The sequence below is a fragment of the Haemaphysalis longicornis genome, unplaced genomic scaffold (assembly GCF_048455015.1).
Source record: "Haemaphysalis longicornis isolate Haplotype H1 unplaced genomic scaffold, Haemaphysalis longicornis Haplotype H1 scaffold_2, whole genome shotgun sequence".
Lineage (NCBI taxonomy): Eukaryota > Metazoa > Arthropoda > Arachnida > Ixodida > Ixodidae > Haemaphysalis > Haemaphysalis longicornis.
The window spans coordinates 237798329-237870097 of record NW_027526295.1 but is presented as its reverse complement, the minus strand read 5'-3'; the positions used below and the strand labels follow the sequence as shown (position 1 = coordinate 237870097).

The 71769-nt window shown below is 46.6% G+C and overlaps 2 protein-coding genes across 7 annotated transcripts in view; both read right to left on the bottom strand.

Moving 5' to 3' along the window:
- The window catches only part of Sec13 (nuclear pore and COPII coat complex component secretory 13), a 16044-nt gene extending 15333 nt beyond the window's left edge, over nt 1-711 (bottom strand). The window contains exons 1-4 of the mRNA XM_077699854.1: nt 559-711; nt 335-445; nt 91-135; nt 1-12 (exon numbers count right to left, since the gene is read on the bottom strand). The exon at nt 1-12 is cut by the window's left edge and continues 256 nt beyond it. Of these exons, the coding sequence (XP_077555980.1) occupies nt 1-12; nt 91-135; nt 335-337 (60 nt within the window). The 5' untranslated portion in view covers nt 338-445; nt 559-711. The remainder of the gene's footprint in view (nt 13-90; nt 136-334; nt 446-558) is intronic.
- Nucleotides 712-19833: 19122 nt separating this feature from the next.
- Mmd (disintegrin and metalloproteinase domain-containing protein mind-meld) lies at nt 19834-66920 on the bottom strand. Of its 6 annotated transcripts, none has more exons than XM_077699848.1 (30): nt 66316-66920; nt 65894-65941; nt 64913-65055; nt 63777-63856; nt 63080-63149; nt 61281-61363; nt 60529-60592; nt 60404-60464; nt 59887-59957; nt 58607-58633; nt 58345-58404; nt 57926-57997; nt 54776-54942; nt 53659-53740; nt 53490-53577; nt 52314-52365; nt 52109-52217; nt 49500-49595; nt 43380-43475; nt 41483-41563; nt 41261-41375; nt 39773-40001; nt 39575-39653; nt 36516-36611; nt 35844-36036; nt 33847-33949; nt 33046-33228; nt 29867-30219; nt 26828-27243; nt 19834-20128 (listed from the first exon to the last, which is right to left on the bottom strand). In XM_077699848.1, the coding sequence occupies exons 1-30, from the start codon at nt 66407-66409 to the stop codon at nt 20087-20089; spliced, it is 3453 nt and encodes a 1150-aa protein (XP_077555974.1). In that variant the 5' UTR covers nt 66410-66920; the 3' UTR covers nt 19834-20086. The 6 variants fall into 6 exon arrangements, with proteins under 6 accessions (XP_077555974.1, XP_077555975.1, XP_077555976.1 ...); XM_077699849.1 differs by having other exon boundaries at nt 49500-49571; nt 66316-66919; XM_077699850.1 differs by lacking the exon at nt 58607-58633.
- Between the last annotated feature and the right edge of the window lie 4849 nt (nt 66921-71769).

Sequence of the window (71769 nt, the reverse complement as noted above, 5' to 3'; positions counted from 1 at the left end):
TTGCGCATCATGCTGGAAAGGGATGCGAAAGCGGCGTTCTGAGCAAAGCGCACTTCACCGCGGCGGGAACTACAACGAAGCAGGCCTTACAATCATGTCCTCGTGAGCGGTGTCGATGGTCTGTAGTAGGGACACCTGAAAGAACGGAGCACATCGAACATATAGACCCAAGGTAGCGGTTGGTGACGTCCACCGCAGCCGTCAATACCTGCCGCCGGGTTAACAAAAGCCCGACCATCTTTAAGCCTAGTATGGAACACTAGTCCTTAGAAGGCAAATTTCACCAATCTCTGGGCATCGAGTAAGTCAACGTAAGAACTGTCAGCGAAATTACCATGATTCCAACTTGTTCGGCGCCGGTCCTGAGAGCTGGCTGCAGGTGCTCCTAAGCACACGACGCGTTGGAAAGCCGCTGCGGAAGCACCGCCACCGGCGAGCCGAGGAACTGCGGAGAACGCGAAATTAGTTCCACGCAAGATAGCAGACCACAGCCCAGTCTCGCTACATCGCTCACCACGGTGTCTAAGCGCGCTGAAATAAGACAGAAGGCCGACTGACCCGAATTCTCGGCCGAAATCCCGACACCTGCACGCGCCTGGTCTCTGGAGCCCGGCAGAGTCGGCACGACCGACGTCCTTCGGCGATGGAATGATCTGAGCGCGAGCGCGGCGAGTGCGGCACGCACCGGCACGCTTCGCGTGCCGCACGAACGCGCCTTTGTTTTCTCCTATTTTATTGCCCGTCCATAGATAAATGCGCAAAAACAATCGAAATTTACACGCTACCACCTCTTCGACGAACAGCGGAAGTAGAGCCTCGTGGGAACAAACCCGCGTCATGCTTACACCCGCAAGCGCAGAAAGGCCCTCAACAAAATCGGCCGTGATGCCTATCTATTTAACAGACGAAATCTGTTCGCGCATTCGTAACCACAACTCAGGTACAATAAACTAGAAGCCGTTCAGTCAGTTCAGCACTGAAACCCTAGCTCCTTGCAGACACGTCAGCGCTTCCGCCAGCAACTTAAAAAAAAAACTTTATTTATCCACGTTGCAGCGACTTTAGTCTGCACGTCACTACCGTTGATGATCTATAAAAAGGACCTGCGCGTAACCTCACCCAAGGGCGGACACAAAATGATCTCCGGAGAGGAGAAGGAAACCAGGCATCTCAGTAGTGCTACTCAGGAAGAACTCCATTGATGTCCGAAAATCATATAAGCCCCCTACCAACTCTGAGGTGGTGGTGGTGGTGGTGGCCCGAAAAATGGCGATACCCACTTAGGGGGATTGGCCAAGAAGAGTTATGTTTTCATTACAATCAATCAAGGCAAAATATTGGCCAAGAATTAGGGTGGTGGTGGTGGTGGCCCATAAACTGGCACATACCCACTCAGGGGGATTGGCCCCGAAGATTTTTTTTTCATTAAAAAGAACCAGATAAGGCAAAACAGTACAGTCGACGAAAGAATTGAGTACGTAGATTGAAGAGAGAAATAGAAAAAGAAAGAGGAACGAGAAAGCCTGACCATTATCGTTTTAGCAAGGCAGAGGAGCCGTCTCTGAAATGAAGGAATGGATGGCGTGACAAACATCCCCATGGCAGTGGCCTAGGAACGAGAAAGCCTGACCATTATCATTTTAGCAAGGCAGAAGAGCCATCTCTGAAATGAAGGAATGGATGGCGTGACAAACATCCCCATGGCAGTGGCCTAGCTTCGTGCCCCCAAAAGATAAAAGCACTGGCAAAGTTAGTGGCAGTCCAAGACGCCACAGGGGAGCCTCCAGCAGCCTTCTTCGATGATGAGAGAATCGGCGGCAAAAATAGAAGAAATGTTAGATCTGCCCGGTATAGGTACCTATTACATGGGGGAACACCACAACAAAATGAGGTCAGTGAAACTTCGCACAAGCGAGTTTGGCAGAGGCTTCTTTTCCAACGAAACCTGAAGTGGGCAGCCCGTGATCAGACCCGCTTTGGGCCAGCAGCTATTGACGATAACGAGCTAGCAACACGGAAGCAAAGGGGGGAAGCACCTCCACAATTGGTAAAGCCAATGCCATTTTTGCTAACGCGTCAGCAGCTACATTAAGGGCTAATCCACCGTGGCCATGCAGGCAGCCAAACAAGCGTAATTGCCCGCACGAGTGGGAACGCAGGAGTAAAAAGTTTTAAGCATGGGACTGACAGAAGCATGGGACAGCAAGAATAATAGCAAGAAATTCTGCATAGAGTATGGGAATATAATCTGGTAGACGCAATCAAAAATACCAATTCAATGCCGGAGAGAAGATACTCACCCCAACTTTCTCATTTTTTCCCGAGGCGTCGGTTGCAATAACTATGTGCAATGGGTATTCAGACTGGTGAGCCAGGAGAATGTTTTTAATAAAGTTGGTTGGAAGAAACTTGGCATGTTTTGGGAAAATATCAAAAGAAACCTCCACTACTGTGGGTTGAGGCTGCAAGACGGCAACTGAAAGGAGCGTGGAGTAATGGATGAAGTAAAGAATTGCAAAAATGACCTGTGGGCGCCGGATACCAATTGCGCGTTGGATAAAAACAGCCTGTGGTCTGGCCAGCAGCGACTCTAGGAACTTTGCAAATGCATTGATGGTTAGATATTTAAACCTGGAATGCAGCGTTGGGACTCCGGCCTTTAAGTACAATACCCGAATCGGGACGTAACCGGGTAGGCCTAAGCAGCAACGCAATGCTTGTCGTTCCAGCTTCACCAAGGCAGGAGCTGATAGGTCACAGAGCCAGAGAATAAAACACACCCAAATTCTAAGATTGGTTGAACATACATGCTGTAAATCATCAAGAGCGTATCTACCTTCAGACCTGCTCTTTTGTGGCTAAGACCCCTTAGTAGAGCTACAGCACAGGAGCCTTTCGCAGCTATATGTTCACAAGGTGCCAATTCAATTTACTGTCATATACGACTCCCACTCCCAAGTTTTTAATAAATCAACCTTACGAATGGTTTGTTGGTGATACGATAACGAAATCGATATTTGGTCCATAAGAGGGAACACGAGGATGGCACACTTATTAATGTTTCAACTGTCATATACGACTCCCAGGTTTTTAACAAATCAACCTTACGAATGGTTTGTTGGTGATATAACGAAATCGATATTCGGTCCATAAGAGGTAACACGAAGATGGCACACTTATTAATGTTTAAAGAAAATTTCCATGCTTCCAGGGCATTAAAATATGATTAAAGGGAACGAAATAAGGAATGAGTGTTTTGCGATGAAGAAAAAAAGGCAATGTGATCGGTGCTCAAGTTGTTCCTGGTGACCTGGCACATACCCATGTGGGGGATTGTGCCAGGAATCGGGCGTGAGAAGGGGCTAATGCGCCCACTTAAAACACCGGAAAATTATAAACCTAGTGATTTATACACAGAAAGAGCAAATAGAATTAGCGAAGCCCCATACAGAGGGAAAAAGAAAATAACAAATAAGAATAGAGAGGGATTAAATTAAAGCAAGCAAATGGCGTAAAGAAACTCAGTGACAAATAGGGAATGATGCAAAATAGCGCGGAATGGGAAGGTGTGTAAGTTCAGTCTGGAACTTAAAGCAATGGCAAAAATCACAGGTACCTCGCATAGCTTATGTTTGTCAGGTGTAACGCGCCGAAGCAATGCAGGCAATGAGGCACACCATAATAGAGGGCTCCAGATTAATTTTGACCACCTGGGGATCTTTAATGTGCACCCAAATCTTAAACACACGGACGTGTTTGCCTCCATGACTTTAGCCCTGAATGATAAATGAAATTGGCGTATTCATGGGCGTATTCAATCTCTCCAATGTTATTCACAGCATGTTTACAAGAAGTATTCAGAACGTTGGATTGGGAACAGGTGGGAGTAAGGGTTAATGGAGAATACCTCAGTAACCTCAGATTTGCTGATGACGTTGCCTTGCTAAGTAACTCGGGGGACGAATTGCAAAGCATGCTTTCCGCACTAGACGAACAGAGTAGAACCGTGGGCCTGAAAATTAATATGCAGAAAACTAAAGTAATGATCAATAACCTCGGCACAGCACAGCGGTTTGAGATAGGTGGCGAGGCAGTGGAAGTGGTAAGCGAATATATCTACTTAGGCCAAGTTGTGACCCCAGATCCCAACCACGAGGCAGAGATAATTAGAAGGATCAGAATGCGGTGGGGTGCATATGGCAGGCATTCTCAGATAATGAATAGCAGCCTACCATTGTCGCTGAAGAGTGTATGACAGCTGCATCTTACCGGTACTCACCTATGGGGCAGAAACGTGGAGGCTCACTAAGAGGGTTCAACTTAAATTGAGAACGACGCAGCGGGCAATGGAGCGTAAAATGATAGGTGTAACATTAAGGGACAAGAAGAGAGCGGAGTGGGTCAGGGAACAAACACGTGTTAAGGACATATTAGTAGAGATTAAGAAGAAGAAATGGACGTGGGCAGGGCATGTAATGAGAAGGCAAGATAACCGCTGGTCATTAAGGGTAACAGAGTGGATCCCTAGAGAAGGCAAGCGTTGCAGGGGTCGGCAGAAAGTTAGATGGGCAGATGAGATTAAAAAGTTTGCGGGGATAAATTGGTCACAGTTGGCACAGGACCGAGGTAATTGGAGAGTAATGGGAGAGGCCTTTGCCCTGCAGTGGGCATAGATAGGCTGATGATGATGATGATAAATGAAAGGTAGAGGCTATGAAATATGAAATTGATTAAAGGGCCTTCCAGGCATCTCTCTCGTAGAGAAAAGAACCAGTGGCAGGAGATGAAGTGTTTCTTATTTCCTATTTGGCAAGTTCTTGTGACTGGCTGATGTAGTACAGGCATCGGTACAGGAGATACTTGACCCGAGGATCAACTTATAAATCAGCAAAACCAAACCAAAGACAAAAGGTGGTCATCCACAGGGCCATTCAATGCCCTACCCACCATAGAGTTTCATACTAATATATACTATGAAACTGCATGCTACCCACACAATAGATGCTAGGCTATCATGCTCAGGCACCAAGACAACAAAGTCCTAGTGAAGAGGGCATACTCAACATACAATTATGGCATGCACTCATAGCCAGCGCCCCCGTCCACCTTATAGTTTCTTGCTGCACTCTATGGCCCACCCATTCGATCCTTTCCCCGAGCTGTGCGAGACACTGTTGACCAGCAGTCAACTGGCGGACCAGACCCTTCTGGTGAACCGGGCAAAGACAGCTAAGGCAACAAACACATGGATTCCCTGACTAGGGTTCCACTCCCAATATCGTGCCCAATAAAATGTTTCCTCTCAATAGTAAAAGTGTATGGGCAAGTGCAGCTGGCGATGACAGGGCAAGATGGAAGCTGGGTTGGACGTAGCTCACAAAGGGCATTTGCCATCTCTGAATGTGCATGCCTAACCCAGGAATTTGCTCAGCTAGGTGGTGATGCCTTCTTGATGGCTAAACACAAGGGGACAATATGCAGTGATCAAACCAGACTTATTACGCAGGAGCATACTGTACCTACTAGACGGCAGTTATTTTCCACTTAGTTTACAAAAATCAATGCTTACAAGTGCTCACCACCTTGAAAATAATGCCCCGAGGTGACCATAAAAGGCCACTGGACTGAGGTGGAGTATGGGTTACCACAAATAAGGTCATATGCAAACAATTAGTTTTTGTATACAGACACCATACATTCCTATGATTAGTACATTTATTAAACAAAATATGTAGCAGATGTGGCAGTGTTTTCATTATGGGCCTCAATGATTTGGGAAGACACGTCTTTAGTGCACCAATTGCTCATCCATGGAACCTGCAAAAAAAAAAAAAAAAAAAAATTATACAAGATCACAAACTGCACATTGCATTAAAGAATTGGTCTGTCAGGAATGTACTGCACTTCCCAAATGATGAACACGTAGACGATTAGTGCATCAGAAATGTACACCATTCCACAGTTTTTTCAGTCCGCCCGTACAATATCATTTTAAACTAGAACTCGGAAAACAAGAATCGCATATTACCTGTAATTATGACTCGCCCGCCTGGATTCGAGACCTGTAGAAGTAAAAAAAAAAAAAAAAAAAAAAAAAAAAGATATTAAATACAAAGAACAACACCGCAGTACAATGTGTAAACAAATTCATTGTCAGACATGAACTGTGGTTCAGCAGTCTTTTTCAGTCCGCCCGTTCAATATCATCATCCTGAAGCAAATTCTAATGGTGTCACATAATCATCAGCATACAAATATCCTTGGTTTCCTTCCCGATAGGGGGAGGGGGTGATCACACTGCTTAAAGATGTCCGTTACAACTTGGTAGCTACACCCTTAATTGGAGCAGCATTCCTTAGCTAAGGGTTTGGCTTGTGGGGTTTCAGACTTCTCCGAAATGTTGGTCTGCCACTGACGCATCTAAAACATAGTGCAGAATTTTCAACGAACTCATTTGTAAGGGCTCAACTTCTTGTGTGATAAGAGGAAACTAAAGTTTATCTGTTTCGCAGAGTGCTTGTTTCTTTATGGGGGGATGAGAATTCAAGCATTCACTTTCTCTCCACGCACACACATTAGCCTATCAGCAGATTTTTCAGACCCTGGCACCCACAAACCAGTTTGGTCAACCCAGGACCGTAGCCAGAAATTTTTTTCCGGGGGGGTATGGATTTGATAGTTTTGCTGAAAGCAACAGTAAGTATTGCTTACGTGCTGCCTGGAAAAGATTTCGGGAGGGGTTCGAACCCCCAAACCCCCCCTCTGGTTACGGCCCTGGGTCAACCCAAGTGCTTCGCTGCCTAATGGTCACTTTACACGGTCTACCCAAAAACACTGGTGCATTATAGCCAAATTTGGCTGCTGCGCCAATCAAATTCATTCATACCCAAAAAACTATTGAACAGGGTAATACGAAGACAGGGCGGACGGCGGCGTTCCTCGGGGGATTAGCAACGACTTTCTCATTGTGCTGGCGAGCGCGCGCGGACAACTGCGGGCATCGAGACTAGGACACTGGGATGTTGTCCGCGCGAGGACTGCGCTAGGCGTTCGGCTTTGGCCTTTTGTATGTGCTGCCCGCCTGACGAAATGGTTTGACCACTCCGCGTGGTCAGTGACTCTATGTCTATGAGTGCATGAGTGAGGGTTGGGTGACGTGACCGCAGGTGGGGACGTGTGGGATTGATTGGTTCATGCGGCCAATCAATGGCTCATGCTAGTTATATTGAAAGGGGTCTTCGCTCCTTATTTTTATTGTTACAGTGCCTTAAAGTACATATGTATATATATTTGCTGTGATGCTGCCATTTCTTTATGAATCTGTCTCACTTCTACACCTGTACCATCGACCATCACCTGCTGTGCAATTTCTGTACTTGCTCCCCCCTTATGTAATACCCCGCAAGGGGCCCTAATGGTATAATAAATGATGATGATGATGACCGAATGCACATTGCAGTGTAGCGAAATTCTGCAGTTTTCTTCAGTCCCCCGTACAAGTTCACCATATTTGAGAAATACCAGAATAACTGACCCTAATGATGTCAACTGGCAAGCCTTTATACCAGTAATAAAAACAATAATAAAAATTAGACATGGAATAGGAAGCCCAAATGATGAACACGTGGATGATTAGTGCATCAGAAATGTACACCATTCCACAGTTTTTTCAGTCCGCCCGTATGACATCATTTTAAACCAGAACCCGGAAAACAAAAATCGCATAGTACCTGTAATTATGACTCGCCTGGATTCAAGACCTGTAGGAGTAAATAATAAAAAAACTGATATTAAACACAAAGAACAACATCGCAGTACAATGTGTAAACAAATCCTTTGTCAGACATGAACTGTGGTTCAGCAGTCTTTTTCAGTCCGCCCGTTCAATATCATCATCCTGAAGCAAATTCTAACGGTGTCACATAATCATCAGCATACAAATATTCTTGGTTTCCCTCCTTGGTAGCTACACCCTTAATTGGAGCCGCATTGCTAAGGGTTTGGCTAGTGGGGTTTCAGACTTCTCCGAAATGTCGGTTTCAACAAACTCAAAATTTTCAACAAACTCATTTGTAAGGGCTTAACTTATTTTGTGATGAGAGGAAACTATAAAGTTTATCTGTTTCGCAGAGTGCTTGTTTGATGCTTGATGAGAATTCAAGCATTCACTTTCTCTCCACGCACACACATTAGCCTATCAGCAGATTTTTCAGACCCTGGCACCCACAAGCCACAATTCGGTCAACCCAGGACCGTAGCCAGAAATTGTTTTTCGGGGGGGGGGGGGGGGGGGGGGGGGTGTTATGGATTTGATAGTTTTGCTGAAAGCAACAGTAAGTATTGCTTACGTGCTGCCTGGAAAAGATTTCAGGAGGGGTCGAACCCCCAAACCCCCCCTCTGGGTACGGCCCTGGGTTAACCCAAGTGCTGCGCTGCCTAACGGTCACTTTATATGCTCTACCCAAAAACACTGGCGCATTTATAGCCAAATTTGGCTGCTGCGCCAATCAAATTCATTCATACCCGAAAACTATTGTTAATTTGTGCCAGACCTACCTAAACGCTTGGTGGCTCTATTGCAGGATGTCAACTATTAGCCCACATCACTTGCAGCTTACTGGGGCCTATGATACCGCCTAAAATGACGATTCCTTGCAACGGGGCAGGTAATCTGCTTTGCTAAGGCTTGAGCTGCCGCGGCAAGCTGTCCTAACCCTACTTTGCCTGTTCTATCTCTTTTTCTTTCTTCTCTCTCTCTCCCCCTGACTTTCCCGCAGCCTTGTCCGGCTGCCTCACAGCTTCTGGGGTCATAAAACCCGTGAAATGCGGCTTTTGGGCACAGGGAAGTATTTTTTTTTTTTTCCCCTTTTCCCCTCGGAAGACGTTAGGCTAGGCAGACAGGTCGTACTGTCTTGTAAGCAAATTTGCTAGAGTAGAGTGGGGAGTAAGTGCTTTTGGGCCTTTCAGGATTCCTTCTACTCCTACAACCGGAGATCGGCCGGCACAATGTCGGCCATTTGGAACAAAGAAACGAAGTGCCAGACGATTCTCGCGTTTGCATTGTGAGAAACCAGAACCACTCCATGAATGAAATAGCGCTCAACTTGTAACAAACGTTAAAGCGACAGTTCCTAACTACGACCACGTGGTGCAGCACACGCACGTTGTACTACATCGGACATGCTCACTTGCAAAAAGTTCCTGAACTCAAAACACCTTCAATGAAATAAAACATTCTTTTTCATTGTTGAAGTATGAGTACTTACACTCAGCCGCATTGCTGAAGAGCACGTTCCCCTACAACGAACAAACGCACGAGCTTCGCCCTGTCGGCTTCCCTCCACGCGTGCGATGGTCTTTGTGCGTCGGGCGGCTTCCGAGTCCCGACTTGGAGTGGCTCGGAGCCTCGGACGGCTCGGACGTCACGGATTCCTGGAGGACCTGGCGGCTACAATAAGAACTAAAATATTTGTAGCTGACCGTAGCTTTATACTACGATGGAAGTACTAAGTAATAAAATGCCAACACATCCTTTTTAACGTGCGTGCGTTTGTGCGAAGGCTACTTTTTTCCTACATCATTTTTATCGCGAAACGGCGGCTTTGGCGTTTTTCGGGCGTAAGAGGGGCGCCCAACGGCAGTGATGCCAACCCTAGGGATTTATCCCTAGATCTAGGGGTTTTTTGTCTCTTTTAAAGATTTGGCGTCTTTTTGTGAAATCTAGGGATTTTTTAGAGTGTTGAAATGAAACGCTATGCAGCTTAGTGACTGGTGTTGCTGAGTAACCACGCGTTTTCAACAATATGTGACTGAAAAGAATGTATTTTTTTGCTAATTTCTATTTTTCATTTCTAACTTTCCTTCGCTATTTCTATTTTTTCATTTAAAACAGCATTGGTGTTGTGCAAGCCGAGAGAGGGCGACTGTGGTTCTGTAACGCGAGGTTCTCGCAGTAACAACCTCTGAGGTGTGCTGTCGAAGGAACTTGTCCGAACTTGTCGTCGCGAGTGACAACTTGTCTTCACAAGTGAAGTGCAACTGTGGAAACTCTGAGGTGCGCTGTACACTCGAAGGAAAAGAGCTGCAGTTGCTGCTAGTAAGCTGTATGTTAACTCTAATAAGATTCAGAGTAAAAGGAACCGAAGAGAAAGCTGCGTTTAGACTAATAAAGGTGAATGCCAACTTGCGAAAATAAAAAAAAATGCAATCTGGGGATTTTGTTTGCTATCTAGGGATTTTCGAGGGGTCATTCTAGGGATAAAGCGTTGCCTCAGGTTGGCATCACTGCCCAACGGGCTTTGTACGTGCTGGGTTGAGTCAGTTGAGTAGTCTGTTCTGTGGTTGAGTGGCTCCTGCAGAATGTCGCAGCGGCGAAGCTCTCGTGGGAGCAGGGTGCGGATGATGCCGTGGGCGATGCGGTGGGACGGAGAAATATCTGGAGGTGCTAGCGGCGCAGTTTTCAGAACTGCTGGTCGGCGGCGGGGAACGGACGGCGAGGGAAAAACAGCAACAACAAATAAAAGGCGGCGTAAAAATTCCATGTTGCGCCTTTAGCATTGATAACACTAGTGATTCGACGGCCTTTCTTTTTTTCCGTTCCCTTCACATATGTTTTTCCAACTGCCGAGAAGCGTCCTTCACAAGGCAACCACATTTTGTCGCAGCAGTGTCTACAGGGACATAAACAAAAGGAGAAATAGCAGAAAACAGGCATGCCCAAGCAACCATGCACAGACGTCCGAGGGACGTTCGAAATACAGCCGGACATCCAAGGCCCAGTTTGGACGGCACGTCCATTTTTGGACGTCCATTTTCGGACGTACAGTGGACATCCAGAAGCGGATGTACAAGTCCGAATGACATCCGCCAACGCACGTAAAAAGTTATTATGAAGCATCCAATAATGGCGTAAATTGGATATAAAAGCAAAAACGAAAAAGCTACTGTGCTTTTCAATTAAAAAGATTTTGTACATCAACACCCTGGCTTGTAGGTTGCAAGTTTCATCCGCATGCATATTTCTAATATTAAGCCTATTTTTTTTTATTGTTTTTAAGCGCTTCACCAACTCCATTGACGATCTCTTTGGGGAAGGATATATACGAATTGAGAACCTCTAACGAAACGTGAAGCGAGTTCACTGTGTTCATGTCTGCCTGCCGTCTGCCCGGTAGTGCGCTAGCCTTGCGCAGTGTACTGTACTGTTCGTTGCAAGAACATTAGCTTGTCGTTATGTGATTCTGGAAATTTTTACTGAACATCCAAAATACAGCCAATTTCTGACGTCCGACTGGACGTACGAAAGTGTTAAAAACTGGACGTCCAACGGACGTACATGGTACGTCCATCGGCCCTGAAACGGACGTTATATGGACGTCCGCTAGAGCTGGAATGGACGTACGGCGGACGGCCGACGGACGTCCGGTGGTTGCTTGGGTGGAACGTCGGTGGAGTCCTGAATTCTGGAAAGCTGTTCTGTTGTTCCCGCTGCACTGTCACTTCACTGGCGTGGCACGCACCATCATAGCGGCACACGCATCAGGCCGTCCCACTGAGATCAGAAGCATTACTTCGTGGAGAAACATGGGTTTATTCCTTTTACTCTAAGCGACGTACCACAAGTGTTACTCAGCGCAGCGGAATGCGCCTTCAGCTCGTACGTGGTTCCGTCGCGCTATTTGATTACGGAGCCAGCGAGTATCGCATAGCGTTGTTTTCGCCATCGGGCGCTCGCAGAGTGACTTCGTTTTGGCGGCCCGTTGTCTACGCAGGTCACCACCCTAGATTTTAATGTTGCCCAGCTTTCGCCCTGCTGGTGCGCGCTGTTGAGTGCTTGCACCCATTTCTGAGTACCCATCTGTTGTCCACACTCCATTCCCACAAACTACTAAGTGGTTGGAACTACAATATTCTAGTTCACTGTAGTTGGAACCGCAGCAGACTTTGCTCCTCGTCACAGCTAGCTCACTCGCCTCCACGCTTCACCATTTCCTTTGGGGCTTCTCGTCTCCCAGACTCACCATGACGCCAGCCAGAAGTGTTCAAAGCGTGTTGTGTGCGACGGGATCAACCACAGTGGAACTACTCTTTTCTACTCTTTCCTTGCCCTTCTAATCATTACTTTTCTCTATTCTATTCTAGCATCACTTCAAAATGTCGCTGCTCTTATTCAAATTTCGTCTCAGCCGTGGCTGAGACGACAGATGCGAAGTGCTCGAGGGCGAGTAGACTGCTACCGCACAATGTGAGTGCATTTAATAATATATCTGTTGACGCCACCACCGCAAATCGGGTTGAAACGCAGCAGACAATGCACGCTGGCGCGCCCCTTTAATAGCACGTGCCTTTTTAATGAGTCTTTCATATGAGGGAGCTAATTATTTCAAAGGTCACAAATAATACATTAACGGGAATCAGTCACGTTTATGACTCATCTTGCAAGTCTCAATGTTTCTGCAGTACATAGAATCCAGATATTTGAAGTGCGAACACGTAAAGGAAGTAGCAAGCAAGAGAAAAATGCGCCGTGACATATTGAACAGCTGTCGCCTTTCTGACGAAAAGACAGCAGCTGACGACAGCCTAACAACACGTTTCAGCCCATGAAATCGCCAGGGCACTTGGCTGGTTGAGCGGCGCATAGGAGACGACAAGACAAGCTCTGTAAAAAATGAACTCAGTAGCTACTCTACGTGTAATCTGAGCTTGCTGGACACAGGCATATGGAGAGAAACACATTATTAAAATGCAATATTAAGTGTCGGGAATGTCCCAGGCCAGGCTTACCACACGTTTGGTTTCACAAGTCAAAAGAAAATTTTACCTGGACCTCATCTTAGTGCGAGAAACAACGCGCAGCAAAAAAAGCACAAGCTGAAGCGGCGGCAACTCCCGCATATGCCTGGAGATGGGAGACTGCAGCGCCCTCCGGTTACCTTTCCACAGCCTGTTTCGTAGCACGGGCACACGTGCATCAAACACACACACAAAAAAAGAAACGCAAAGAAAGAAACACAATGCCCATTCGCCATTGCTGTAATTCACTCATCATCCCCTCCTTTTGCCACCCCCACCCTTCACACCCCTCACCCACATGTGGCGGAAGAGGCCGCAATCGCTCTGGCATTAACCTAAAAACCCACCCCTGAAATTACATTCTTGGATTCGAAAACGGCCGTACAAAACTTTGCCAAAAGGCTCGTTTCTGCCCCGGCACACAAAATTCTCTCTCTAAATTCGCCATCCGACATGGTCGAACTCCAATGGTTCCTGGCTCACATGGGCATTGGAGGGATAGAGACGGCCCACACGGCTGCCCGAGCATTTGTAACCCGGGTGTACGATGTAGACTCTTGCCTCCATGGAGCCAGATCGACCAGGGACAGTCTCCTCACATTCCGAGAGGTCACACAGCATTACCGCCTCTCCAACCACAAGCTTCCCCCCACTCACTCATCCCTAACTCTGGAGGAGGAACGCCTCTGGCGTCAACTACAGATGGAATCTCTACCCTTCAGAGCCGTTCTTCATCATGTACACCCCTCCCTCTACCCATCGTCACTCTGCACCTGCTGCAGTGAAAAGGCCACGGTCCAACACCAAATGTGGGCTTGTGCAGAGAACCCATTCCCTACAATTAATTTCCCTGACCAGTGGATGGAGGCGTTGGGCCACTCAGAGCCCCAGCTCCAGAAGGAGCTCGTGACTCGAGCGGCTGAAGTCGTCGCATCCCTTTGGGTCGCGCCCCCGGCGCCCTAACCCTGTATGTAAATAAAAGTTATTTCTCCCTCTCTATCCAACTTCAGCTGCTTCAGCTTCTACCAGGGCAATAACGCAGCATCAAGAATTTGCTATTAGAACTTTATTGCGCTTGCCATCTGGCAGCTAGTGCACGCATCTTAATGGTTTTGTGCACTTGTTTCTCTCTGTAATGCACCACTGGTGTATAGCCAGTTCTGACTGCAACCATATGAACTACAAGGTTATAATACCACCACACAAGGGCTCCGGAATGGAAAAGCCCCCTTTGCATGGTGGTCAGTTCCCACATCTGTCACAGCTCTCATACATTGTTCTCACAAGTAGCCGCATTACTTGTGGATCATAGAGATTGTTACAGATATGGACGTGGTGGGGAGCATGCCGGTATTGCTGTAAACTTTTTGCTCTGCGTAACTGTGGTTTGTGTGATAATTTAGGGGAATTCTTTCTTGCAATCATGCGCAGCACATGTACATTTGTCAAGATAGCGTTATCAGTTCGCTTTGCCTGATGTACCTGTCATTTCTTTTCTATCTCCCCTAAGTGATAACTGCTACAAGGTGTCTGCTAAAAATGAGACATGAGTCTTTGTTGCTTGAAATGAAGCACTGGCATGTGTCCGAGCAATTGCTGTGCATCAGAAAGAACCAATTAATGTTCTGAACCAAAGCTTTTGAGCGCAGGACAGGGATGCATCGCATGTTTCATACAGATAGCGATCACTCCCATTTCTTTTTAGCACAAACCACACGTGTGCAACTAGCCTAGTCATATTCGCTTCAGCATATTGTATGCATTAAATGCTTGCTATGTTGTTCTCCAATTACAGTTGAACCCCTTTATAAGAGACACGTACCGGGGAGCAGTTTCTGTCTCTTATATGAGATGTCTCTTATAAGCAGGGAACCATGTTTTCACTTATTAATCAGTCCTAGTTAAATGTAGGCACCGTATGACTAAAATAAGCTCAAAAGAATGCTACAGCATGTTGCAAAAGATTCATTCTAATTTATGTTTGGTGCCCAGAATTTATGAAACAGTTCTGAATCTTTGTTTACTTCATGACTATTTACACTGTTTTTTACAACCGATTCTACAAGCTTTTTTTCCTTTCACTGTTTGTGGAAGATGAATTGTAGATGAGTTCACAAGCCTGATGAATAGACAGAGCGCACAGCTTCTTAGGCTGTGTGCTCAGGCTATTCATTATGCTTGCAGGACTCAACATCTGCGATGCTCCTTGATTGGGAGCTATGCGAGTGGGAGAGCCCGCATGTGCGGTTGCACTCCAATTGATGGCAGTAAGCTTCAACCACTTCTGTAAGTTGCATTTCCATTGGCAGGGCTTTTCATCGTCATTTCATAGCTGCCTGAACCACTGTGTGTTTGCTGAAGTTATAATAAATAGCGACTGCAGGCGTCTGTTGTCCACCTGTGTTTCCACAATGGAAGCAATTGCAATTAGTGACTGGTGGCACTGCATCTGAAGTTAAAATGTCTGTTACAAGCGAGACTGTTGATTAAAGTTCAAGGATGACGTGTCCCTTATAACCAACTGTCTGCATCCAATGTCTGTTATAAAAGAGGTCAATTTAATGCGAAAGATAGGGCAGCCAACCATGTGGGTGAATAGTGTCTCTTATACCCATTTGTCTCTTACATCCATGTCTCTTATAACGAGGTTCAACTGTACTAATTACAACAACCATGTATTTTTTCTGGCTTTAACACGTTGTTGATGCTGAGAGAGCGACCTGGGCAATGCATTCTAGATTGCTGCAGATTCGTTTCACATGCACTAGTGATGGACATTCGTAAATTTTACCTTTATCAAAACAGAAAAACACCACGAACTGGACTTGCAACCCAGTGCTGTGCAACGCAGTCACCAAGCCACTCTTGCCGGTATAACTGTAACACCCGCCAGCACTCAGTGCATACAGCAGAGAGAAAAGAAAGAGGGAGCAAAAAAAATGGCTTCCTGCTCTTCTCTTTTCCGCCCAAACTGTTTATTTTACGCAGTCTGTATTCTTACTGAGTCATCATTTGTTCATACACAATGAAGCGTCTTTGCAGTCCATTTTTATCCGCAAAGTCAAAACCGCACATAAACTTACCTGAAGCAGTGTGTGAGCTGGAGGAGGGTGGTTAATAGGGCGAGTTGGTTGACTTGCATTGTGGGGGACAGCGCAAAATAATGAGGGCAGGAGGCAGCAAAGAAAACAAACAGGACAAACGCTTCTCCTGTTTGTTTCCTTCGCTGTCTCTTGTACCCGTTATTTTGGCTGTTTCCCACAATGCAGTGCATGAGCACTGCAAGGCACAACTTTCCCTCTCAAAGAGCACTCTTGCACAAGTGCTCGTTCTTCAACAACCTCAAGCTTGTTGAAAAAGCCTCTCATTTCGATCAATTTCTTATTTGGATCTCTTAGCAGCCCAGTCACCTGATCCCAGCTAACTTGCGTAGTCTTTATTAAAGCACTATGTGTTAGGTATCTAGATTTTTCCTCTTTCACGAATTTTACATGTTATCACTCAACAGCATTATCAAATCAGTGCACCACCAATCAGTTCGCTTTAACCACAAAGAGGTGATATCCACCTCATGCTGGCATCACAGTGAAGTCAGAATACAAGTTGCTCTAGATCAATAGATTAGCAACCGAGAACACGTGTATAGGGACCGGGCGGCCGTTGTATGGCACCACCGTCGTTTCAGCGAACAGCGCCGCCCGTGGCGAACCGCTCGTCAGTGGAATGCCGGTGGCGGACAGCGCAGCGTAGTTGTGCATGGCTTTCTGTCGTTTTTCTGCGGTGCGGCTTGCAAAGCGAACGTAACCCCACGTGCATTTTTCAGATCGGTAAATCTTGAGTGTGGATGTGACGTTTACGAGGCATGCCATGTGTGTTACTTACGCCCATACTCAGTATTTACAAATAGCAGACGACGCTCAATGCGCCAAGCTGGAAGTCAAGCTGGAAGTGAAAGTTCGTTGCTTCATGCAATTTTTTCATGCCTGCATGCAGTTTCGCGAATCGAGGAGTATATTGCCGCTAAATGCTCCCTCAAAGCCGGTGTATGCAACCGATCTAGGAATGCTGCGGCGCTGGCCTTTGGCAGTTGATGACGAAACGGCACCGACGTCGTGCACAAGCGAAAGACAAAGTTGGAGGGTGTCTTCGAAGATTTACCTCAAAAACAGAAATTGTGACGGACGACGCTTCCGTATCTTCATTACCTACGGCTGAAACGTGTTTAATTTCACAGAAGTGCTCTTGCAGTCATCGGGAATCGTTGATAGAATAAATACCGCATGATAGTAGAATGTTATTGCTTGTCGTAGAGAAGCATTGCTTTACAAGAATTGCAATGGTTGCTGGCTAGTTGGCAAATGGTTTTTCCAAAAACCAATTCCTGCGTGGCTGAAGGACGCAAGTCAGGAGGGTGCCCGAAACCTGTACTCAGCTTCACAACTGAATGCGCGGTCGGTTTACAAGCTGCCACCTACGCTTGAAAAATCATGCACACCTCCGTCTAACGACGATGATGGTTTATCGCAAAGCTCTATCGTATGGGTTTCCTTGGTTGCCTTCTGGATTTAAACTTTGACTAGTTAAGCGTCGAATTTGACCAGCACGCAGTTTGGTCTTTTGATCGCAGCGTCTTTGACTGACCATTTCCCATTCGATTTCGCACGAAGAAAGCTTTGTGTTCAACCATCATAATCATTAGACGGAGGGCTAGGTGATTTTTCTGTTTAATTTTGAACTTCCATGCCCCCTCTCCAAATCTAAACTTTTTCTAGCGTGTCGGAAATGTGTCTGGGGTGGAGGACTCGGGCTCATGCACCCATATTTGAGGCAACTAATCGCGCGTTTTTGGTGTCTTCACCAGGCATTACACGATTTTTTTAGGTACTCTGTAAATAATACTTAAGCATTAAAAAACACCGGCTGACGTTAACACTGCCACATTTTTTAACTATCGGTGCCAGCCTTTATTCTACGCAGGGGGTAAAACGGGAAGGGGAGGAGGGGTGGTTTGTAGCTTGGGCTGTTGAGTTGGTGAACAACTTTGGCTCTTGGTAAAATGACCACCACAAACGTGGGATTTCCACTTCGGCTTTCAGGCTCCCATGCTGTCACAGTGTCGCCCACCAAAACCCAAGGCACAAAGCTCACGGTTACAGAAAGTGTAAACTACTACCGCAACATTTCTACGGCTACACGGTAATCCATCTCGTATGCAGGTGCCTTTCTATTTAAAGCACACGTATCGAGGTATCCCAGCGCTAAGGCTGGCGCTGAAACCATAGTCATTGAAACCAGTGAAGATAATTTAAAGTGGCAGAAATGAATAATAATATTGCTAAAAGCTTTATTCCTGCACAGATCGCGCAAAGCCAGGCGCAGAGCGCTGCAAAAAGCGCTCGTGTTTATGTAGCCCATTCCGAACCTTACAAGCATCCAATAAGTTTGCGTAGCCGTTAGTGCATTTAAGAAGAAAATAATACTACTAATAGTAGTTTTATTCGTACTCAGAACGGGTACGTGTAGCCAAGCGCAAATCGCTGCAAAAAGTGCTCATGCCATTGCAGCCGATACCCAACTTTAGAAGCGTCTGACAAGCTTACGTAGTCATTACTGCATCTAAGAACCCAACACATCTGTTTAGACTTCGTTTCATCTCACGTGTCTGCTCACAACGCCACCAAAACATACAAAGCACCGAAGCAAACACGACAAAACCAACGGGAGGCTGTGTAGTCCAATGCACCGGCTCATTCCACTGACGAGGGGAGCGCCGAGTGGTGGCGCCACCCGTCCAGCTGCCCGGTCCCTATACCACTTTTTCACATTACTCTTTTAAAAATAAGGTAGAAAATAGTGAAAACATAAAGACAGGTGCCACCGCCACTATCTGTACCACAAAACTTGCACTGGAAGTGCTTCAATCGTCTGGTGTGCGCAACGCCTTTCATGGCTGCCAGGCGCTACTTGTCCATACTTGAGACGGCGGTGCCACTTTTCGGGGCAGCATGCGAGCTACGCACGAGTGGTTGGTTCGACGCCAACATTCACGGGGCCTCAAAAGGACAATATCTTTTTCTTCAACAAAGCGTCACTACTGATCACGAGTCCCATCAAGGAACATTTTGCTTAATGGTCCAGAGGTGCAAAGGTTGTGGGAGTTCGGGAAAATAAGACTGATTTGACTGAAACTGACCAAACCGCTCAGTACACGGTAGCGTTGTATGTGGTTGATTCTAAACTGCTATACATCACCGCTGCCTCGCTTTCTTCCGGTTCATCGTGATGCAAACAGTGGTGTCAAGTTTGATCAGCGATTGCTCAGCAATTAAGGCATCTTTTGGCACCAAATCAGTGCGAGAACAGCTATATGGGATGGTCAGAATTAATTGTTTGAAACCAATTTGCTGGTAGCCTTCAGTGTCCCTTTAATTCATTTTCCATGCAGACAACTATCGCTGGAATGGTCTTCCAGAAAGCATCAGACAAGTGGGGCGCAATCAACAGCTGCCATTTGATCACTTTTGTAGAGACATTTTCTGCATATTTTTCGTGCAATTTATATTCTCACTTATCTTGTTTATTAAGTTGTCATTCTTTACTTATACATCCCTTATGTAAAATCCCACATGCTTGGGTCTTCAAGGGTGTTTTAAAATAATAAAACAACAACTTCAGGTCAGGGCAGTGTTTTAAATGTCATGTACATTCTGATTTCTCTTTCTTTCAATGTGCATCAGAAATGCCTTTATTCTATGTTAGAGACAAAACTAGCATTCATTTTTCCATAGTGATTTAGAGTGAAACTATTTGCAGTGCAAATGACCGTGAGGGTGACACCTATTCTACTCCGCAGCTGGTATTTTTGTGGTAGAGGCAACGAAATGACACCATCCCCCTTCTTTCCTTGCTCCTATGTCAGATGAATCTCACAGTGTCGACTGCAGTAGAAGGAGACAGACAGTGTGGGTGCGAATGCAAAAGGCGGCAGAAGCCACCACTTCAGTGCGCCCATTTTGAGAAAAGAGAGAGACGCGAGGGTGAAAGGGCCGTCGTTTTAATGCATCTGTGAGTACAAAGGAGAAAGAGAGAGAGCACGCGTCTAGAGACCAAACAGAGAAGAGAGAGAACGACGACTGCTGCCGTATGATTAATGAGCGCGGTGAGACTAGCGGCGCGCTATGGCGACGGCGACTAGAGCAGTAGAGGACTAGGACTGGGGGGGACGGGGGGGACGGGGCAGTGCAGTCGGGGTCGGCGGTGGCGGCGGCGTTCCGCGGTCCCGGCCGTGGCCTCACTTGTAGTAGTTCCTCCGGTGAGCGTCCCCGGGAGGCATCTGCAAGTGGACACACGAACCGGGTCACGCGGACGCCGCCTCAACTGCCACACCAGATTGCAGCGACCACGCACAGGCCCCGAGAGAGAGTGCGGCCTGCTCGCACTGCTGCCACCAGCTGTGCACGTCCCACTCCGAGAAAAACGGGGGCCCCCACTCTGGGCTGCATGTACGTCTTCCTCCCCCTTAGGACCTAAACAACCGATGCGTGTCACTGTACATTAATGTCTAACTCCTTTTCTCTGAAAATGAAAATAAAAACCTGTAATACTCTGGCCAGGTACTCTCATTAGGAATGGAACAGTTTCGATATGTCAAGGGCGAGTCCACGCCTTCACTCATGCAAAGGCTCTGCTCTCACGTGGACATTTTTACTTTAAAGAAAGTGCTAAGCACAAGTAACTAATGAAGCCAAACGAAATGTAAGGTTTTAGCAACATAACACCCACCATAACATAGCAACATAACATGACTTACACCCAAAAGTATGTCGTCCAATAATAAGTGTATTTGCACTATTTGTGCAGTCAAGTCTGTCAACTCATGTTGGTGCTTTTGAAGCTGGCCTAGAAGTTGCTTATGGTCTACTATGTTCGTTGGCTGATGTTTTTTTGTTTTACTATTTTTTTTGAAATCTTCCTTCAGTCCAATTTACAACGGTTCCCCTTTCCTATCCCCAGCTTTTGCGCATCTGAAATGTATTAATTTGTTGTCCTGCTCTAGGACTTACAAAAGCGCTGAGGGCAAAATAGGTTGGTTGTTAAAAAAAGAGCAAGACGAGACAACTAAGTGGGCATCACAGCCACGGGCCACTTTCTGCATCATGATTCCAATATTAAAATAATAAAAACAGGCTGCGTGAGCTTATTGAAAGTTCCATTAACAACAAGATCAGCTTTTATGCGGAAAAACGTCAGAAAAATGCGTTAGGTAACATTCAGCAGGAATTTGGAACTAATAATTCAGTGCTCCTTCTTTAAAATTTATAGCACCATGAAAAAAAAAAATGAAAAAGGAGAGGGGGTGGAAATGCAAAATTTCCTTGGTTGGCAAGTTTAAGTGAAGAAGGCATCATTCATTACCAGGAAAATATCAAGGAAGCCTAAAAAGGTGAAATATTTCTGTGTACACCAAGTTCCCACTTGCCTTTAGTGTTACTTCCAAAAATATCTGTTCCCCCTATCCATAACATCTTCTACCGTCAGCTACAGCTGCCTCGGACTGTTCAGTTGAAGATGTGCATTTGTTCTGCCTCACACTTGAGGAGGCACTCGTGCAGTTCTGGGGGCACACAGTGCAAGCAGGGTGCACTCCTGGTGCGCAGCCGATCACCCCAGAATCTCAATCCAGTGCAGAGATCGACACTTGCCAGTGCCACAGCAACTGCTGATTGCCTTCTCTACCATACTCAGTTTCTGAGCAAGCCAGCTTGGCAACACAGAGCCACCAATTCACACTGGATCGAGACTCCAAATACGCTGTGTTCTTCTCTATGCAAGGTACTATAGAAAAAGGCAGGCCAGGACACGCTCAACAACTAAATAAAGATGAAAGATGAAGATTTCAGAGTCTACTTTGTTGCCCTCGAAGGCATCGGCGTGAAACCTTCAGCTGCGTGCGCCCAATTCAATCCTATCGGCATGTGCACAATGCGGAACAAGTGTTGTTCCACCTTTGGAACAAAGCGCTGTGCCGGTACGTTTGGCAGTTTGGCACAGCAAGCACACGCCAGGCGCAAGCACACAGCCATGCTCGCATCACAACAGCATCCCGTGAAGAAATGTCGGCGAGGAGGCAAGTCGGCCACCATTTGTACTGTCTCAGAAAAAGTGGTACGTGCAACACAAGGTTCGCCCAAAGCCTACAATACAGGCTGCAATGGCTTTCAGGCACACTGCAAAGTTTCGAGGATGGCAGTTTGCACCGTGAAGCTTGCGCAGCCTAACAGATTGACACGGGACGTCATAACCTGGAACTCTCGCTCCTCATACTCGCACGTTGATTCTTCCACGTTTTGGCGCCCTTTAACAAGTAAAACAAATTATCTCCTCGAGAATATTTCATTTTCGTAGATGCGTGCAGTTTTCTTGCTATGAAGCTGAGCTCTCTGAAATGATTGTGAGGCAAATACCCTTACATTTGCAGCAACATTCTGCTTTGCCTAATACTGCACATGCTTGCACATACATGCAGAAAGAAAACAAATCTCATCAACTTCAGAGCAATTTTTTTTTTCAGCAGGAATTATATGCTATCTTGTATGAGAAATCTCTTTTTTTTCCGAGTAAAGTGAACTAAGGAGATGATCCACTTTAAACACAGTCCCACATTGTGACCATATTAAATGCTTGAACAATGAAACAAACAGACTGCACATTGTATCCTTGGCAATGCATGCTTTTGCACCTTAGGGTAAATAAAGAAGTTAACTTTGGAGCATGCAGAAGCTAGTTTGATACAAGAGGTCAGATGCGAAGAATAGAACAGACGCGACTTAAACCTCAACAAGGTTATTTTTGACATGGCTAAAGAAAATAAAGAGAATATGCAAGAATATAGGAAGATAAAGAGAATATGCGAGAATGTAGGAAAATAAGAGAATGTGCACAGAATATATGATTCCCTACTGATGGCTTTTCACTGCAGTTGGTGTACACCCTAACGGAAAACACTTAACAAGGCCAATATCACACTCAGTGATCAGCCTATACTAGCTGTAACATGCGCATACAGCTCTAACCAAAGGGGGCCTTTTCTCTTACGTAACAAAAATTTGTTGCTTACTAGCAAGCAACAGAGGGCTACCACAAAAGAGTTCAAATTAGCCATTATCTCACCACCCTATCTGTATTGGGCTTTTGAGTCTATGGCCAACATGGAAAGTATGAGGGTAGAGAAAAGAAATGCTGGAGGCAGCATGACAACCGCGGTGCCTGTCTGGAGCTAATCAAGTTCGTGAGCTCCGAGCTGCTAATGCGAACACGACGACCCAAGGACTGCTCCACTATGGCGCACAAAACACTGACTGAAACAAAGTTCATTGAACACTACACCAGCAGTCGCACGTGTTGAAGGAAATCGTACAAGACAGTTGTTGACACCGTCTCCGAACCGGGCTGTGGGCTTCTTTTGCTGAAGTGTACAGCTGTCAAGGCGACGGGGGGCAGTCCAATGGCTTTTGAGGCAGCCACAGAACTGATCGGCGCCTATGGATGGCGGCTCGCAACGCTTCCCGGCGGATCGCGTTCTGCAAAGGGGCTCTTGGGAAGCCCGGGGCGGAGGCAGTTGTGCGACTTGTTTGCTGGGCACCGGTGGCAGGTTCTTCAAGTGGGGGGACGCTTATTGCTACCTCTGGCACTTGGCTTCTTGGGCTTCATCATGGCATTGGGAGGAAACGCGCTGCGTCCCTCCGGCTGGAAACACAGCTCAGCACAGTCACCGAGCACGGGGCTCATAAATTACAATTTTCCTGGGCTCTTTCATGGAAAAACAAGCTTTCACAACTGTAATTCTCTTCCAACGTACCATTACTTCAATTTCTCGGTGACATTCCTTCAAAGGTCAGCATTGACTGACCAATCTTTTTCACCCCCACCCAACTCGTCTCACTTTCTAGCGCTTTTCAACGGTGCTCACAACCTAACTTCCGCGAGAATGCAGAGACCAAGTATTACACACACAAAAAAAGTGACTCAGCTGCAGGCACAAGTCCTTTCCTGCAGCACTCACACTGCCTGGAGGCTGCGATTCAGGCCTTACAATCATAACTTGTTCACATGATGTCACACCCACTCCAGGAATTGCACAGGGGGTGGCTAAATCCGCTCCAGTGTTGCACTGATGCAGTGCAGTCAAGAAATCTTGAAGAGGGCGACTGCACTAAGAGAGCACTAACAGTAGAACACATGGCGACAAATATCTGCAAAAACGTTAGTCCTGTGAACAGGCTGGCTGCAAAAAGCAGTTGCAATTGATGGCTACGTGGACGGGGTCATAACCACTTGCGCATCAACAGGTGTCATCCCCTTGCTTTGACCTCTTTCTGTTTTTTTTTACTGTTTTTTTTCCTCCTTTCCATTCCTTTTTGAGCACATTCTCACTGAATACATACTGCGAACACAATCTTGAACTACAGGGGAGCACTCACATGACACAATACTCTGCCATCAGAACACAAAAATTCATATTCTACAGTTTCTGCGGGTGCCACAGTTGACCATACGTGTTAGAGCAAAGTGAATGTTCTCTCTTTCCTTGAATTGCTGGAGGAGCTGCAGCACTGTGGTTCATCACTGGAATTAAGTCATCTCGGCTTTGCTGTGATGTGACACGTGCTTTTGCAACAGAAATACTGTCCCATCTGGCACCTGCAATATTCCATACCTCTCCTGGTGCCTCTAGCCTCATTTCGCATGCAATCAACTAATTGCTTTGTCATAGCTTTAAAATGAATGTTTAAGGGATACTGAACACCTGCAAAACATATAAGGAAGGCTATAGAGTCTGCAGCTGCATTGAAATTGAGGCATGAAGACCGTATCACTAAAGGCAATGTGACAAAAAAAAAAAGTTTAGAAGTTATGCAAAAAGCTCTTCCTGAACGGCCTGTTCACAAAAAATCATAAGAATAAAGTTTCATATATACCTGGCCTGATCGGATTAAGGACAAGAAAAAAGCAAAGTACCGTATGAACTGGAAAATTATATAATTTTGTCCTTTGCCATAAAGAGCTGAGGGGCCTATAGAAAGCACTAAAAATAGTACACCTATGCCACACTTTCAAGGCTACCCACAAAATCAAAAATGAAAGTCTAACGCTTGAGGCACGAATTCTCAGGAAGAAGTTGATGTGTACCATGACCATGTGAAGCCAAATGACTTTGTTCTTTGTGGTAACAATGCAAACCATTTATCGTATTTACTGCGTAATGAACCCACTCGTAATTAACACCCCCCCCGCTCACTTTTCTTCTTGAGAATTTACTTTCTTGTTACCTTGTATAAAAAGTGCAGCAGGAACAGAAAAGATACTGTTCAACAATGTTTTTATCTCAGCATGGTTGGTGATGCCGTTAAGGATCACAGTAACTTGATATCATGCCGCAGTACAAGCAGAAACGCTGTACAAGCTATCTAAAAAAAAAGTATCTCTCAACAGTAGCTGGAGACGCAAGGGTGAATGCTCTGGCTCACAATTTAAAAATGGCATGTTTGCGGAATGCCGCCTGCTGAACACAAAACAAACCTTCTTGCGTGTAGCACCACGAAAGCGCTGCAGCATGTGAACAAAGCACCAAATGCACTCCACACTCCTTCCCTGCTCTGTGCTGTTCCAAGACTTCGCCATTACGCCCCATGGTTTTGTTGTTCAGTTGTGTTCTGCCCTTTTTTTGTGCTTCTGGTGCATGGCATACGATGGGCCAGTGCATGAGCTACACAGCTGATTTTAACTGAAAGTGGTGGAGCAAGCGTTTAAGCTATGGAAACCGCGCGGTGGCGACACTTCAGCGTTGACCCAGTGCGTGTACGTTACTGGCAAAAACCTTGGTTTAGGCGATGAATAGGGATAGCAGTGTGTTTCATGGGCCCAAAGAAGGAAGGTTTCCTGGTGTGGGAAAAGAAGTTTTGGAGTGCCCTGACGGCATGGAAGATGATGCGCCATGGGCCAAACATTGCCGGGAAGCCGCAAGCAACTTCAGTGAGCAGGACATCTCCGATGCCATGTAGGGGGACAGTGGCGAGCAGCGGGCTACTAGCATGTTGTGAATATAAAAGAAATTTGGTTACATAATTACCTGCTTGTTTTACTGGAAAGGTAAGGTTTTGACAGCGCTTCTTTTATCCTCTTTAATGTCTGAAATGTCTGCTTTTAGAATCAGTTGCAACTTTTTCCCGCATAATGAACCTTCCCCCAAATTCATGCTGAATTTTCTCAAAAAGTGGGTTCATTACGCACGTAAATACGGCATTTGGTGCTAACCAAGCCCATTCCTATAGTCCCGGATGCCTTGATCAGAAGCGTAATCTATTACATAAATCATGTTCCAAATCAAGTCATATGTGAAACCAAAGAAGGGTGGCTGTGTTGCAAAGAACTGCTTTGCATTTAAAAATTGAGTGCAGATAATTAAGGGGCACAGAAGAATTACTTTAAGAATGCTTCTTTCAATTCTGTTGGTACGTCACAGACTATTGTACTTCAACCTCAATTCGCCTCCTGTGCAGACTTGGCTAGAAATAATAAATTGACAAGCACAGCGACAAGTGTTCTTGAGGGACATCGAAGCGCACCATCCACACCAACAACTGCAACAAAATAGTCCGGCACTTAACTGTCTGCAAGACAGTCTCATTAACAGGGATGGCTGTGTACTGTATGGTGAACTGTGAGCCCTCCTCAACCTTAAGACTTGGGGCCCAGCATCTATAGACCAACCTCATAACTGAGAACAAAGTAGGAGTGTAGCTACTTGTGTAGCCACTTTTGTAGCTGCTACTACTTCAGCGGCAGTTTCTACACCCCCAAGGGTTGGAATGCCTATGTTTCATAGGACTGCCACATTTTTCCTGGCAGTTGCTGCTGACACTATCGTATCCATCAGATGTTGTGTGGCAAGGTAGGTCTATAAAGAGGCTGAGACCCACAGTGGTGCACGGAGTGAATTTCACCGGGAGGGCAGAGGGAGAGGGTGCTACACCTTGTACTCAGGGAACTTCTTCTTGGGCCGGGTGCGGCGAGGGGGCGGGCCGGGCAGGAGAAGGGGCGGTGGCCGGAAGGCGGCAGTCTCCTCGACGGACCCGGACTCCTCCGAAGGTGGGCTGGGCAGCGACACCCCCGGGGGGAACGCGAGTGGCAATGCCTCCTCACTCGCCGACCGTTGGCGCCGCGCAGGGGGCCCGCCACTGGGCTGCTGCGGCTGCGCCAGGGCCGCTCCGCCGTAGAGGCCGCCGCCACCCGCGTCCTCGCTCTCCTCGTCGTCCTCGTCGTCGTCGGGCTGCGCGTAGGCGTCCTCGAGCAGGTAGCGCAGGCCGTACGGTGAGCCCCCGTCCAGGTAGTGCCGGTCGGCCTCCGGCTCGCTCAGCCGCTCCGAGCCGCTCGGCTCCAGGGGACCCACTGCAAAGAGGCGTTCAATTCGCATCAGCTCGAGACCGCGAATATTTCGTCTGTAGCGGCAAGCCACAGTGCTGCAGCGGCAGCAGCGTGACGTAGGACAACGAGCGTGCTCACCCGCCGGAGGGCTCGCGTGCCCCTGGCATCAGTAGATAGATAACCCAGGGCGTTCCGAATAAAACCGGCCTTGCTACGGGGCAGAAACTTGGAGGCTCACTAAGAGGGTTCAACTTAAATTGAGGACGACTCAGCGCACAATGGAACAAGAGATGATAGGTGTAATGTTAAGTGACAAGATGAGAGCGGAGTGGGTCAGGGAACAAACACGTGTTAAGGACATATTAGTAGAAATTAAGAATAAGAAATGGACGTGGGCAGGACATGTAATGCTAAGGCAAGATTAGGGTAACAGAGTGGATCCCTAGAGAAGGCAAGCGTGGCAGGGGGCGGCAGAACGTTAGATGGGCAGATGAGATCAAGAAGTTCGCAGGGAGAAATTGGTCGCAGTTAGCACAGGACCGGGGTAATTGGAGATTAATGGGAGAGGCCTTTGTGCCCTGCAGTGGACGTACATAGGCTGCTGGTGGTGGCGGTGGTGGTGATGATGATGATGATGTTGATGATGATGATACGTGGTCTAGTCGTCTCTCTTTCAACGCCTCCGTGGCATGTGCTCTACAGTTGGTGACCCGGACGTGACCTCCCTCCCAGCAAAGTTGTAGAGCCATGTCCAGCAACGACCCGGACCAGCGAGCACCGCAAGCAGCCGGCAACAAGATCCCCGCCCTGGCTATCCACTTGCCACCGTATTGGGAACACAACCTGGCTATCTGGTTCCTCCAGGCCGAGTCACAGTTCGCACTGGCTGGCATCACCTCCCAAGAATGCAAATTTCACTACGTCGTGAGAGCTCTACCCGCGACTGCTGAGCAAGAAATTGCGGACATTCTTGCCCCCTTCATACGCAACCCACCTGCAACGGCCTACAACCAGCTCAAAGCCGTGCTCCTCGAACGTACAGCAGCATCTGAGCGCACGTGCCTACAGCAGCTACTTTTAATCGAAGAGCTTGGCGACCGCAGACCAAGCCAACTCCTGCGGCGCATGACCCAACGGTTCACGGCAGCTCACGTGCCCAAGCCATGGACGAGGCATTGCTGCGCGAGCTCTTTCTACAGCGCCTGCCTGCTAACGTGCAAATGGTCCTCGCAACTGCGTCATCCATGCATCTCCCTTTGCTTGCGTCCCTGGCCGACAAGGTAATGAAAGTAGCCGGCACAGCTTCACCTATTGCTGCTGTGACCGCGAAGCCAACATCACCCACCCCTCGCACGACGCCACCTCCTGCCGACGAAGGTGTGTCTGCGGTGCCTGCCAATGTCGATCACCTGGGCGAACGACTGGAGCAACTCGTTGTCGCGGAGACGAGGCGAAACAGCTCAACACATTCTGCTCGCTTGTCATGCCTAAGCGACCGCTCGTCTTCCCGACGCCGTGATGCCGTTCGTGGACGCAGCTCTACATCATCCCCCGGTGTATGCTTCTACCAACGCCGTTTTGGCGCATACGCTCGCCACTGCCTTTTGCCATGCTCATGGACGGGAAACTGCCCAGCAGACCGCTAGTGACGACGAGCGGTTCTGGCCCCATTAAAGAATGCCGCCTGTTTTACATCGTCGATCGCACCACCGGACTTAAAGTTTCTCGTCGACACGGGAGCGTAAGTCAGCGTCTTGCCAGCTTCACACCACGACCGCACCTGCAGCGCAGTCTTCTACCTCCACGCAGTGAATGGCACGCGCATTCCCGTTTTCGTGCAGCGATCCCCGACTTTGAACCTGGGTCTTCACAGAACTTTTCGGTGGATTTTTGCGGTCGTGGACGTTTGCTCTGCCATCCTTGGTGCTGACTTTCTTACCAAACATGGCCGCCTAGTCGACGTCAAGCGACGGCGATTTCTCAATGCCACAACCCTCCTCTCAGTTCAAGGCGTCAAAGCAACGGCAGCTGCTGACGTAGCATCTTCCTGCACTACAGTTGCTGAAGAATCGCTTGCCGCCCTGCTAAAGGAGTTCCCCACCGTCACGTCACCACCCAAGTGGACTCCGGCCGTGACTCATGACGTCCGTCATCATATCACAACTACCGGACCACCCGTTTTCTTTCGTCCGCGACGTCTCGCTCCCGACTGACGCAAGATCGCCCGTGCAGAGTTCGAGCACATGCTGGAACTTGGCATCGTCCAACCTTCTTCTAGCCGCTGCACATCACCCTTGCACATGGTACCCAAGAAGAACGGTGACACTGGCGACCTTGTGGCAACTGCCGGTTCTTGAACCTGTCCACCATCCCGGATTTGTGCCCCCTTCCCAACATACAAGATTTCCCCGCCATTCTGCACGGTGCCACCATATTTTCAAAAATTGACCTTGTCCAGGCATACCACCAGATCCTTGTCGCTGAGGAGGACATATACAAGACGGCCATCACAACACCTTTCAGCCTTTTCGAGTTCCTCTGAACGCACGAAGAATGCACGAGCGCGCTCATTGTTTTATGTCACGCTGCTGCCGCTGGCACTGTGGCTTGCCGCTACACGTCAAACATAAAAAGACAAGAGACGTACCGGGCTCAAGCTGCCGCAGCAGGTCCTCGAGGTTGCGGATGCGGATGGGCTCAGGCGCCGTCGGGTCGGCCATGCAGGGCTCCTGTCGCGGCAGGTCGCGGCGTGAGTCCTGGCCGGGACTGGCGTGTGACGAGGCCGAGTGTAGCGCCTCCAGAATCTCCTCGTGGTACCCGTTGAGGCTCTTGAGCGTGCGCTCAACCTCGCTCAGCGTGTCCCCTCCCCCACCTCCTCCCCCTGCGGCCAGTGGCGGCCAGCCGCCGTCCTTTGCCGCCAGGTCCTTGGGCGACAGCTCCATGAATGTCTCGTCCACCTCGTCCGGCTCCTTGCGCCTCAGCTCCTGCAGCTTGTCCTCCCTGCGCCAGAGGCACAGCAAAACCACCACCGCCATTGCACAGCAATGCATGATGGCGCAGTCCCCAGATACTCGGAGAAGTTTGGCAACGGGAGTGCTCTGTAGTTCAGTGTCAGAAATTTTGCATAACGTGCTACTGGGCAAGCCAGCAAGCAAGGAAAAGCTGGAAGCAAACAAGTGCGGGCACACGCCTTGATAGCTGGCTTTTGGGACGACATCCAACATGATTGCAAGAACTGCACTATTGACCTCTGATGCCATAAAACCAGCCTTGTTTCTTCTGTAGGCGACACAAAATTTAAATGAACCTGTTGTCTCTACAAGTAAGGGTCTCTTCGATTTGCCAATGCACAATAGCTCTGAGTTGTTCACGAGCAGTCAATGATCAGTCACGCAATGAAAATTCTACGGATAAAAAAGAATGTAGAGCTGCTCTTGGACAGTACTGGGTAGTGCAAAAGAAAAAAATTGAAGACTTTCAATTTTTCCGACTTGTGTCAGCTGCCAGCGAGCGTGTATCATTCTTTTTTTTTTTTTTTGCGCCATTTTGCCACAGGGCAGACAACCAGCATAGCGGTTTATGCAACAATGTTTTTTACGATTCATAATTTTGTGCCAACACAAAAGTTTAAAAGTACTTTGAGCAGTAACTGTGCTTTAGATTTTTTCGAACAGTAAACAACCCCAGTGAAAATTTCCAGCTGGTTTTCAACTGGTTTTAACTGGTGTAAACTTGTCCCACTTGGCAGCTGTTACTGGTCCCAACTGGTAAGCAGGAAGGGGACAATTGTAGGGATGGGCGAATATAGATTTTGAGGTTCGAAGCGAATTCGAAGCGAATAGTGATTTGGTCGAATAATTTCGAATCGAATAGTTCGAATAGTACACATTGCAAATCACAAAGACAAATGAGCAACTTGTGACCTGACTAATGCACACAATTTTTTCTAATCATTAGAACTCACGTAAGCACAGCATTGTGTAAAACTATTGCCAGTTGAAGATTTATTGCAAAATCACACACACAGCTTTCCTTTGCTGTATTCACAAGTTTTCATGAAGAAATGCCTGTTGCGCCACATGCTCTAGGTGCAGCAGTTTCCGCCGGCTGCTCATGCACAAGTTTAAGCGCCGCCTAGAAACTCGCAGAGTTAAGCGGCGCCTAGAAGCTCCGCTAAAAAAAGTATTGTAGCCACTAGTGGCTGGCCGCCATTTTGAATAGGCTCGCTTAGTGCGGCATACTGCCGCGCTGAGCGAGCCTATTCAAAATGGCGGCATGCCTATTCAAAATGGCGGCCTGTACAAGTCTGCTGGCTTGGTGCCGCTATGTTCGGAGCGGTGTCGTTTCAGTGCCGCCTTTTTTTTTTAACCTAAAGTGTGCTGGCGGCCGAGAGCTTCGTCGAACCTCTAGGCAAGGCAGCAACTCGGCAGTGCCGGCACTGATAATAGAAATGTCCGCGTTGGTGGGTCTTGAGCCAAGCGTGGGGTAACTCTCGGAAAGCTTGACCGAAAAGCTTGGCTGTTAGCTGCCTATTCGGGAGCATCGAATAATTCGAAAACATCGAATAGCTGCATTCGGATCGAAGCGAATAACGAATAGAGAGCTATTCGATCGAATATTCGACAATACCGAATATTCGCCCATCCCTAGACAATTGGCATTTCTTAAATTATTCCAAATTTTGAATATTTGCAAGTGCCTGTGCAGAGGTCTTACTGGCTGTCTGTTGCCTTTGTCATTGTGCAATTTTATCTAAAGGTGCACTGGGGGACGTGGCTCTTAAAACAATTTCTTTTAATTTTTGAGTAAACTCGGTTATTAAACTTGTCAGTCTTACTGCTTTTTCCCCCACTGATTTCAAATATGCCCTAACTTTTTGAGTTAGTCAGTTAGTTCCCAAGAAAATTAGAGATAATTAGCCATTTTTGGAGTAACAATAGACAAAACAGGGTTAGTCATAAAACTGTTGTCTTTATATTTCCCAGAACTATGAACCCTGGTGAATGCAAAGAGAAGCGTTTTTTGATGCATCGCTAAAAACTAATTTTACAGCTCATTAAACTTTGGTGTTTGAAATGGGTGTTCAATGGTTCCTTGCCACTGGTTCCATCAAAGGTTAATGAGCTGTAAAATTCGTTCCAAGCGATGGATCAAAAACTGCTTCACTATTGCATTCACCAGGTGTCATAGTATTAGAGTATATAAAGATTACAGTTTTATGGTTAACACTATTGTGTTCCTCCAAAAATGACTATGTATCTCTGATTATCTTGGGAACTAATTAACTAGTAATTAAAAAAATAAGGGCATATTTAAAATCAGTGGGAAAAAAGCAGGAAGACTGACAATTACCACAGAGTTTACTTAAAAATTAAAAGAAACTGTTTTAAGAGCCATGTCTCTCCTTAAAGGTAATACTAGGGCATTTCAGTTTGCCAGTTTAGTTAGTGCTTCTACATAATATCCTTAACAAACCGGTTTCCAAGAAGTCTACCCCGTACAGACTAACAAAGTTACTTCAGTAAAACATGTTGTTGAGACAGCTGGTTCGTGACTACGGAAGAAGGTTTTGGCAGTGACCACAAGGATAGTGAACAGCACTATCTGTGTGGTCACTGCACTAAACCTTCTTCCACAGCTGAACAAAGCTTTGCCATTGATCTCCAGAGCAGGGCTGATGAAACTACATTTATCATGGGAACAGGCACATCCTTGAAAGAAGCTATGCCGCAAGCTTCGGTAGAGCATATCCACTTGCGTCACGTAACACGGACACTTTGTAGCTCCTAAAGGGGAGGGCGGTGGGCGGCGGCAGTGATGCGGTACCTGTAGGAAGGCATGCTCCCGAAGGTAATGATGCGACTGTCGAGTGCCGTCGAGGCGTGGGGAGGCAGTGTGTCATCGTGCTCCTTCTTGGCACCCGGTGCTGTGGCCGTCGACGGTGCTTTGTGCCGACCCGAGCCCTTCTTAGGCCCTGGGGCCTGCTCCAGCTTGGGCATGGTACTGCGCCTGCACGTGGGGCATTGTTATGCACACCGATGACCGCTCACGTGTCAAAACATCCACAACGCCTATGGCATGCCTGTTGGCAATAAGTGCACGCTTATCATAGTAACTTTGTAAAAAGACAGGAGCATGCACCTTTACATAAAATGAGGAAGTTCATTACAGAGTTATGGTCTACAGTACTGCCAAGGCACTGAACCACACTATTTGAGGCAGTCCGCTCGTTTTATTAAACACCTTTCAAGACAAAACCCCCCACCAAGACACAGATCAAATGTCAAAATTCTGCCTGCCTCTCCCATACACCTACTAAGACTACATAAGAACACCATTTAATGGGGCGTGTGAATTTAGACCTCACTAAGATGCTTCTCTGTGGTAATTAGTCTTGATGTGTAAAGGACGTGTATAATACAACAAAACATGTACGAGTCACAGCAACAGACAGTTTAGAACCCCTATCCACATCTTCTAATTGTGTACAAGTTTATGTATATTCCTACATTCCCGTCTGTTCTGATTTCACCTCCACTGTCTCATGCATTTCCAACCATCAGGACTCAAAGAGCTAGGTGCCGCAGTGCCTGCGAGGGGCCCTTCCCTGCTGCAGCCCCGACTTGCCTGTAGCAAGTGGCCAGGAGGGCAAAGAAGATGAAGACGCCACCAACCACCGACACGAGGACGATCACGAGCGAAGGGGTGCTAAGCGCATCCTTCCTTCCCACTGCGAGGGGGCGGCAACAGAGACAGGTCACGCCACGTACACTCCCACGTCTGCTGCCTACCACAGTGGGGCAGACGTTTCCCCACATGTGCACAGCTTTTACAGACTGCTCTTACAATTTATTCTACTATAGTAGAACTGAAACGACTAAAACGTGCTTTTATGAGGTATTGTGAGAGTTGAAAATTCTTTGCAATGGCTAGGTTGGCTCGTCAGAATAGCAGATGAATCAGAGACGAAAAATGTCTGTATTAATCTTCTCCCCCTAAAAAAATAAATAAAGAATAATAATAATAATAAATAAAAAACTAAAAGGGAGGAAAATGCATCTTATGTCACTTTCTCATTGCTATGTCCTAATTTCAATTTCGACCCATGTAAGGGAACCTTATTTCTTCATTTTCAAGGTACTTTTCATGTTTTCACCCACTGAAACGTCACAAGCCAAGCCACTTACAAACCTAATGCAAATCTTTGCTCCTCACATAACTCCCACGATGATTATAGGCAGTAGCAGCATCACTTTCCTCTCTAATGTATTTCTGTAAAAAGCTCCATGGAGGCCTGCTCTTACCACTAACATACTTATACGATACAAAGTAGGAAAAGATAAGATATACATTCGTGGAAGCAGCGAGGTGATGAAGCTAGCTGTCGACTATTTGTTCATACACTGGAACCCTGATAATACGGCTTTTAGGAGACAGCGTGAGAGCGTCGCATGACTGGGGTGTCATATGATCGGGGTACGGGTCAATGTCGGCCTAGTAGACGATCTCGTGCGACAGGTGGGCTAAGAACTTATTTCCGGTAGACTACTATATTTGGCATGTTCTCGCGTAACCCACAAAACTTTCGCTAAAATCCCAAGTTTCTAAAAAAAAAAAAAAAAACATATTTAATGTCTCTCTCCCCTCGACGAAGTCTCTGCTAGCCCACCAGCCATGCACTTTGCACCGCATGAGCCCCATGCTGTCTGGCGCTAGCCCCCAGCCTTGTGCCTCATGGACGCGCTAGATAAGCTGAAAAGGCCGACATGGCAGAGGAAATTGAGAGGGGAAAGGGCAAGGGTGTGAAACTGCCAAGGCCAAGCGAAACGAACGGTAGTACGAGGCGGTGATGCGAAAAGGGCGGGGAAGAAAGAACCGGGGCGACAACGCGGCTTGAAAAAACACTGATAAGCAGACAGCAGAGAGCCCAAAGGGTCGTGAACGGAAGAAACTTGAATCGAGCGGGCAAGGAAAGCGGGTGTTCCGTTGCGCCATATGTGTTTTCACGTTTTGTCGGCTCGGTGGGAGCCTCAAATTCACGGTCCGCCAACTACTTGGACTTTGACTCTCGCAGTTGCCACGTCAGCGTTCTGCTGCCATGTGGGGCCATTGAAGATTAACTCCCGCCCGCCCGGTACCCGCCTGCTAGGTTACGTCTACTCAGCAAATGGTCTGGCCCGCCTGCAGACCTTTACACATTAAGCAGCGTCAAGTGGGGGTTAAGAATAAAGAAAGGTCAGGATGAGACAGCGAAGTGGTGTAAAAGAGGGAAAAAACACCAGCTTACCCCCCCCCCCCCCCCTCCCCAGTGTCCATTGTATGAATTGGATGGCTTGCACCTGAGCTTTGTATAATCAGGGTTTCTAATGTATTGTTTCTATGGAGAGCTTGCCGGGACCACGATGATTCAGTTTAAGAAGCGGGTCGCCGTAAGACCAGGGGCGTATCATCAGGGTTCCACCACTGCACTTTCTGCACAAGCAGTGAGGCAATGAAGCCAGCGGTCGGCTAACTGTTCATACTTCCTGCACCTTCCTCCAGGTGGCAGCACATCACGGCTAAATTAGCCATAGTTGAAAAAGCACGCGAGTGGGGAGGGAGTGCAGCTGAGGGAGACCTCGTACCGTAGGAGGTTGTCCTGGAGCTCTTGTTTGTGCGACTGGGCACGTCGGTAGCCGCAGGGGCCGGCGGTGGTGCAGCCGGCGTAGCGGCGGGGGGCGGCAGCGGCGGCGGGGCCTGGGTGGCGTTGGCCCGCTGGCTGCAATCGGGCCCCAGGTAGCCCTCATCACAGTAGCATGTGTTCACGTTGGAACACACCTGCACAAGCGATAGCACACCACCACCACCACCACCAGGTGAGAATTAATGAACGAACAAATCAAAGGTGCCCACTCAACTGAGAAATAAAAGTGCCTTGCACACCTGTTGTTCTATGCTGTTGTTGACCAGAGCATTCAACCTCCTTTTTTGTTTTGTTTTCTGATTGCGAGAGATCTTGTTATCTCGTAGAGAGTAAGTTACACAGTGCTTTCCTTGCAGTGAGAGGGGCATATGTGATACTTTTGGGAACACTCTCACAGCAGTGAAGAATACTGTCACACCTCAGTTGAGTTCAGTTTTTGCCTCGAATAATGTTTCTGAACTGGACACCACAAGGGGGGTATCACATCGACCATGTCGCTAGCAAGTTACGAGTTTAGTTCCTATGCCACTCCTGTGTTTCATCAGTAACAGTCTGGTAAGGGATATATCCTCGATCACCATGGATGTGTGCGGAAAGGTGGAGGGGCACTCACGCCATGGCCTGAGCAGGCGAGTGCCAGGTTGTTGCTGGGACAGACCCCCAGCTCCCGGAAATGTTCCACCGGAAGGCACGACTTGTTCACACAAATCTGTTCACACCAGCACAGGATGCACAAAGAGTGTCAGTGATCAGGACACACATACCCTTCCAACATGGCTATGAACACTATTAGGATCGGCTTACTCCAGATGAGTGAGCCATTACAGCAGAATCCGGACAAGTGGTTATCAACCACAGATGTGTACATATAAGCAGCCTGTCGATGGATGAAAGTCTGGAAAGACCATCTTCCCTTCCTTTCTCCCCACCCCCTCACGTTTGCAAAGGCCAGGAATGATTATAACAAATTATGGCATATTAAGCAAGAGTAACTGGCAAGTCAGTATCTCTGAACCTAAAACATTACTCAAATGTGTTTTGTGCATGCTTGGCTTCAGTGCAACTTTCACGCTGGTAGAAGAAGCCAACACACGAATACAGGTTGCACAAAAAGTTGAGGCAAAGAAGATGGGGCAGGGGAAGGAAAAAAAGTGGGTGAGCCAATTCTGTCAGCTAAGTAGGCTTGACGCATTCCACCAGGCATCTGGCAGAAAAGGATGTTGGTAAGGCACTTCGCAGAAAAACAAGGACTTTATGACAGTTCCCAATTTGAGAACCTCTGCACGCACATGTAGAGAACACTAAAGAAAGACTTTTTCTGAGAATTTTGCAAACATATATATAGTGCAGTAGAGCTAGATAATGCGGTACAAAATAAAATTAGGGGGGGGATGCAAGGATAAAGGAAGAATAAAACAATACCGAAAAGGCAGGGAAGGGCATGCTTAGAACTTTCTAAGAATGTGGAGGCAAAAGCCTAGTTGGACGTTCTGTCGATCCGCTGTTTAATAACTTTGTGTAGAACTTTCATGTTGCTCTCATGGGGCCGCCACCGCCGCCAAACAGCGGTTACGATGAACAGCATTTCAAGCTGCTCTAAGCTCTTCCGCCGTACCAGTCTTCCCTGCCTGCATCTAGGGCCGAGTGCATTTTCACCCATAGCAACGTAGAATGGCGCTCTAATCACCCATGGCAACGCATACAAGGCCCGTCTTCCAGCACTGCAAAATTATCTTCCAGCACTGCAAGCTGTTTCCCTTTCCTGGTGCGCAATTGCCACACTTTCTCAGAACCCTCCTTCAGCATTGCTGTTTCCCTTTCTCGGTGCTCTTTCCGGTTTTCTGTGCGATTCTGACTACCTAGCTCGCAACGATTTTTGTACACTAATGACGTGTGCACTTGAAACATAGAGATCTCAGACTTTTACCTTAATTAAAAAAAGGGATGAAAATATCTCAACAGGTTGCCTTCAAGCAAGCCTCCATTGAATTCAGTAAAATAGGAACCACAAAATCCAACAAACAGCAGCGTTGGCATATGAATACAGGTAAGGCGTAGCTTTTAGGTCCGAAATATATCTAAGCTGAACCTCGTTATAAGAGACATGGATGTAAGAGACAAATGGATATAAGAGACACTATTCACCCACATGGTTGGCTGCCATATGTTTCCCATTAAATTGACCTCTTTGATAACAGACATCGGATGTAGAAGATGGTTATAAAGGACAAGTTATCCTTCAATTTTTGTCAACAATCTCACTTGTAACAGACATTTTAACTTCAGATGCGGTGCCACCAGTCACTAGGTGTAGTTGCTTCCATTGTGGAAACAAAGGGGGACGACAGACTGCTATTTAATATAACTTCAGCAAGCACACAGTGGTTTAGTGAGCCATGAAACAACAACGAGAAGCCCTGCCAATAGAAATGCAACGCAACACAGAAGTGGTTAAACCTTACTGCCATGCATTGGAGCGGGACCACTCTCCCACTCGCGTAGCTCCCAATCAAGAAGCATCGCAGATGTTGAGTCCTGCAGGCCTGATGAATAGCCAGAGCACGCAGTGGAAGAAGCTGTACACTCTGGCTATTCATTAGGCTTGTGAACTCAACATCTATGATTCATCTTCCGCAAACAGTGAAAGAAGAGAAAGCTTGTACAAGCTGTTGTAAAAAACAGTGTAAATACAGTCATGAAGCAAACAAAGATTCAGAACTATTTCATAAATTCTGGGGGCCAAACATAAATTTATATGAATCTTTTGCAACCTGCTGTGGCGTTCTTTTGAGCTTATTTTAGTCAAACGGTGCCCGCATTGAACTAGGGGTTGACCAGTTAGTGAAAACATGGTTCCGTGCTTATAAGAGACATCTCGTATAAGAGACAGAAACTGCTCCCCGGTATGTGTCTCTTGTAAAAGGGTTCAACTACTTCAGTTCATGGGACTCAAAGATTGGCCAGTCTGCTCACACTGCTTCCACTGCACAGGTTACCAACAAACCAAAACACTTTTATGTGAAATTTAAGCTTCTAGTTTAAGATCAATTTTCTCGACGTGAAACAGTGTGAAATTCAATCAGCAAACAATGAAAGCTGATAATTTTTATATTATTCAATTTTTTCCCCTGATTTTTTGTCATTTAAAGCAAAACCTATGGCTCATGCTATGGCATGGCTAGCATTTTACGTCCAGGGTATGGAGAGTGAGGAGAGGCAGGTTTTAAATAACGTTCTGTGCACCTTCTAATACCATCTGCCTTTCTTCTTTCATGCCTCCATACACAATCAATGACCTGTATTACAGTCGCTAATATTTAAACTTATCGGTGACTGGAACATTTTATGGTGACCCCATCAGGTATAAAAAAACCAACCGTCGACTCTACTGGCAACTGGAGCATTTCGGTATGGGGTCGCAAGAGGAGAAAAAAAAAAAGCTTGAAGAAAGTACATCAGGTGTGCTCTATGCAGCGATCGGCACCCCAATAATTGCAACTGTGCTTTGGACGTATAATTATCCACGGACATTTTTGGCTGTGAGTAAGGAGAAGAATCGGAACGCTTCAAAGCTCCCCTATACACTGCCACTGTGTGGTGCAGTATTGTTCTGCCATGGCTACAGTCAATCAGAAGCATGCGTCAAGTAAGCAAGCAGAGCTCATTTCATACCTTGGAAGCCCCACATTTGGTTCCATCCCAAACAATGCCAATATCTGGAATGTCGGAGCTGATAGACCCTGTCGATACCCTGGACAGACAAAGAACAAGACATTTTCAGTGATGGAAGTGGCATTACACATTTGGGAGCAGGTTAATGCTAATTTGTTTCAGCTACTCAGACTACTTTCACTGCTTCGAGCCACTCACTTGCACTCAAACTCCGAGCCCTCGATGGAGATGATGGTGCGGGTGTAGAGCTTCTCCATGCCGGTGACAATCGGGGTCCGGGTGCCCCGCTGGCACTGCAAGGTGCCACACATCATGTGCTCCCGGCTGCACTTGACGTAGCCGCCCCGCCCGTCCGGCCCACAGTTGCCGCTCATGCTGCCCTGCACGTTGAACTCGCCAAAGCACTTCTCGTCCGACCGGCGGGCCCCTGCAACGACGCACATACGCCCCCCACTTCAGAAGGCTGGGGGAAAGCAGTTAACCCTTTGAAGGTCACGGCCGTACATGTACAGCATCGGCAAACACTTTCAAAATGGTCAATGACGTACATGTACGTCATTGCTCGTGTGTTTAACAAGCGCGCCTTTTTCGCCAACTTCTCTTGCTTGGCATGTGCTGCCACACTTCGGAAATACGTCAAATTGTTTTCTTGTGCCGATGGCTCTTCTTTTTATTTTTTTATGATTTACTTCACAAGTGCGCCGGCTATCACTTGTGTATCTGGTAACGAGGGGGTGCACTCGTTACCAGAATTACGAAAAAAATTACGATATTTTTTTCTTAAAATTTCATCCAAAGAATTTAAATCAGCAATAAAAAATCGACCCTGAGGGGTCGCATTTGGCAAAAAAATTCGACCCTCAAAGGGTCGAATTCAGTCAAGGCGACATTTTCCTATGCAGCTCCAAGACCTTTGCCTGCAAGAGCAGATGCAGAGCTGTGTTTGCTTTTACTGTTTTGCCTACCAAGGGCAGGGCATGAAAGACAGGTGCATGGCTTTAGCTCAGTCTTAATGTCCTAATTTTCCCTCCTTTTACTGCTAATTGTTTGCCCAATTAACTGCCCTGAAGTAATGAAGAAAATATGGTGAGCCATAGAACTGCATGCAGGAAGGCAGACAGAAGCTGAAACACTTAAAGCCAGCAGAAAGATACCTGTTGCAATGAAAGCCATTTCATTTAGACTCCCTGGTTAAAAACAAAAGAGAAGGAAACACACTATTGTGCATTAGGACAGATTTCATAAGAACATCTCATTCCTGTGCAAGCTTAGTTTGAGTAAGTGAAGACTAGGGCAAATAGCATTGAAAATGTGCTCTATCCTTCACAGGTGTCAAGGGCACATGAAACTGCTTTGCTAAGCAGTGAGTTTCCAGAATTGAAAACGTTCTTCAAAGTGAAATCTAGACATCTGCACTTGCAGTGAACAAATGCACAACCAAATACGATAAAAACATGTCTGTAAATGTTTACAACAGTGCTACCCAAGAGAAAATGGTAGCTGGTCCCAGCTGGGAATTTGGCCATAGACCAGCTACCATTTTCTCTTGGGTATTCACTCAGCAACATACTGAGCAAGCATATCCTCACCAAGGTTGGTACAGACCACGTTTACAGGTACTTCACACTGAGCGTGTTATACAGGAAAAAGAAAAAAATACAAACAAACAGAAGAAAGAACGCTCACCGAACCCCCAGATGTATTCGCACTGGTCGTCTGAAGTTTGACATTTCCCCCGGTAACAGAACCCGCTGCCCTTCTTGCAGTCCTGGCCATTCTTTTTGTAGATGTTGGCCGGACACTGCAGCGGCACCATAGAGAACCGGTTATTAGCGCCAGCACCACAACCTGTGCCGACACACAGGCAGTTGCACTGGAGCAGCAGTATATGCTCGCTCGTAGACGTACCTCACCAGAACGGCCATCGCAGAACTCGGGAATGTCGCACTCAGACTCAGGGGTCCGACACAGCTGGCCGGCGGCACGCAACTGCAACACATGCATCACAGCAAGTTAATAGCCGAAGATTGCCACTCCCTAGTGTTCATCGCGTGAAGCGTTTCCTGCAAACGAAAACGTGGTGCCCATACACGGCTGGCGCACTGTTTCTGTTTCTGTCGGAGCTTGATCGTTTACGCGGGCATCAGTGTGAACACCATGGAGCGTTTTCTTCCTGCAAAAACGCGCCCCACAAGCCACAGGCGCGCTGACGCAGCCTCGGAGACCACCACGCGACGCAGGTAGCTCCAGCGACCGCCTCTAACCGCTCGCTGAAACGCAACTCGAAGGGCAAATGAGAGGAGCACGCAAAAAGCAAAGCGGATAAAGTGGGTGAAATTTTCACTGTAAAACGTCGTACGCAGAGGATATTTGATGGGCGCTTTCGTAAGCGGCGCGTATGACGTTTTACAGTGAGAATTTCACCTTGGTTATCCGCTTTTTTTCTGGCGTGCCCCTCTCGTTTGCCCTTCGAGTTGCGTTTCAGCGAGTGGTTAGAAGCGGTCGCTGGAGGTACCCGGATCACAGTGGTGGTCTCCGCGGCTGCGTCAGCACGCCAGTGGCTTGCGGGGCGCGTTTTTGTGGGGAGGAAACGCTCCATGCGGTCCACGCTGATGCCCGCGTAGACGACTAAGCGCCAACAGAAACAGCAACAGAGTGCGCCACCCGTGTATGCGCGCCATGCAGTTTGTAGGCAAGGAGCTCGCTCACGGACTCCGTGGCTCGCTGCATCCGCAGCAATGGGCAGCCCGTGTCGCCGTTCGCGTTTTATTGAGACCCCGTTTCGCCGCTTCGTCTCCCAAAATCTACTTCTACAAACAAAGTTTCATGCTTACTTCTCCAATGAAACTTCGTTACATTAAAATTTCGGCAAATGGGACTTCGTTACACAGAGGGTGAAAATACACGGTGTGCATACACTTGAAGTCACAAAAAAATTCCGTGGTTCGTTACATCGAGGGTTTCGTTAGATTGAAGTTCGCTACATCGAGGTTTAACTGAAATATGTCCTTAACACGCGTTTGTTCCCTCACCCACTCTGCTCTCTTCTTCTCCCTTAATGTTACACCTATCATCTTCCGTTCCATTGCTCGCTGAGTCGTCCTCAACTTAAGTTGAACCCTCTTGGTGAGCCTCCAAGTTTCTGCCCCGTAGGTGCAGTACCGGTAAGATGCAGCTGTCATACACTTTCTTCTTCAGCGACAATGGTAGGGTGCCACTCATAATCTGAGAATGCCTTCCGAATGTACTCCACGTCATTCTTATCCTTCTAATTATCTCTGCCTCATGGTTGGGATCCGGGGTCACTACTTTGCCATTTTGGCCTAAGTAGTGACCCTGCCATACCATGTAAAAATAGCATACCATGTAATAAAAGTGGGAACACCTTTGTTCCCTCCTGACTGGTCCAATCCTCTTTTTAATTGCCTTTTTATTCAGTTATGCTCATATGTCTACTGCAACACACCTTTCAACTGCAGCATCAACACAGGCACCAAACCTTAGTTTGCCATGCTGCAAATGTTTTTTCAAATAAATGAAGCAAAGGGCACCAATGGCATGGAATGGGGTCCAAACAACAGGTATGAGGTCTAGTTTCTCTGCCTACAGCTAAATAGCTTGCACAGATTGAAATAAGCCACGAAAAAAAAGACGCACAATGTAGAAGGCCGCTTTTCTCCAAATTTCCTTTCTTAGGGAGTGTACATTAGAATTCCGGCTAATTACAGCTATAGACAGCAGATGTCTGGAGTGTGCTTTGTGTTACACATGACATGGAAATGATTTGCAAGCCCCAAAGGCTCACCTTGCAGTTCTCGCAGCAGGGCCCTGCCGAGCAGTTTGCTTCAACGCGCAGCTTGCATGTGATTGGGTCGCAGCAGGGGTCAGTCTTGGCACACTCCTGCAACCAGCACATGTATATAGTACTGCTGCGCCCTTCCTTGCTGCATCAATTAGTAGGGTACAATCGAAAGCACAATGTATGCTCCACATGTATAGTGCATATGTCTGAACAAAAGTGATAAGCATAGGGAATCTCGAATGAGCTGCTTTCTCTGAGCAGAGAGATTTTTTTAAGCAATGCCAGCAGAAGACTAACGTCTACAACCTCTAGAACCCATTAAACTAAAATTTTGTAGCATAGTCGTGTGACGTACAAGACACACCTCACAAAGAAAAGTGCTATGTCTTAGAATTGTGAGAAATAATTATGAAACACATCTTGTTAGCTTAGACAGCACAAAAAATATGCCAAGGAATATATAGCTTCAGGTCCAACATTGGATATCTGAGCTAGCTGGTTGTGCACCAGTATTTATCACAAGATTTTCTTGCTTAGGATATAGATGGTATTCAAATAAAAGTTTAGCGGGCGATTTCTTTCCTTGGCAACACTGAAAACTGCCGTGACAGTGGCCACTGTGTCTGCGCCTGTGTCCACATCTCGCAGAAAAAAAAAACTGGCCTCAGGGTCCGTCGTCCGCACTGTTATTGTCCGATTATCGGATGTGGCTTCAACAGATGTGAATAATCGCAGTGACATTGTGTGGTGACACTCTACTTGCCCTTGAGAACTGTGCATCAGCACCAGAGAATCGAGTCATGGTTGTGGAAGAAAGTGGCATGATGCACGAAATGCCTACGCTGCAGTGCAGGTGTTTGCGAACACGGATATTGACATGTGCGCCCGCACCTTGCCTGTGGCAGAGTTGCTCAGTACAAAAGCCAAGTAATGCTTCGAAGAAATTTTGACCTTTTACGCACATGCGGATTGGGGTACAACGATAGTGCTAGCGTAGCAATGAGTGCATTGTTAGCTGGGAGACTAGCGACATCTATCGGCAAGTGGCCGAGCATACTTGATGTCACCTTAGCAGTTGGCACCAGCACGGCGGAGCACACATGGTAGCCGGCATGCAAGTCACGTCAATGAATACCACCTATACCATTCATTAAAACGCTGCAATTTGTATTTGCAAACAAGGTTCCTCCATTAAAGCAACTATTTTTTGATACCAAATAAAGTTGTTATATGCTCATATCCTGTTTTTTTTCTTTTCAGATTATTAAATGTTATCATATGCACAGTACTGATTTGATTTGAATGTAGGATTTAATGCACCGACGCAACTGGAGGGCTCTGGATTAATTTTGACCACCTGGGGATCTTTAATGTCCGCCGAAATCTCGTACACACGGGCGTTTTTGCTTTTCGCCTCCATCAGAAAAGCGGCCGCCGCGGCCGGAGATGCACAGTACTAAGCACATGTGTTTACGTGTGCAAAGTAGGCGTCCGCATACCATCTAGGCCAAAGATCTTACTATGGCACACGAATCTTCCCTACTATGGCACACAAATCTTCCCTTCTATAGAAACGTTCGCCCCTCTTTTTTCTGACTATACTCGGGGACAACTTTCTGTGGGCAATGCAGGCAAGGCTACAGAGTTGAACCACGCGATTTCACTCGCAGCTGGAAGTAGTTCAACAAAAATAATTGGTTGGCTGTAACCTACAGCAACTCAGATATATATATCTAGTCCTTATGTTTACCCTTGGATTGATAATGCTGCTAAATTACTAGCCAGAATATAAGAAACAGAGAGCAATATTATTTAGATTTTTAGATTTTTTGGATTGTGGCTGTTGCCACTGGCGTCACATTGGTTCTCTTCCAAAAAAACATGGCGTCCTCCTCGACGGCGTCCAGCAGCTCGCCACTTCACTCTCTGCCCAGGATTTTTAAGAAGCTTGAGAAGCAAAAGCTGTTAAAACAAACGAAACAAGTGGTTTGCAAAGCGTATGCCCAAGTGAGAGTGATGCAACCAGGACTCCCCGCCGTTTCCACAGTCCGTTAGGTTAGCCAGTTTGCTGGCATAAGGTAGCATGTGCGTAAGCGTCTGTGCGTGCTGCTCTTTCGGTATACTGCGCCAGTGCCATGTAAGCATACTACACATGTCGGTGGTGCTGCCCAGTTTTCAGCTCTAGAAGGGTTTACAAATCAGTGCATGCCCACAAAACTGCAGCGCTTGCTAATTCACTTCACTTCTGAATGATACAGAGTTGGACCCCATTGGACCACAGATATCCGTAGGACGTCCGTTTTACGGCCGAACGTCCAAGTCCCGCGCTTGACGTCTGGTGGACATACTTCGGATGTATTTTTCTGGGAAACGTGAACGTCTGTTCAATTTGGTCCGACGGACGTCCGAGCTACGTTTGTGCATGGACGATTACTATGGTCCCATCAATGACGTCCGCTGGACGCCCATCGTACGCCTGTATGGTTGAAGCAATATTCCTCGATCATGTTTGTAACTTATCGTAATTAGCCTCGCGTTAATTATGTTATCCATATTCTTGCTGCCTGCAGCGGGAGGCAAACAATTTGTAAGCTCAGGAAACAATTGCAATATCTGTAACCCTCGCGCTTTTCTGGCTCGCGCACAAGTAACTCGTTGCGGGCTGAACGAATTCAAAAAAAGAACGACAGCAGATCTCGTAAAGTTTTATAAAAACAGTTGGGTTGCTATACAATGTTGTATTGTTTGATTTGCTGCTAAGTAGGCTAAAAAGTATTTTTTTGTGTGACGAAAGTTTTTTTTTTCTTTTTTGCGATGCAAAGCCAACACTGGTCAAGACACGTCAAGCCGTACAGCCATAGCCATTCGCTTTTGTGTGCGACAATCTATCGTGTGCGAGTTGTGAAGCGCCAACGAACTTCGATTATCTTAGAGAAAGAAACCCTTCTGCTTTCTTCTGACATCTTTTTGCGTCCTCAACGAAAGGTAAGACATTTTTATAAGTGCCGGTGAGTGGGGAGAGGGCAAGGAAATCGTCTTTAGCTTTCCGTGTACTGCAAACGCCGTACCAGCCGTACGTTGTGCCGAAGTTAGGCATGACTGGATTAGAGCGTTTTGAATGACAGTGTAAAAACGCGCTCAGGGAATCACCTTTCCTTCGCAAACATAGGCGCGACAAATTAGTTATACCGTTTCCTTAAAGCTATCAGCAGTACGTGCACGTACTCTTCATCCGGCACCCTCCACTATGGCGCGCACATCTCATATTGATAGACGCCGTCAAAGCGCGTAGGTGAAAAGCATGCATCGTATCGAAACGCACCCCACTGACTCTGCGAAGCTTGGAGTTGGGCTACTTGGTGATTAAAAATATTGAAATATGGGGGGAGGGGGGAGGCATTTAGCCTGGCCAATCAGGCTTTCGGTGCGCGAAGTTACGTCCCTCCGCAGCTGCCAGTCACCGTGTGAATGTCTTGGGTATAAAGGCCCATTCACACTCGCGACAGGAGCAACAAAAGTGTGCTGATTTCTTTTCTTGTTGCTGTGACGAAAATTGCTCGAATCTGCATTAGCTGTAGATTCGCGCCAACCAAAATAGTTCAAAAGCAGGCTAAAATTCTTTTTTAGTGTCTAATTATGTAGCCATATATAGGACTAAATAAACCACGAAGTTTGAATTTACATGTATTTGACTTCTTCTGTCGGGTGGCTCCAAAAAGAAACCTGTAATTGTTGCTTTTGGTTTTGCAGGTGCTGACCGAAGAGTTGGGGAAAGTTTGAGCCGAGATGTTCCTGGCATGAAGCGTGATGGAAACATGAAAGGTTGTACTTACATTGGAGGTTATAAAGCGTTAAATAAAAAAAATTTCAAGCTTTGCGACATTGTCTCATCTGTTTTGCCTGCCATATTTTGCAACATGTAATCTATTTCATTCAGTATATTTGTTTTCAGCAGCCTGCTTAACTGTTCAATACTTCACTTTTTCAAGCTAACTTGTTGTTATTCAGCGTGCATTGCTGAAAGTTCTGTCTTTAGCAATTTAATGGAAATATCCCAAACATACTCGGTATAGATTCATAAAGCTTAATAGTGTAGGTTTCAGTTTTCTAGTAAACTTGAGAACCTGTACTTGCTGTAAATTTCCGTGCTTCATTGATAACATGCCTTGAAGTACTGCTCCAGCTTTAAGAATACTCAATTCAAAAGCCCCTTCTGTAGCTTGTTTCGGCAACACCCTAATTATAAATGCTTGTACCACACAATGTGTGGACTCACAACTCCACACCCTATTCATATTTTTCTTGGCAAGAGTGGGAGCAGTGATGCTCGCAGTAGCATAATACCGTGGAAAGTTGCGAGCTTATTATCGTAACCGCTTTTCGATACGGAACCATGTGTACACTGTCGGCTGTCATGTTGAAGCATCCTGTCACCGAGGTGGTAACTGCCTACAACTTATTCATATTTATATATGTTGGCACAACTGCCCGCAGTGTATGCATAGTCCTTATTGAAAAGTCATGACGATAAGCTTGCAACGTTCCACTGTATTATGCTTCTGTAACATCACTGTTCGCACTCTAGGCAAGAGAAATATGAATAGGTTGTAGAGTTGTCTGACCACAGAGTGCATGGGGCAAGCATTTATAATTAGGGTTGTGCCAAAACAAGCTACAGAAGAGGCTTTTGTATCAAGTATTCGTAAAGCTGGAGTGGTGTTTCAAGGCATGTTATCAACAAAGCACTGAGGTTTACAGCGAGTACAGGTTCTCCCCGATTCGAAAAATTTAGGACTAGAAGCGGACGTCCGGTGGACATCCAATATCCGCATTTTGTTATCCCCTGGACGTCCCCTGTACATTTCGGTTTGGAAATGTCCAATTTTGAACATCCGCCGGATATCGGAAAATCCGGCTGGGACGTCTGTCGGACGTTCGTAGGATGACCAATTCCTTTGCATCGGACCATCCCACGGACGTCTGTAAAACGTCCGCTGGCTTTCTGCAGATGTCTGATGGACGTCCAAATGTCCGACACCGGATGTCCAACGGATGTTCGATGGACGTCTGTGGTCCACTGGGACGGTATAGTCCACGGTTGGTCTGAGTTCTCCAGTCAATGAGTTCTTCAAACCAATGAAGCGGGGGGAAGGCGACGCCAATAGGCCTGTATGCTTGGTGATTGTGGTTCAGCTGCTCATCGCACTCGACCACGGAACTCATACGACGAAATGAACTGTAGCAAATGCGTATCTGTCATGCCGAAACTGAAACCGAAACCAGTTTAAGTGAACTACTTTGGCGCAGTAACACAGGGCAGCTAGCTACCCTCTCCCTGGCCGTCACTGGTTACGTCGGGCTCCGCGGAATGGCAGTACTTGTCCGTGCTAAGCACATGATGTGTGTTGGTCGTTCAAAGCTCTACCCCACCGAACACAAAGCAATGCCTCAACTCCAATGTGGGTGCAATTAATGACATCTCTGTTGACATCACCATTGAGAATCGGGTTGAAGCGGCGCAGACAACACATGCCAGCGTTTTTTTTTTTTTTTTTTTTGAGGTATGTGGGCGCAGTGGCACAACCCGCGCCATGTCCGTGGCACTTCGGCAATGTCCGTGGCCGTTTCCAGAGTTGCCAAGCGAAGAAATTGCCAGATAAACTTCTCAGTGAATACCACCTATAGTATTCTTTTAGACAGTGCGCACCTTGGCTTCTTTTCACGATGCCGTGAAAAAAAGGCAATAAGAAAGACAGCATACTACCTCATAAGCAACTCCTTACTTGAATAAGGAAATTGCTTTCACATGCATATATTTGGCCCTCGTATGCTTCATTCCCCCACTATTCCCCTCCCCCCTTTACGAAGTACTTATGACTTTGCCAGTTTACAAAAGGGTCCTGCGCGCGCACACTGTGACACTCATCTAAAAATTACTTAGAATACAATGCCACCAATCCACGGTCCCACGCAAGCCCTCTTGCTACCCGTACATGCAAGGCTGCTCTAGACAAGATTAGCACAGCGCATGCTGAGCAGGATGGCCCCCTTCATTGAAGAGGCGAACCTTTAGCTGCTTCTTCTGAGGTAGTCCCTATGCGCATAATAGCACTGACAACTTACCTCCATTGTGCCACAATCGCAATCCTCGTCTTGCTCTTTGACCCCGTTGCCGCAAGTCCGGAAGTCCTCCAGCTGGGGAGTTTCACAAAAAAAGTCCTAAAAGTTGTCACTTTAAAGCTCACACAAAGTACACCATCTCAAGCAGTTATGCCCGATCATGATCAGGTTGGTTGAAAATCTCCGGCAACAATATGCAGTTTCTTGCGTAGTATATGGCCTGCTTAGGAAGTGCCCAGCCACAATGACACAATGGATATATAACAAAGCAAACCAATGCATAGTTCTCATTCCTACTAATGCACTTGAAATACTTTAATTTCACTTTCAAAACAATTAAGGGGGCAGACTGGTCTTAGAGCTATTTTTTTATTTACCAACCAATTTTAATGAAACTATACTGTGTTATAGAGTTTTTTTGTGCTGATTCAGAATCTGCCATTAGATTTTTTGTAAATTGATTATATTTTGAGTTAATTAATGATTAATTGCCATTATTTTGGGTCACAGTTACAAAATAACCACTTCATACAGAATGGGAATTACCACGTGGCTAGGCAGACAAATGACTAAAGAATACAACATAGGAAGAACTTTTTTGATTCAGCTATTTTTGGTCGTTTTACAACACAGGGAACTTCGCTTCTCCCGCGGCCTGCCAGAAATGGCTCGCGGGTGGGGCCAATTGAACACAATAATAATTTTCCAAAGCCTCCATTTGAAAAATCTGTTTCCTATATTGTATTCTCCACACATTTCAGTATCAGAAGCAACAAAAATTAAAGTTGTACCTGCTCTGGGTGCCAAGATATCTGAGGATGAAATGCTAGCTTTGCATTGCAAGAAAAGTGCAGTTTCACCATCGAATTCTGCGCTTACTGAGCTGTAGAGTGCACTTTAAAATGCTATTATAATATAATAACAACAAAATATGATGCCTTTTGATGAGGAAATTCACAGACTAATAGAAAAATGGCCGTGGAGGCCAAAAATGCTATTTTTGAGAAAACACTTTTTTTGACCGTTTTTCGGCACCAAAGACCCAACTGCCCCCTTAAGCTTTGCCACTGCAAGTATGTGAACAAGAATATGCAAACTCTTAGTGCAATTTCATGTACAAGGCACCTGAAAAGTGGAATTGAACCCAAACTTATGGCAAGTGAAGTGCAGCTGCTGATAAGTTGTTTTTTCTCCATTTGCACTTGCTTGCTTCAGTTACGCGGAGGACACTTCTCTGCATAGCATGCGATGTGTGTAGCATGAGAACATGTGCCTATATGCAGCTTGTAGCTCTTAAAAGCGATGTGAAGAATTCTTTGGTGATTTTTATGTTCAAGAGAGAAGCAATACTGGTTACAGCTAGCTCGAGACACCATTTTGCACTAGTTTTTGCACCATTATGCCAAAGTAAAGGTGCAAGAATTACAGCATGAAGAAGCACACCAATAAATTAAAGGGTATACAGATCTTACACTAAGCTCTCACAAAAGAAATGGAAGACCGCCATCTTCTGCAGCCAGCACATGTGACACGAGCATCCCGTGTAACATCCTCCCCCATTTGAAAGAGCTGCAGCCTAATTTAACCACCCTTCATGTAGGAGGTCCTATGAACAATGTACAGGTCTATATCTGGGGCTTGAATGGGTCATAAAAACAAAATGCAGGCTTGGTTCAATAAAAAGACTGCATTTACCCTTGAAAAATTATGCCAATTTTAACCCAAAATTCCGACAATTAACAACTGAAGCAGTGGAAACTCACAATTTCTTACAACACCCCAAGGGCGTGTTAGTGCGATTGATTTGCGGCTGCTGACCAATTATAGTGAGGCTGCTAGTTCCATTTCATTGTGTAACTTGAATGCTAGCGCGCAATTAACAGACTGATAATTTTGTTTTTAGCATTTCCCTACATCACTGCTGACATCGCGTAGCGCAAAATTGAAAAATTTTCCGATATTTCACGCCATTTGTCAGTTAAAAAAATGTCTTCTGAGGCTACAACGGAGCTGAGTGAGTTACTGAAGGCTAATTCTTCCAAATTAAATAAAGGTGTATTTTGTCTTCATGGCCCCTTTGAAGCAGATTTGTGCAAACGTGAGATAGACACAACAGCTATCGTACATACCAGCTGTGAGCGCATGCATGTACGCATGCGTGCACAACATCCAGCAGCAGAGGTTACCAGCTATGCTCGAAGGCTAGATATCAACTGCATAGATGGCCAACTCTGAGTATTTTCTCTACACCTCCTCCCAGATGGTATAACATTACACAGGAGAGCTTGGCTAGAAGTGAGGCTGGATGACTTAATTAATGACGTGCTAGTTAGTAATGTCACGAAAAAAACAACAACAAAAACAGAGAGAAACAAAAGAGCAGAATCTCAACCTTATTTACTTATTTGTAAACAAACAAGCATTTTTGTGATTGAACAAAAGCCAAAAGAGCTAGGAAAGGTGTGATCCTTCTGCTGAGATGAAAAACTGTTCAGCCTTTGTTGTCCTTCTAAAGTGCTCCAGATTTTGTGTCTGTCCTTAATTGGGAAATCATAGGCCATAGTAGCAGCATAAGCAGAGGCAGAAAAACATAGTGAGAGGCAGATCCTCACCTGGCCAGGTTTGTTGAAAAGGCAGATGCCGTGGCCGATGCGCAGGGCATTGATGTACTCCTCCAGACTGCACGATGAGAAGTGATACGGCTGGATGTGGTTGGTGCCCCTGCGCAGAATGGGACACGACAATCGAGAAGACGTCGCAAGGTTAGCCCGCGGGCCTTGTGTAAGCTTTGCTGCGCTTAAGGGGAGTGCCACTCACAGAATTCCTGGCGCCATGATGCACCCCCAGGAGTCTTGACATTGACAGTTCCCTGGTGGCATTTGCAAGGAAAAAATGGGGGAAGGGTGAGAGGGAGCGTTTGCAATTCAGGGAGTGACCCTTTGGGGAAGCACAAAAACATGTACCGTAAAGTTCCGAAAGAACGCCCACCCAAAGTGCAGAAATATCACGTTAAAAATATGGGATGGGCGATCTTTAGGGTCAGGTGCGAAAAACTACGAAAAAGTTGCCACACCGCCAACCAAAACTGCAGAGATATCAAAAATAAATACGAGATGGACGAAATTTAAGCTCAAGTGCGAAAAGTACACATAACTGACCGCATCAACACATGAATAGATGATTCGCATTTATTTTGTTCACTCAGCGGTGCTTAAGCCATAGATTTTTGGGGGTGGGTGACCTTTGGTGTCTTTTAGTAAATTTCATATTTCACACTAAAGGGGGCTGGGCAATTTTTTTATTTTGGAAGGGGGGGGGGGGGGGGCGTTTGCTTGGAACTTTATGGTAGTCACATAGTTAACTGGATATCACGGGCCTTAGCATATGATGTGTTCTCATACGTCACAGCTCAACCATACCCAGAAACTTTACTCAGGATGGGTGAGAGACAGAAGGCAAGACTGGGACATTAACGAGATTACAATGTCCGGCTGGACATCCTGCACTGGTGAAAGGGAACAGAGGAACGAAAGAACATTAAAGAGAAGAGCAAAACAAAACATAAAACCTTGTACATAAGACTTGAGCATGCTGCCCTGGTTTGCAGAGCTGGTCTCACAGTCGAGTACATTTTAATTGAGGACGTCTGTGCCTTCGTGAGCACCACAAGCACGTGCGGGGTCCAAGGATTTTTCTCTACCCCAAAACAAACAATCGGATCAAATCGGACAGCGAGCGCACTATTCGAAATATTTCAAGGGTCCAATGTTGGCATGCCTCTCAATGAAAAGAAGATAATTTATTAAAAAGAGTTTGCCCCCCCCCACCCCTTCTTACCCGCACTTCTCAGTACCAGGCCCACACAACCCCCCAGAAAAATGGGGACAGCAACTTGAACGTAAACCACCCACACACTGTGCGAGCTTACTCACCCAACACTTGTTTTGAGGAACAAGTGTGATAACATGGAGAGTTTACTGAATGTGCCCTCACCTCCATCATCATGGCTCATTCCGAGATTATGGCCCAGCATGTGTGTCACTGTGCTGGCGACCAGATGGGGTTCGTAGACGTTTGTGTCCTGCACGAACAAGTAGGGAAAGCGTCAACCCCCCCGACCGACCGCCTCCCGTGGTGTGTGGGAGGGTGTACGGGCACCCACCTGGCTGATGCCCACAGCCTTAGCTGTGCACACCGTGTCTGGAATGGCCATGCCAACCTCTCGGCTCGGGAAATGGCGACCACTGCAGGAAGCAGCAATGGAAATGGAAAGACAAAAGTCATGGCACTGCACCATCTCTCATTCTTTTTGTTTGCAAGAGATTGCGCTACGGCATGCATAAGAAAAAGTTTTCATATGTACAACATTGCACCCGTAATGCACATAAATCCAAGAAGAGACTCGTGCTGGGGCCCCCATATCCAGCGTTTGAGATTTGGGCATCTCCCAGGATCATGTGAGCCAGCTAGGGCCACAACGAAATAAGAAAAACATGCCCACAAGTTAGTGGCTGACCGACAGTGGCAAAGTCAGAGCACCAAGTTTAAACACTTGGCCTATCTGTGTCCTCAGCCGAGCTAAGTGTTAAGCAGACTGACAAAGACCTAATGCAGCCACTTCCCTCCATCCTTGAGGATCACTACACAAATTGCATGATTAGGTTTCTGAACGTTCTAATGTTGTATGATTGAAAGTGCAGCAACAATCAGTGTTGCACACACAGGCATAGCGTCAACGTTAGCGTGCCAATTCCCACCCCTAAATGCAATTGATGCATCCATTATGTAACATGTGCACTCTTATGCAAGCTCACTCAGCCCCATTCCTTGCCTCAACAAGGAATTACTATTACAATAAGCACTATTTCCTTTTGCATATTCACAACAAAGCAATAGTTTAAATACTGTATAGCACAACCCTGTTGTTGGTGACATACACCTACCCTAACTTCAATTTAGGCTTCACTGAGAAAGTTGAACATTGAAGGCCATAACTTTTGAATAACTAGAGTGAACAAAATTTAGCTTCCGGAGTGACATTAATTGACAACTCTGTGCCGCCCACTGTTTTACAGCAAATGATGTTAATGGCACTCACTCTAACACTCTCTGCAATTGTGTGTGTGAGACAATAAACTTTGTGGCAAAGCTAATTTTATGACAGAAGCTGTCCTTAGCTTTCACAGCACCCCCACACACGAAATAAAGTGAAGTGCAGCCTTTCTTTTTCCTTTCTCTTTCTTTTTTCGTGCAGCGGTTGCTATAATAGAGGGACGCACGTGAGTAAGTGGGTGGCGTCGACGGCCTGCTTGTAGAGGTTCTTGGCCGAGTAGTCGACAAAGTTGAGCAGAGCCTGGCGGATGTCGCTCGTGTGCTCCATCTGGTCGCCCGTGGCCCACGTCTCCAGGTACACAATCGACACCCGGGTGTTCACCGTCCGGAAGTACTGCGCACCACAAGGGGCAGGGAGATAGTGTTCTCCCTCTGCTCTCCGCCGATAACAACCTTGCCCCTCTGTAGACGTCCCACGTTGGTGTCACTCCCTCCTTTAGCAATGCAAAAGGCGCTAATAATCACTACAGTACAGACCTGCAGCTTTAGTTGTACCAGAAAGCATGCCTTCTACTGCTTGACTTTTGTTAAGCTGCCTTCTTCGGTGACGGAGCAGATCGTGCAAGACTACAGGCGTGCAATATGAGGTTTTTGACTGCAAATAAATTCAGATAACAAATAACAACAAGAAGTGGCTGCAAATCAAATACAAGTATTTCTAAAGCAAACATACAAAAAAAAAACACTCTACCTAACATTTAATGTACCAGTGCTCAATAAGAAAAAAGGTATAAAATATTACAAAAAATAATATAACAGAATGGCAAAGCAATGGGATAAAAATGAACATTTTCATGAAGAACTTAGACTTCCCCAACATTATTTTCAGTACGGAGAGGCTTCTGCCCTTTTTCTCTTCCTCCAGACAGTAAAAAGAAGTGTCAGCTAGCTAGGCATACTAGCAGCTGGTTTGACCAGGCTGGTTTGACTTTATTGCACACGTAAGCAACAGGTAGTAACTCTTGGTTCCTCACTCATGTCACTATATTGGCAATTGTCTTCTTTCCAGGAAATAAATTTGTGCTGTCAGAGCTCCAACGTACACCAGAGTCGGCAGACGCTAGTTTTGCACGAGGCCTATGTATGTTAGGCTTCTTGGCACAGCTGCGGCTTCTTGCAAAAAAGCCAACCAAAATGCGCGTGCCTTGTGGTGAAGCTTTAAAGTTTGTGTGTCTTGCAGCCGAGCCAACTTCAGCTCCTTTGATATGGTAGAGAATCCAGTGAGTTGGAATGTCATACAATGGCCAGTGCATACAAGGATGACATAGGAGCTGTCTGAATGTAACCACAGCATTGTCCTCAGCGATTTTATTTCCCACAACTTGCCAGGTCAAGGCGAGGCAACGAGCACAGCAGGTACTGTATAGCTACACTAAATTCAGAACGCAGTACCGAGTCTAAGACCGCCAACAGTCGCCCATACCTTGGCAAAACTTGGCGCCACTCACTCGCATTCACACAAAAAAATATATTTTTCCTCACGCACTCACTCACACTCACACTCACGCTCACAAGTCGCCCTCACCACTAGCACTCACTCGCACGCTTGCTCACAATGTGCCCTCCACCACTCGCACCCACTCGCGCTCACACTCACCACTCGCCGTGACCACTCGCACTCTCTTGCGCTCATGTTCACCACTCGCACTCACTCACGCTCACCATTTGACGTCACCACTCCCACTCGCACTCACCACTCGTCGTCTTCCGTCGCACGCGAATGTAGGAGGGAGACCCTCCATGAGTTATGAATCCGAACAGCATTAGTGCATTACGGCGGCAGAAGGCCATCCAAATCGTATTCCTAAATCAACACGTCACCAGAGAATTAATTCTAGGGTGCCCCATAGCAGGACCTCAGTGACGACATATTTCCGAAGCTAAAAGCAATCCCTCCATTAACAACCATCACAGTGAGCGGCTGCTGCGACGAATAGTGCTCACCACGGTAATCCCCGTAAATGGCACGAGTAGCGTGTGTGCACTCACGAGTGGTGAGTGAGGCTTACGGCTAGTGGCAATCGCACTCGCGAGTGGTGAGTGGGGCTCGCCGCGAGTGGCACTCACACGAGTTTGCGAGTGGTGAGCGAGGCTCACTGCGTGTGGGGCTCGCACTCACTCGCACGCCCACTCGCCAGTCCAAAACGATGGCGAGGCTCAGTCACCACTCACTCATGAGTGGTGAGTGGGTGTGTGTGTGAGTGCATGCATGAGTGAGCCTGCCAACCTATGCAGTCACCACATCCCTGGAGTTTTGTACCAGAAACAAATCAACTACTCTCAAGACTCTCAAGTCCTTCTGCTGAAAACCTGATGCACGTGTTGCCACAAATTATGCCACGTTACTAGTCCCTAAAAAGGTATTTCAGTCTTGTGAGATTCCAGCGCATGGGTCATTCCCACTTTTCTCATCCCTCGCGTTGTATGACTAACCACCATGTTCGATATTTGATTGTAAATTTTAAAAATTAAAAAAACTCTTAAAGTCCTACTCCTCGACCAAATTTACTTTTAATGCATAGTAAGTACCCCCAAATCAGCTGGGACACGAGTGGTAGCCCCGTGAAACGCCTCGTTAATCAGTCAGAAGCGTTTAAAAAAGCTCCTCCGCAGACCACGCTGCACCTGCCGGTGGATCACGTAAACAGCCATGATGCGCCTGTGACGTTCCAGCCGATACGGGCTTATTCCTCTGGCCAGCCACGCATCTGGAGAACCACTCGAGCTCTGCTTCATGCGCTTCACCCATTTGCTGCCCCATGCACACGTAGAGCTTGCACGCAGACTTTCTCCCGAGCTGCTGACCGTCCGGCCACTCGCTGGACGGCTTCAACATCACTGCAATGGCCGCGCTCTCCTCAGTTTTGGTTTCAAAATCACAGATTTCTGCTGACCGCTTGCGGCGTCCACGCGTGTATGTTGCTTTCTTTTAAGCAGACTATACGGAAATAGGGTTTTCAAAAGGTCGAAATTTTTAGTGCAGTTGGCCTTTAATACTTTGAATGGTAAAGCCGTACTGCAAATAAAATCAAACAGTAGACACCATTCTCGGAATACACCACGTTCCAAATGTTTGCCCACTAGTGATTCTCAAATGAGATTTCGTGGATTCATATTATCTTCATGACCAATATTATCATAGCAGAATCTAGGGCTTTGGTGGACACTGAGAGCATTCCAGATTCAGCATATATAACAATGGCCTGTGCAGCATCAGTTGACAGTTGCTGGACAGAGCCACCAGCTAAACATAGCAAGGAGACCACATTGCGCCTTCTTGTTAGTCAACTCAGCACGAGAGAGCAATCATCACTCACCATGTCCACGCAGTTGATTATTTGGATGGCGTCGCTCATCACCTCCGAACGGGTGCTGTTTCGGGCATCAAACTGCGTTCAGAAGCAGGCGAGAAAATGTGGGTGAGTGTACTTTTTAGACATTTCCAGACTATTGCAGCAAAGTAGCTGTATAATTTACAATCCTCATGAGCTTCTATACCTAAATTTTTTTTGTTAGGTACTCCTGTGTACCCAACATAAGTTTTTAGAATTTCAGTGATGCCTAATAAGTTACTGATCGACTGAATTTGCCTTCGGGTTTGGTTAAAGCTTATAGGAACTGCGCCAATCACAATGCACACTCCAATGCTACACATTTGCATAAGTTGTGCATTTTCCATCTCTGCATGCCATCATAAAGGTTCAAAGGGAAACAAAAGATTGCTGTGGTCACTCACCATGGCTTGGTCTAGTACAAGGGCAAGCTCAATGAATTTGTACACTTCTCGTACGTCTCTCTGCAAAAGGAAATCAAGGATACCTTGCATGAGACAGAAAGCTCGGTGAAGTGCAGTTGGCTAAAACAACCCTCAGAGTAAATGAAAACCGACTAGGAAAAATTTAATTCGGGAGTCAACTTCAGCATTCCGTACTAATTTTTTTTTTTTTGCCAACATGCAGTTCTAACACTAAGTGTGTAAAGACGTGCATGATGCCCACCTTGTCAGCCCGGGGCTGGATTCTAGTCTGCAAAGCAAGTGCAAGCAAGCAGTGAAGCGTTTCTCTCTTCAAAAATGCGAGGAAAATACAAGCCTCACTGCATCGCACAAAGCAGTGTGGATAGCAAAGCAGGAAAGGAGAAAGAGCATGACTCAGCCCTTGCTAAAGAAGAGATCTTCTGGTGACGAAATTTTAATCATAACAATGGAAGCACCAAGTTGAGCCTACGCCAATGTGCCATTCCAATGTTCAGCTGTGCGTTAACCTTTGCTCCAAGATACACAACAGCCTTTATGCAAAGGCTTGATATGTGTTTACCGTTCATAGTATTTTTCAATGAGCTCATGTCCCCCTGCCCCATTGTGTGCAAACCAAAACAGCATACCAAAGACTAATTTTGGTCGGTTGGTCGACCGAAAAGCTCTGATAAGATCTCTGGACACACAGCCCGTGTGCGTAACCGAACTTCGATTGTGTCAAAATGGTTACTTGAAAATGGTGAAAAAGGAACGGTTCTAGATAAGACAATACACGCATCGACCATGAAGGACTACAATAGTATACCTTGATCCCATGCACCACGTATCGGTATACATTTAGGTCGTTCGTAGATGTGTTTACTTTATTTTTTTTTTGCTTCATGTTTTTGCCACGTGGCGTATGAGAGAAGATTTAAAGAAAGAAAGAGAAAGAAGGAAAGTTTTCGAGTCTACAGGTTTACTTATCATGTTTTTGCCACGTGGCATATGAGAGAAGATTTAAAGATAGAAAGGGAAAGAAGGAAAGTTTTCGAGTCTACAGGTTTACTTAGTGCATGAGAAATCATTGCATGGGTTTGTTCTTTGTTTCCGATTTGTCTCTTTTAAGGTTTCACAGCTGATTGGATGCACTTTCAGTGAAGGTTGGACACACTTTTAGTAAAGGTTTTGGCAAAATTTTGACGCAGTTTTGATGTTCGAAAGCTTTCGCGCTTTTTTTTTAATTGTCATGTAAGCATGATGAGATGTTTTGGGTTTCGAGGCTGCAGAGAGACACAAAGCAGAAGATGTGAAAGCACTTTAGGATGAGCCTCTTTCCCCCAGCAGGGTGCAACAGGGCATGAGAAGCATAGTCAGCAGAGTCAAAGAGCAAGAAATTGGGCCTCATAAGAAGCGAAGAATAGATTAATCTAGTAGGTGTTCCCGACACATGCGGTGCTTGGCTATCAGTGGCAAGGGAGTCGCAGCGCTGGCTTAATTAAGCGGTGAGTGTGGTTGGTGGGAGGAGAGGGAGAGCCTTGCCTTGTATCTGGGCGGAGGAGGGAGAGTCTTGCGGAAGTGCTTGAAGCCCCACTCGTGCATGCGCGAGTTGCCTGCATGCACAACCACACACTCGGCTGGTTAGCCACATGTCACGTGATGAGTTAGCTGCGCAACAGCCCCTCAGTAAGAAAACGTATGACACTGTCAGATATACTCAGTCCTCCATGGAGGATGCCCAGGCACGACTACCAGATTAGTCTCATTAAAACGTGTTAGAACGTACACTATCACAAGGCCATGCAACTTAGCTTTCACTTTACGAGCTACTGCTTTCTGAAAGAAGCCATATTGTCACAAGGTAGTAAGGTAAGAAAGCCAGGTAAGTCAATTCGCCTGATGTGCGCCGCAGAGCTACAACACTGTCATCATTTTCATCTTCACTGCCTGCCTTCAATGAAGCGAGGTCATTACTTTTACTGTATACCTTACTGTAGCCCTGCTAATGTAACTAGGGAATGACAGTCTGGGTAACCAGGCGCAGAAAATGACCACTCACCGCAGATGTAAGTGCTTTTGTTGGCGTTGAAGTATTTGTAGATGACATGAGGGTGGACCCGCTGCGTGCAAGAGGTTGTGATGAGGGAAAGCCCCTTCTCGCACAGGAATGCGGAAAGCACTCACCGAGAGGTCGCCCCCGTAGAATGGATGGATGACGAAGGTCTCATTGCGGATGTGGATGATGCCACTGCAAAGAGGCCGGGGATCACACAGATGGTGAACACAAATTGCAGATGCGTAAATGCTACAACTATAGCAAGCTGTACCTCAGAGCCTCAGCAAACAGACATTCCTGTACAGAAATAGGAAATATATAGTCCATGTGTCTTGTGCACCCACATATATACACATATATACAGTATAACTCTTATTATATTTTTCCTGTTATTGTTTTTCGGCACTTATGATGCAAAATATCAGTTTTACTGCAACTTTTTTCAATATAGTTTTGGAAATATGTTCTCAGGAATTGTGCGTTTTCACTTTACAGGCCTCTGGAAATTGGTGCCTGTAATACTAGCTATTTATGTGTGTGTGCATTTGTGTGTGCATGCTTGTATGTATGTGTGTGTGTGTGCTCGCGCATGTGCGAAATGAACAGTAATGATGATAACTGGGAGGGCATGAAGCAAAAAATCATAGTGGCTGAATGGGGTTGACAGCAGAACTCAACCACATCTCTTACAAAGAGGCAAAAAAGAAAATGTAACAAAAGTTATCGCAGTGAGAAAAGCAATTTTTCCGGGACTTGAAATGACCACCTTTGAAGTCAGTCCCAGACCCTGACACATTAGCAAGGTTTTCACTGTAGCACCAGAGGCAGTAGCAGCAGCACTGGTACAAACAGGAAAAATTTTAAAGGATGGCTTTCTCACCTGATTCCGCTACAGGTACGAAAAGCAGCTACAGCGCCAGGGTAGTCTTTGATGGTGCCATGGTAGTAACAGTGCTCCACCTCCTGAGTCCCCCAACAAACCCAGTGCAGCGCACATCACACACGGTTCTGCACCCCATGTTACATAAACACAGCCAGGAAAAAAAAAAAGTACTTCTTTTATTCACAATTGCACAAACTATATCGGAAGTGTTGCCTGAAAAAGTTAGGTGTGCCTGAAACTGAAACATGGCCCACTGACCCTGAAAAAATGAGATACCGTATTTTCCCGCGTATAACCCGCACGAAAAATGCGAAAATTTCAGGGGTGAAGTAGAGGTGCAGATTATATGCGAGGTAATTTGTTTGGTGCAGCTTCATCGCAATTCGCGCTGGGTTGTGATGCCCTCACAGCAGTAATAGCGACTAAGCCACTGTTATCCCATTGACAGTACTTATTTTGCACAAACAGCTTAACAATATACCAACCTGAAAAAATGTATGAAGCAGATCATCTAGTTACGTAGTCAGCCAGGTAAGTTCTTTTGCATAAATAAATGTGTAATGTTGCTTGAGTAGTAGATTGGTCCAATCTCTTATGTAGAAAATATACAGGTAATATGCAGGGATATATTTTTTTTATTCGTCGAAGGAAAGTGGGGGTGCGGGTTATACGCGCGAAAATACGGTAGCTTGAAGTGAATTAGAGTAGGACTTACCAAAAGAATAAGCTGTGCACACCAGAAAGTGCAACAGAAATGCTGCCTGAGGTGTGAACAGAGAAAGCTCCATTCGGAACTAATAAGAGGCACTCACCTCTCTTTTTATTTGAATAAACATGTAGGCTAAGCTTAGAAACCTGACAGACATTTATTAAGAGGTACGCAGTAACACCGTCACAACACGCAGATCACGTATCAGTGGTACTGAAACTGATGTGGGAGCATTAAGAGAGTGCTGAGCAAAACACTGGCCGATGACATATCGCAAGATTATAGAGTCATTGGAAAGTTTGTCTTACGCACTTCTTGCACAAGCTTTAATTGTTTGTGCAGTTTTGCCTCACTCAAAAAATCTAACTTCAAATCTTACACTGTGCTGAGCAAAAGAAAGCCAACTTTGTTGACAGAAAGAAAATTATGTCGAGGCGGAGGAGACTTTCGGCATGCAATGTGGGCCCCATGAATCCTCGCACCACATTTGCGTAAGAGTTTGTGGACTCTTCAGGGGCATTGTAAAATGCTAAAATGATGCACAAGTGAGTTGCAAACACTATAACTAATGCATTCCTAACCAGACTGAGGTCTAGAATGTGCAGGCCAAGTTTGGAGTTTTGACAGCTTATTTACAAGCATTTGTTTTTTTTTTCTCAATGAGAAAATACTCAAAAGCGGTTTCTTTTCGCATCGTCGTTCTTGCCGATTTACTGACGTCGACTAGGACAGCGCACCGGAAAGTGTGCTGGGCTAAATTAAGCAGACTGCTAGGAGGTTTAACCTTTACAACTTGAACATGAACAAACAAAAGTTTATATTAACACCAAAATGGATGAAAATAAAAATTATGAAGGCTGAAATTGCATTACAGTACTTTGCAAACCAATGAGATGCTACAGCGATAATTGGCGTGGCATGGGACTACTTCTCCTTGGCCACCTTTAACAGTACACTAAGGTTCCACTAAATATCAAAATAACAGATTACATGCATTATACAGCTACAGACAAGACCAATTCACTGCACTGACCCTTTAAGCAGGGCAGGAATGCCAACAGGGCTGTATGAGCACTACAACACCCACCTGACTGGACAGCTGCCAAATGCCGTCAGGGTGGAGGTGCTTTTGAAGCATCTTGGGGGCAAGAAGGTAGCTGCAATAGAAGAAGCCATTCCGATGGAAGCCCGTCCACCACACACACTGACACTGCTATGTTCCTCAGTTGCTCGCTGCGGCTAAACACTATCCAGACTGCCCCAACAAAATCAGTAGAAGAAGCCCCCGTTTTGCCTTTTAGCATAAAATGCAACGACTAAATTATGAACTGACTCGATAAATTCAATGTTCCACCAAGCCTGCGCTGTTTCAGAAGGAGGAAATGTATTACGAAAAAATTGTCCAACTATCTATTTTTCGGCAATGCAGGAAAAAGACGTCTTCAGTCTTCATAACAAGTGATGATCTTGATTAAACAACCACGGTGCACTGATTTACAGTTTGTATATGAGGTGCATATAATGTGCCTTAATTCTGAAGTAAAAACTGCAAAATCTAACTTTTGTACTGGCAGATTCTTTTATGCCTGTCCACGACAACTATTGGCCAACATCACCTTTCAGGTGTACCCAAAAAGACCAGCACATAGTGAACTCTTTAAGGTACACCCCAAAATATTTTCGGCTGCACCATGTAGACCAGAACACAAAACACACAAAACAAATTTTCTTTTAAAAAATGTCTCTACATAGAAAAGGTCACAGAAAAAAATGTAGGTACTCACTCATTGAGCTCGAGTTCCAATCGAAATTTGTAATGAAATGCCTTAATGAGCAGGGATGTTTGATGAAAATGCTTGTTTGTCTGAAAGGCAAAACCAGAGAAGCAAATGTGTGAATAGTGGCTAATCACCTAACGACATGTGTATGAAATATCAAGCCTCTTTAGATTATCCCTTGATCATCAAAAACTAAAGAGTGCACAAAAAGGGCACTGAGCTTTTGCTCTGGTATGACCCACTTATGCAGACTTCATTTAGGTTATTCCCCTAAATAGCCAACTCAGTAGAAAACCTTCTCTCCAATATGCTTAAATCAGTGGAATATCTGTGGAATATCTTGAATGCAAAATCCCATTTAACCTGAAAAAAAAAAACGTGAAAAAGAAAATAAAAGAAAAGCTGGCTCCTCTTTATTTTAAAATTCTAGCTGTTCATGGCAGTACACACAGCTTCAGCTCAAAATACTTCGTCCACCTGGTTAGCAGCAACTCCTCATCAAATCATGTTTTTCCACTGAACTTATTCATTAACTTCCTGTTAATGCATGGGTCACAGGCTTTCCAAAGAAACAATGCAAACTGTCAATTTCAACAGGCTCATCGTTATAACGTACTTCACCCGACCAATTGCTACTGTAACAAAAGGATTTGCTTGCTACAAGTGCGATCTTCAAGCCACACCACTGCACTTCTTGAAGTTTTCACAAAAAGCAACTGAGCTAAACCAAAGTAAGCAAGTACTCTCATTGCAGTTTGAGGAGTATGGATGCAATACTATCATCCAACATGAAGCTCAAACTGTTGAAATGGCCTAATGAAAATGCATTAAAAAATTGTTGCATCTACTGCACACAAAGAAGGATGTAGTGTTCTCTACAACCCTTCAACAACACCCCCAGACAACCAACACGCATTCTATGCAAAACATGATCGCATATACAAAAACTTAGAAGATGGAGTGATCTCCGGAGTATAGTAACAATTTAATTCACGTTTGGGTCTGTCACTCAAAGCTACAAACACGAGCATTCAGCACAGACAGACAGCCCGCACGTTTGTGGCCGTCGATTCGGCCATAGGTGAGTGCGTATTCCTCTTTGGGGATTCTAGGGCTGCACGGGTGCGGTGCAGCGCACTTGCCTTGTTGGCGGTCGTATCCCTGGTGGAAATGCCCAGCTTCTGGTGGTGGCGCACCTGCACTGGGTAGATCACCTCGTAGATGCGGCTCGGGATGCTGGCGATGAGCCGCTCATTTTCCGGATACCGCTTGAGCCGGTCCACCACTGCGTGCAATTAGTTGGGGGCCGTCAATGAATGGGCGCAGTCACATTGGCTTCGCACTGCTGTATCTTAGACGACCGGCATGCAAATATGGTCACTTTGGGCATTATGTAACGTGCCTCCTTGTAGCATGCCTTATGTAATAAAGCCAGTATGCAAGCATATTCCCATGAAGGCGAACGTTACTGTGACAGATGAATGCCCCTTCAATAAGGATAAAAACTAAATCCCCCTTGCAACTAGAATTTGTTGCTGCTGCACATATGTAGTTCTCCATCCTTACATATGTCAACAAAATAATGTGTAAAAAGACCATTGTTGGTAATTAGTGTTGCACCACCATAACATACACAACTGAGCTCATGTTTCTTCATACATACAAATACCGTATCAGTTAGTATGGCACTATTGTAGCCCAGACCTATTTTTAGCAGTAAGGTGTTTCGCGTATATGTTGATATGATTTGTTAAATAAGTTATTGATTGTATGCATAAATTTTCATAAGTGCCTGTGGTCTTTTTTTTTTCTTGTGCAGCCCTAAATGCATTGCAACTTGTTCTACATGCTAAGTGACCAAATTAAAAGTTCGTCAGGGGCCATCTTTGAATCGCGCACAAGATATGGCTTAGAAATTGCACAATTGAATCAAATTCACTAGACATTTCTAGCTGATGAAGGCCTGCGCAGCTTCAGCAGCATCCAGAGTCAAGTTATAACACTACAAATGAGGTATAACCTAGCAAAATAAGCACGATTATTACGATTGACTTAAATTTACGTAATTTCTAATATACCAATGGGAATCAAATCAAGAGAAATACTTGTAAGTTATACCTTACCTAGTAACCGGCTGTTGTCTGGAAGCTCATCAAAGGCCGAATCAGCCTCTGCAGGAAAATGAAAGCGCACAGTAATAAGTCACGTATTCCTGTGAAAAAAAAATCACTTAAATGCCAGCGATCGCTACATCCTTCACAAATCTGCCAAGCAACATAACGTATAAAATGCACGTCAATCCATAACTGCGGGCATAGGCCGCCAGCAAGACGAAACCACTAGCTTTCAGGTGTGAGGTGGACAGGAGATGCTGGGCACGTTTCGCGGGGGTAGCCTCCCCGAGCGCGCTGGTGCGCGCGGGCGTACTCCGACGGCGGGAGCCGGGCTTCTCGGCATGATCTGGAGCGCGCGCGCACGGCGGCTGCCCCACATCACACGCGCGCCTTGCGGCGAAGGCGGCGGCCCCCCCGGGGGGAGCGCTTACCCCTCTTGAGCCGGGCGGCGTGCTGGGCGAGTAGCAGCGGAGCCGCGTGGCCGAGGGCGAGCAGCAGGAGCAGCAACTCGCCGGGGGCCTGCATCGCCTAGGCTCGCTCCTCATCACGCTGCCGCGCCATGGGACGGACCGCGGTCGCTCGCCACGACCAAGATGGCGGCCGGCCGCCGCGCTGCTCGCTGTGGGGGCGCCGCCGGTGCCGCGCGCTGCTGGCTGCGGAGCCGTGCTCAGGCGAGCTGCGGCCGACCGACATGCGCCACCATGATCGCGAGGGCCCGACCAGGGCAGCGGCGGAAGCGACGGCAGCAGCAGCGGCAGCAGCAGCGCGCCGAAGGCCCTGTCCGCCCGAGATCGATCACCGTCATCGGGGGCCCCATCACGTGACCGCGGCGAGCATCTACGTCCGAGCGCTACGAGTCGGCCGACCGGAGCTCTGGCGATGATTCCGCTGGAAGTGGCGCCACCGCGGTTCTCCTCCTCGAAGGCCCCGGGCCGTGACTAATCCTGGAGCGCTGAGCGCTGCGCCGCAAGCCCACGAGGCTACGCCACGAGCGAGTCCTGCATAACGCGTCCCCCGCTAGTAATCCGCTCGACCGCTCACATCAGCGCGCCCTGTGGCTTTGGCACTTTCGGAGATGCCCTTCACCCTCTGGGGCTCAGGTGTCGCGCGCGCTTCTCCGCGCACTTGGCTGATCCGCCCGTCGATCATCAGCATAGTGTAATCTGGAAGGAGAGCGCTGTGCCAGTCTCGGCTGGGCGCTCGCGCAGGCAATATGGCACAAGTTCCATGTGCATGACTGAAAATGCGATGCTATTACAGCTCAATAAAAGCAAATTTGCAAATTCGAGTTACGGACGGCGTGCCTCTTTTCTGTGCCATTAGCAACAAAGCCAAATTAAAGATTCACAACCAGAATTAAAAATTCTCGCATCCTTCTGATTCGTTGCAACCACACTGAAATTTTAGGGGCAGACAGACGAGTTCCCAAAGGCTTCTTTTTTTTTATTTTTATTCAGGACAGATAGGTGGAGGGTGCCATTCCAGTGATGGTGATCGGGAACTTGGGCGCGCCGCCCCTCTCCCTCAGAAAACTACTGGGAACTCGCGGCTGGCGAGAGGAGCACGCGGTTGATATTTTAAGAGACTTGAATCGGGCGGGTATAACGGAGCTTTTAATATCTCTAAATGAAATATATGACCGATTATCGAAGTGAAATAAAAAGTACCTATTTTAGGTAGAATAACTTTTTTGTTGTTATTGAACCTTTGTTACTCTGGCGGTGGTAAGATCGTTTTTGTAGGGGGCACTGGGCGGGCGACGGTGAGACGGGGAAGTCAGGTGAAAATTAGGACAAAAACGAGTGGCGATAGCAGAGGTATACAGGACGAGGAGAAGATTAGTGCTTGTTATGTTGCTTTGCTCACATCCAATTTCGGCGTTTTACTCTGTTCCCCAGAGCCAGTTCCCCATCCCGTTTCATATCGTTACGCACGGGCATAGATAGCCAAGAACACCATCAGCGTGCCACTCTTCGAAGTCTTAGAGCATTTGTTCGCGCACTATTTTGTCACGTATCGAAGTTAATATTAAAAAAAATCACGGTAGAAAAGTTTTAGAAGAAGCGGGTTCAAACACGCAACGGCACCACTGCCTAAATCCTAAATTTTCCATGGAAATTAGCACAAACCTACACCCGACATTTCTTCGTCTATGGCGGCACGGATCGTGGACATGCAGCTTCAGTGTATCGATTGGAACTTGAAACGAAAGCTGTTTTAAATAGCCGTGCTCCAATTTATCAGTGGCGATTTTTTTTTTGGTTTCTGCGTCTTGTTTCCGCGTACTCCCAGAAAAGGTTTTTCTTTTTTTAGTCTTTCAACATAGTCGCTGCGATGCTCCCGCAACTCCGTGAAATATACAACGCACCCTCCGCTGGTTGTAAGGGCGGATCGGGCTTTTCGTTATGCAGGCACGGGTTTTTCCGTGTTGGCCTAATAATGCGCTCATTATATACTGGAGCAGCAGCAACGCATAAATAGTGTGCACGGCTGCCGAATCACGCCAAACAGCATGAAATTATCCGAACACACGCAAAGCTCGCCTCGACGGACTAATCTTTTTCACTGAAAGGTATATATGAGTCACATGACTGGCCCCGGAAAGAAAAAATACTTGGACTTATGCTCACGTCACGAGGCCTTTTTACGATTCCTAACCGTTGCGGCGGCTGCGTGAACAACCACGGTGCATTCAAATGCGAACAAAAATCGCGTGTTGTTTCAGCGGGCCGCATAAAAACGCGTCTTGGCATATCAACGTTGGATGTGAACTCTTGTCCCAGTCTAAAATGACAACTGGAATACCGCAGAAACCTAACAAGGATTCCTGTCGTACGACAAAAAAACTGTTGTGGCAACAGACGCCCTGTTGTTACGACAAAGCCATCTGTTGTTACGACACACATTTATGTCGTAACGACAGTCAATTTTCTCAACGACAAACATTCGTGTAGTCACAACAGAACTGCCTGTCGCTACGACAGCCATCATGCCGTCGTGAGATAGCTAGCTGCCAGAATCACGACACTAGAATACGACGAGACGCCAGTACGACACGCAAAAATACGACAAACTACAGGAATTTTTCTCGTCATTTCCGACCAGGGTAACCTCCTTTTTTTTAATACTGTGCATACGTGGAACGTCCCCAGTATGCGTGGCATGAATCGCAAACAACGCGCTCCGCTGTTGCTATTTGAATGTACGGGAACTGTACGAACAGCGGCGTACGCACACGCGCACGCTGTCCTAGGCGTGGTTAAGTAAAAGCAACGTTATTTACAGCTTAGCTATGTAACCGTTGGCGAAAAACAGGCCGAAACGTGAAGAACTTCAGTCGCTCGGAAGTGGTTGCCTGAGAGGCCATAAGGCAACATGTGTCCCACCTTGCGCGGGATTCCCTTTTGTCAAACCGCTTCCGTCAGCACACGGGACCATAGGTACCGATAGTACACATCAGTTACATAGCAGATAGTACATGTACATAACAGCATTCAAAATGGTCCCGTGCACTCTGTTTCGGTAAGAGGCTGTACCAGATGCGCATATTTCCGGCACACTTTGAGACAAGCCGTTTGTACCGTGTATATCAAAATTCGGTGATGGTTATATCTTCATGGACGACGCAGAACTGCTTATGATGGTTGACATCTGCAGGAGCCGTTTATTCTTCCATTTTCCTCCTTAAAAAACAGTGCGAAAGCTGCTAAGAAGTTTTGACTTGTGAGCTCCTGGCTGACTCATTAATCAGTACACTGTCAGCTAGCTTGTGACGTGTCGCCTTGTTGCGTGAGCCTTGCAGCTTTTTACGCTTGTTCTGCCGTAAAGCTTGACGCAAAAAAAAAAAAAAAGCGCGGGATTTCTTTGATAGCATTCTCACGATTTCGAGGGAGTTGAAGGATTGTTAAAGTCCCGCAGGTCCTGGACTCTCTAAACAGCACAAAGTTAAAACGCCTTGGTTGTGTACACTTACTGTTGCCCTTGATGCCTTCTGTCCGAATTCTCGGTGTTGATACGCCGTCCCCGCCCTTGTCCGAGACTTATCAACGACGGGCAAGTCGAGAACCGGCGGCCAGACGTTACAGAAATTGATAGGCCTGATAATCCACCCTGAATAGATCGCAGACAAACTTCAGGTGCCTGAGATACCGCATTTTTTCCCACGCGATTTGTGTAGTAAGCTGCTAGCAGTTTAACCCATTGTCTCAGTTTTCTCTGGTGGACAAGGGGTCACTCAGAGCGTAAATTATTCAACGATCGACGCCGACAAAGCTTTTTTTTCTCTCTCTTATATTACTACCGCCCATTTCTGTCAGAGTTGAATGTTCAGAAAAGCTCGCACGCGTGTTTATGTACGAGCGCGCTCCGTCTTTCTCTAGAAATGTGTTCCCCACTTTGTAGTGCGCCTACGTGAATGCGTGCTACTACGCGAGCAGGGGCGCACAAAGACGGGGCCGGACGTTCCGGGCGGCCTGATGAGCGAAGCAGCAGCTGTTCCGCTGCTCACGCCCGCCGGCCGACGCCCATTTTAGGCTCTGCCCATTCGACGGACACGGTCACGCGACGCGAGGGGCGGCTGACCCAGTGGCCGGCAGTGTCCCGTCGCCGCACAATGCCGCAAGCGAGCCGTGACGTCCCGCGAATGTCGCTTCTCCTTGCACGCCGACGCGTTAGGAAAAGCCCCCCTCCGGTGGCGTTGGGCGCCAAATTTGTCAGAGCCATGCATGCTGCCGGCTTCGCGAGTTGGCGCGTCGCGCTTGCGCTGGCCGTCGCCTTACCCCTGCTTCCCACGGAGGGACAGTCACTGCGCTCCTCCGGTGCGTATATTGATTAACGATCGCTCTTTGACGCCCGACGACGTTACGTGTATAACTATAGTTCCGGAGCTACGCCCGAGGGGTGCTATAGCGGAATGATCTTGGGTGAATTTAGACCACCCGGGGATGTTTATTGTACGCTAAAATTTCTTGTAAAAGGTCATTTTCGTAATTCACCTGCATAGAAAATTCATAAGCCTCTGCGATAAGCCAGCTAACACAACAAGCTAGCTAACAGAATAACGCAGGCATCTCCGGAGTTCAAATGCTGGTAATCCGTGGGTACGGAGATTATCTTCTGATAGAAAACGTCATAGCTACGAGAGTCAAAAAATGGGCTCGAGATCGTCAGTTTACGTACTATCAGGGCTGAGTTCGGAACTCATCTATGGAAGGATCTACGGGCTATTTTAGACTATTTTGGGTTGTTCAACGTGCGCCAGAATCTCTCCCAAAAAGTAGTTTTCGTAATTCGCCTACGTCGTAAATTATTAGAATTTCCGCGATAAGCTGCAGCTAGCACGATAAGAAAACTATCAAAGGAACAACACATGCAGGTGTCTCCAAATTACAAATGCTGATAGCTCGTGGGCACTCCACAGATTATTTTCATAACGATAACCGTATTTATGAGAGTCAGAAACATCGCACCTTGGATTGTCAGTTCATATTGGTTCAGGTCTAAGTTCGGAACTGACCATCGTAAAATTTGGTAAGACGTACATGGTGTTGTAAGCCCTACCTCGTTCTTCTTCGGTGTTCTCTAGCTGCTATTTGTGCAGTTGTTTCCTCACCGTGATGAGTACAAGATATATGATGCGTAAAATCCCGTGTTTTCAAATATCCGCAACACACATAACAGCTTTAAAAGCACTTGCAAATAAACTATTCCCGGATTTGTATCATATTAAACAAAAATCCCGGGCCGTCTCCACTAACGTAAAACTTGGGGAGGGGCGAAGCATGCAGTGTATAAGTGTATTCTTTGCGCCTTGGCGTTTTTGCCAACGGAGATGAAACCATTGGGAGGTAGAGGTATACAGCTTTGCTGTAAAAGTCCTTGTCTTT

What these genes read in the sequence shown, in the direction of transcription:
- Mmd (XM_077699848.1), bottom strand. Translation starts at nt 66,409, where the DNA reads ATGCAGGCCCCCGGCGAGTTGCTGCTCCTGCTGCTCGCCCTCGGCCAC. An exon ending in TCCAGCCCCGGGCTGACAAG is followed by an intron (nt 58,405 to 58,606) that starts GTGGGCATCATG and finishes TTCCTTTTGCAG; the next exon opens with AGAGACGTACGAGAAGTGTA. An exon ending in GCTGCGGCAGCTTGAGCCCG is followed by an intron (nt 27,244 to 29,866) that starts GTACGTCTCTTG and finishes GCCTCTTTGCAG; the next exon opens with TGGGTCCCCTGGAGCCGAGC.